This window comes from Lissotriton vulgaris, chromosome 12 (assembly GCF_964263255.1).
Source record: "Lissotriton vulgaris chromosome 12, aLisVul1.2, whole genome shotgun sequence".
Lineage (NCBI taxonomy): Eukaryota > Metazoa > Chordata > Amphibia > Caudata > Salamandridae > Lissotriton > Lissotriton vulgaris.
Window position 1 is genome coordinate 132,349,953 of NC_141700.1, and position 72,089 is coordinate 132,422,041.

A 72,089-nucleotide genomic window follows, 5' to 3' on the forward strand; every position below is an offset into this window, starting at 1 on the left:
ACGTCTGACGACTGACGTCCTACGCGTGACGTCATCACGCAGCGGCCATTTTGGATTTCCTTGGCAACCACGCCGATGCGCACGGCAGCGCATATTGTTTACATTCACAACAGATTTGACGACGCCGATGCGCACGGCAGCGCATTTTAACTATTAATCATCAAATTACCACGCTGATGCGCACAGCAGCCTGATACACCGTAGTAAACTTCGTTTTGCCTATTTTCATTATTGATGGCACAACAGCACATTCTTTGCATTATTATTCAGTTAGCAGCTGTGAAGTGTTAAGTTTGAACTACTCATCGTTCTGCACTTAGGTATTGTATTCAGTTTTCATAACTTTGATATTTGATCTTACATATTTCATCATAGTTCATTATTTTTCTTTTTCTTTCCTCATCTAAGCCATAATATTTTTCACTGTTATTTTACAAAGACTTCCTGTATTTTGGTCTATTTTCATAATGGCTACTACTTCTAGCATGTCACAGCCACCTCCTTTTCTTTCAGAGGAGGGTGAACCCATTCTTCCTTGGAAGAGATGGAGGAACTTGTTTGATTCGTATTTGGTTGCTATTGGGGGAGAGAAATTTTCAGCAGTCAGAAAACAAGCTATTTTGTTACACAATTTGGGTGTGGAGGGCAGACATATGTATGATAGTATGGACACTATACCTGTGGGTGGAGCTGATGGTGAACCTGCAGATATTTTCGAAATGTCTATGACTATGTTAGAACAGTATTTTGGTCCAAGGATAAATGTTGTTTTAGAACGACATAGATTTTTTACTCGTGTTCAAGGCTCTCGTGAACGTGTTGGAACATATGTCGCTGCTTTGAAAACTCTCTCACGCACATGTGATTTTGGTGATCTTTCTGAATCTCTTGTTAGAGATCAACTTGTTCGATGCACGAACAGTTCTAGGGTGCAAGAAAAATTATTGTCAAAAAATCCTTCGTTGAAAGAGGCATTAGCTATTGTAGAGGGTATGGAGAACACCTCTACACAGGTCAAAGAAATAAGAAAGAATAAAGAAGATGAGAGTCAAACTGTTAGCGATAATAAAAAGAAAACTCCTGACTCTGTACATATGCTAGAAGAAGATGAATTCACTGAATGTCATGAGGAAGTGGCTAAAGTTAGTGTTGGACCTAAGGGTAAACCTTCTCAAAAGAATCCATCTTTCCAAAAAAGTTCTTTTGGAAACTTAATCCTTTCCTCCCCGCAGACCTCTCAACTGATGCACATGCACTTGTGCTATCAAAATTGGATTACTGTAGAACTGTGCTGGTTATCCTCCGGAAAACCTCACTTGCACCTCTGAAGGCTACAATAAATGATACAGCTAGGCTCATCACAGGTTCAAAAAACATATGATCATATCACCCCCGCCCAACCTTCAGTGTCTGAAATGGCTACCCTACGAGGCCAGGATCCATCCACAAATTGCCTGTATGACCCACAAAGCATTACAGCACAATACCCCAGCCTATCTGGCTCAGAATCGGACCCTATGGGGTGGTAACAGGCTCTCCAGAAGCACTAGCTCCTTACTTCTTAAACCTAAAAAAAAACTATCACTGATCCTCCTCTGGACTTACCCCTAAAATTTGAAACTCTTTCCCTACTGAAATCAGATGTAACCCTTCCACACCCACCTTCAAGAAAGAAGCAAAACTCTTTCTATTCAAAAAGCTCCTCTCATACTGTGAACTTGCCCCCATCTCCCTCAGATCGCTCCCTCCATCCTACTCACCCGCTACCTCTTTCTCGTCGTATTATGCTCTAGGCCTGGACTTTTGTTATAACATATGCTCCTACTTCTTTGTTTCCATTGGTTCATTTGCATTTAGCTATATATTTATTGTATTTTTACTTAATGTTACATTTCCTTATGTTGTATCTTTTCTTTGTACACTACTGTAAGTGCTCTGTCTCCCGGATAGAGTCTTGTTCGAGCTATATAAGACTCCAAATAAATAAATAAAAATGAAATGCTTCCTGGTGCTACCCTTGCTTGATCTATTTTTTATTATGGTCGGATTTTATAGACTGTGGACCCACTGTGGGGACTGTAATGTGCTTTACTCTGGTCTTCTTTCAGCTTGTAAGATTGCCCTGTTGCTACTGTCCATGCTGTACCTAGTTAGTGTCAGAGGATAGTTCATCCTGCTACTGTCTCTGAAGCTCTGCGCTCTCTGCTTCTGATCCTTGGTGCTTCTCAGCCTATGTGAGCTGTTCACCAGGAGTCCCCAAGGCGACTTCAGAGAGGGGCCGAAGAGCTGAAGCGCCATCATGAAACCACCACCAGGCTAGGAGGTGGGTGGCAATTCTGTTTTTCATGTGGGTGGAAAGGGTGTGCTCTCCTGGATGGTTCTCAAGGAAGGTACTGGAGTGCATTGGTGACAGAGATAAGACTTCGGGCCATATGTATCATTCAAAATTGCAATCGCAAATGCCGAAATTCGCAGAATTTCAGCGTTTGCGATCGCAATTAGGCTTAATGGTATTTATGAAGGAAAAACTGCCTCGCAAAATAAGGAATCCCAAAATTTGCGATTCCTTATTTTGTGATTGCAGTTAAGGAATCGCAAATTGCGATTCCTTAAATGCAATGTATGAAGCATCCAAGTTGTGCGAATATGGCATAAGGAATCGCAAATTACAACCAACTACAGGTTGTTGGTAATTTGCAATTTCTTTCAAAGATGCACATTTTTGCATTTTTCAAAGTGGCATGTGGCGCACACACATGCCCTTAGGGCATGTATGTGCGCCAAATGTACACCCATGCTCATTTCAGGGGTGCAACAGGGTGTCATTTTGACACCCTGGCACACTTGAAATTGCATTCTCAATTTGCGATTCTCTAATTGGGAATCGCAAATTGAGATGTCTTCCCATTCATTTATATGGGCCTCTACGTCCATTGGAATGAATGGGGAGGTATTCCTTAATTGTGAATCGCAATTTGCGATTCACAATTAAGGAATATGTAGGACTCGCAAAATGTATTGCAAATCCTACATACATAGCGTTTTGCGATTCTCAAATAGCGATTCTCAAAAATTCACTATTTGAGAATCTCAAAACCTAACATTGATACATATGGCCCGAGTCTTTCCGCTCCCTCCTGCTCTGACTGTGCATTGTGACCTGCATAGGAGACAGTGAGCCTGTTCATCTCAAGTCAAATACTAGAGGGAGACAGGCTTGTAGCCAGGGCTAGATTTCGTGGGTGCCATAGTCCCAATAAAATAATACAGCATAACGTGGGTTCTTGGGTTGCACAGGGGTGTGATTTCTCACCCCAATCAATATTTTCAAACAGTGGCCTATTACGGTGAGAGTTTTATCAACACTACATATTTGGTGGTGTTTTTGAAACATACAATTTATTCAACCTTTATAGCTATTTGTGAAAATGGGGCCTTTAAAACTATATTGAACCAACGACATTGAGAACTCTCAGAAAATGTGTTTCAAACTGTGTTATGAAAACAGACCTAGCAAATAAAATTTATGAAATTTAACAGAACGTAAATGCTCTCATGTTTGGAGTTAGGTGTTCAGCCACAAGGCACCTTTGGAGAAATGTACTCCAAATGCTGCATTTCCACACACAATTTACTAATAACCGTTAGAAATAATGGAAAACATTTTAACCCCTTCGATGCTGATGACGAGCTCAGCTCGTCATCAGCCACGGGTGACGTGTGCGGATGACGAGCTGAGCTCGTCATGTAACGCGGTTATTTGAAAACAGCCGCACAGCGCAAAAATAACCGCAGCAGCGATGCGGTTAATCTCTTAGCTGCTGAGGTGCTTCCACCCCCCCAGTTGTAAGCCCTTTTATGATATTTAGTGTAGTTCTCATTTAAGCCCTCAAAACCTTTTTTTCTATGAAAGATATCCATACCAAATTTGCATCCTTTTTTGCAACATCCTGAGATTTCTAAGATACCCAGGGTTTGTGGATTTCAAGGGAGGTAACAGAGAAAAAAACAAAATGTAGGTAATTGTTGTTATTTTTAGAAAACAAATTGGAAAAAGCTTGCTTAGCAAGAACGTGGGTTTTTTTCCTCCTAGAAATGGCACCAAGGAAAGTTTTGCAGTGCTCAGATCACTACCTTCCCAGCTTTCAGGAACAAGTAGAGTTGTACAAAAATCAGTTGTTTACCAGTTTGCATTTTTCTGAGTGGTTGTCCGTTTTCCTGTGTTTTGTGGTTTCAACCAACTTTCAGTTTGTGTTGGAAAGAGATATGAAGTCTATGGATGAAGCTGGAAAACCGAACATTTTTTAAAACTAGTTAAAATTCCGAATAAAGCAAGGGGTGATTTTTGTAGACAGTACATGGTTTCACCAAAGAAACTAGTCAATAATATTAAAATAGTGGGGAAAATAGAATTTGTTGTCAACGTTTTAATCTGCAATTTTTACCCACAGTTGTTGCTCCTCCTACTCCCTGGTGTCTATTAGGGTGGATCCCTGCTTGGAGATCCGCTTTGAGGGTATTCCCCAAGCAGGGATCCACTAGGGAGAGGCAGTGCTGGAAAAGGGGCATGATCCCCTTTCCTGGGTTGCCTCTTCTGCAGATTGGTACTCAGTGGGCAGAGTTATGGCCCGGGAAGCGATTCCCTTGTGTCCCAACTTTGATTATTCAATAGAAAATATTTCTTGTGTTTTCATCCAAAGCGTGTTCTTTTCTTGTCTGCCCGTTGCTGGTCTCCACACTATAAAGGTAGCCGAGCCGTCAGCAACTATTCGATGACTGCCCTCAAGGGGTTAAAGGTAGGTCTAAACAAATAGGCTCATAGCTATGAGTACACCGACAGTGTGCATAGAGAGACCTTGTCCCGATGTCAGTCAGCGCTGCACTGATGATACTGCTTCTGTGGTTGAGCCTTGGAGGGAACAATTGGTAGGACAGGTAGACAAGGTAGACATCATTTTCCACAAAAAGAAAACGTGCTACAGAGCCTTTTCGGGTATTACCCTGAAGATATGGAACTCTCTGCTGCCGGATGTCCACCTAATCTCATCTACTTCCTCCTTCAAAAAAGAAGTGAAAACTCTTCTGATGAATAAGACTTTGCCCTAAGACAATCACCCTATGTGCTATTGATTACACTTTGGGCCAGATGTAGGTAAATTCAATTTTGCGAGTCCTTAATAGCAATTTTTATCTAATCGCTATTAAGGACTTGCAAAATTGAATGTAGGTAGGAATTGCAAAAATATTTGCGATTCCCTAATATTCCTTGATTGCAAGTCGCAAATTGAGATTCGCAATCAAGGAATACCACCCCATTCATTCCTATGGACCAAAAGGCCCATAGGAATGAATAGGATTTGCGCCTGCAATTTGCGAGTAACCAAGAGACACTCACAAATTCCGGGCGCAATTTCAAGGGTGCAAGGGTTCCAAAAGGACACCATGTTGCACCCCAGAAATGTGCATGTGTGCACATGTGGCGCACATACATGCCCTAAGGGCATGAATGTGTGCCACATGGCACGTTAAAAAAAGCAAAAAAGTGATTTTCTAAAGGAAATCGCTAATTACCACCAACTTGAAGTTGGTGGTAATTAGCGATTCCTTAAGGCTAAAGTGCACTTTCTTTTGTGCTACTTACATTGCATTTAAGGAATCGCAATTTGCAATTCCTTAAATGCAAGCGCAAATAAGGAACCGCAATTTTTGCGATTCTTTATTTTTTGAGTAGGTTTAATCTTACCTACATTGTTCAAAGCCAAATTGCGATCGCAAAGGCTGAAATTCTGCGAATTTATGCGTTTGCGGTCGCTATTTGGCTTCCTACATCTGGCCCTTAATGTTTTATTGACTACATACCTGACTACTACTCTGGTATGATGTATGACTGCTACATTGATGATCCTCCATAGATGTCAAACTTACTATTCTAGGTTCATATATGTGAAGAGTTTTTGTTCTCACAACTATATCCTGCCTCCCTCTGATGTAAAAGCGCTCCGATGCCCTCTAGGGTCATGTTCGTGCTATACAAAACTTTATAAATAAATACAATAAATAACATGCTGGGGAATGTTAGGCACAAATCAGGGAGAGGGTGTGTTTATGAGTCCACTTCCACAAATTACAGGAGCATGGGCTAGCCAAGCAGATGCCCAGTAATTGTTCCAAGTCTTTGGGCCAAGTGCTTAATTTGTGGCACTGGTGGGCAGCAGCACTAATTTTTAAGCCCAACACTTTTTTACATTATCAGACTTTAACCTAGACCAAGAAAGAGAAATGGAGAAAAGTACAATGAAAGCAGAAGAGAAATGTAGGAAAACATGACAAATTTGGAAAACAGGAATGACATTTTTTTTGCATGTGTATGAAAAATGGACAGTAAGTGTAGAGTAGTGGAAGAAAGAGGCTTACGGTGGAATCAGAGTTAGCCAACATTAGTACTCAACAACCCTTTGTATAGGCAGTGCCAGTCTCGTAAGAGAAGGTTTGAGTTCCTGCACCCTTTTTAGGTCTCGGCCTAGCGTACACTGCGCAAGCAGTGTCGCGCAGCTGAGAAATTTTGTTTTACAGTACTGGGCTTTATCCCGTCTCTCTCTTCCATTGGCTAGCTCCATAAATGGAGGCTAGCCATTGGAAGAGAGATATGTCAATCTTAGCGGGAGCAGATTCGTGGGCGTTTCTGTCTTTTTTTTAAGTTCCGCCCCTTATGAATCTGCTGCTGACACCGAACCACCACCAATATGGCCGCACCAAAAGGCTGCTACGCGGAAGTGACGCACGAAAACCGCGACGGAAAATGAAAGCGTAGTCCGGGCGATCAGTACGCCGCTGGCTGCTGCTGCTAGCCCAAGCCCAGCAAGCAGATTTGTCCGTGGGGGGAGAAAGCGGTGCGGGCGCGAGGCTGAACATGTACTGCTGCCCAGGAGAGGTGAGTGCAGCCTGCTCTTTCTTACCCGTGTATTGCTTCCAGGTAGTATGGGTGATTGGTACGCCACTGGCTGCTGCTGCTAGCCCATGCCCAGCAAGCAGATTTGTCCGTGGGGGGAGAAAGCGGTGCGGGCGCGGGGCTGACCATGTACTGCTGCCCAGGAGAGGTGAGTGCAGCCTGCTCTTTCTTACCCGTGTATTGCTTGCAGGTAGTCTGGGCGATCAGTACGCCACTGGCTGCTGCTGCTAGCCCATGCCCAGCAAGCAGATTTGACCGTGGGGGGAGAAAGCGGTGCGGGCGTGGGGCTAAACATGTACTGCTGCCCAGGAGAGGTGAGTGCAGCCTGCTCTTTCTTACCCATGTATTGCTTCCAGATGTTGTCATCTGTCCCTATAGTCAGTGGTCGCTGTCACTCGTTCTTCCACCAGCTGTCACCGATTCCTAGCTAATTGTTTTATAAAGTCGCCCATGGCAAATGGGCCCGGTTAGACGGTGCTGGAGAGTGTATTTGGGTGACTTGATATACACAGTTGTTTTTTCAGGTATGCTTGACATGGTAGACTTTTTGACCAGTAATGCATTTGCATAGTAGTTTTTATTGATAACATTGCAGTGCATTGTATTGGCGTTCGCATAGAGTTTTCTTCCTCTGCAAGGCCCGAAGTATTTTCCACTTGGACAAGGAATTATCTATTCCTTTTGTCGTGCATGGTAGCAAACGTGCTGTTTGTGGTATTGCTTCTTAAGGGATGCTTTGATGCCATGCATGAGGGTTGCTTGTAAGTACACACCAATGGTGTGGTGGAAGAAATGTTTTAGCGCAGAGATGCGTGTTGCATATCGAGAAGAAGCATGAGGTATAGAATCGCAGCTTTCAGACTAGTGTGTCCTGATGAGTTCCCCCACAGTTGCTGTTTTGTTCAGGAAAAAGCCTGGTCTTTATGATTCGTGAAAATACCACCTTTGCTAATTGTCAACCTGAACTTACATGTATGATAAACGTAGAATAATCATCGCCAAGATTGAGTTTTATTTATTATATAAAAGAACTGAGTTTTTTTTTTATCAGGAGTGACCAGGAGCGTAGCCTGTCTATATCTGAGGTTTTTCATTTGGTAGTAGAGCCTGAGTTTTGATTGTAGAAAGATGGCTACTGTTCCATGGATCACCCGGTAGACGACGCAGGACTATAAATGAGATTCTTCTAGCCACGGGAAGTCAGTCCAAGGAACGCAAGTAGTGATGTGGTCGCAGCTGCTGAAGTTCAGCACTTGATGATTAGGACCTTTGGGAGTGCAGTATGAAGCCTGTTAGTGTGGTCTCATTGGTTGTGCTTGCTGTCCTGCCACCCCCCCCCCTCATTGGTTGTGCTTGCTGTCCTGCCACCCCCCCCTCGTTGGTTGTGCTTGCTGTCCTGCCCCTCCTCCCTCGTTGGTTGTGCTTGCTTGTGACCTGGTGTTTCTGCCTCTGCGCACTGCTTGTGCCTCTGCTCCCTGCTTGTGCCTCTGTTCCCTGCTTGTGCCTCTGTTCCCTGCTTGTGCCTCTGTGCCCTGCTTGTGATCTAGTTTTTGTGTTGCTCTCCTGACCCCTCCACCCTTGTTGGTTGTGCTTGTTTTCCTGCCCCCCCCCCCCCCCCCTCGTTGGTTGTGCTTGCTGTCCTGCCCCCCCCCCCTCGTTGGTTGTGCTTGCTTGTGATCCGGTTTTTGTGCCTCTGTCCCCTGCTTGTGCTTCTGTTCCCTGCTTGTGCTTCTGCTCCCTGCTTGTGCCTCTGTGCCTTGCTTGTGCCTCTGTACCTTGCTTGTGCCTCTGTGCCCTGCTTGTGATCCGGTTTTTGTGTTGCTCTCCTGACCCTCCCCCTTAGTTGGTTGTGCTTGTTTGAATAATGACATTCCTGGTGTTGGTAACAATTCCGCGGGAATAACAATGCCTTTGCTATCCATCACAGTGAAGAGAGAGGGATGACAAGGCATCCATCATACTTACTTGCCATGATCATGGTCACAGGTTAGGTGTCAACTTTAATCGTACCGCTGCCCTGCAGTATTTATTTGCTTAGGAGGAAGAAGGGAAGGCTATCTGTCAGTGTTAAATAAATGAAAATGTCTACAATTTGCAGTTATCTCTGAGCACTGAACTTATTTCTCTTGTGGACCCCCATACCTTTAAAAAGTGGCTGGTGCCAAGTATGTCCTGCCAAGTATGTCCTTCAGTTTATTATTTATTCAAAAGAATAAACTCGCACTTTTTTTTACCAGAATTTATTTGTATTTGTATTAGTTTATATTAATGTCACCCTATATCTGAAGTATTTTCTGATTTTCCATGTATTAGGTGCATATTAGATATTTGTTGCATATTGCTGCTAGATCCCTACTAGATACCCTATCTCTCAGATGCATACAGAATTCTTCCATTGGACAACAGGTCTTGTGGGCCTGTGAGAGTGGGACATCCCATAATTCCTACACATATTCCCCCTAGTCCCAGACAACTACTAAGAGGGGGCCTCCTAAAAACTTTTTCGTGTGGCTGTGTGTCTGGCTTTGTGTGTGTGTGTCTGGCTGTGTGTGTGTGTGTGTCTGGCTGTGTCTGTGTGTGTGTCTGGCTGTGTCTGTGTGTGTGTCTGGCTGTGTCTGTGTGTGTGTGTGGCTGTGTCTGTGTGTGTGTGTGGCTCTGTGTGTGTGTGGCTCTGTGTATGTGTGGCACTGTGTGTATGTGGCTCTGTGTGTGTGTGGCTCTGTGTGTGTGTGTGTGTGTGTGTGTGTGTGGTTCTGTGTGTGGCTCTGTGTGTGTGTGTGGCTCTGTGTGTGTGTGTGGCTCTGTGTGGGTAGCTTTTATTTGTAGGTGGCTCTGTGTGTGGGTGGCTCTGTGTGTGGGTGAATCTGTGTGTGTGGGTGGCTCTGTGTGTGTGGGGTGGCTCTGTGTGTGTGTAGGTGGCTCTGTGTCTGTGTAGGTGGCTCTGTGTAGGTGGTTCTGTGTGGGTGGCTCTGTGTGTGTGTGGGTGGCTCTGTGTGGGTGACTGTGTGTGTGGGTGGCTCTGTGTGGGTGGCTCTGTGTGGGTGACTGTGTGGGTGGCTCTGTATGTGTGTGTGGGTGGCTTTGTGTGTGTGGCTCTGTGTATGGGTGCAAATGCAATAGGTCTCGCATTTGCGAGAGATTAAGCTATTGGCATTTTGAATGACAATGCCATTTATTTATATGTTTTAAAAACAAAAACATAAATAAAAATAATGTCATGAGCAATGCCAATAGCTCTAACTTTAACAAAGCCGAGACCATTGCATTGTAAATGCTTGTTTTATTTTTCTATTACAAATTATGAACTGGTCAGACCCCGAGTAAGTGCAAGTGAGTGGCGGGCCCCCCCAGTCTGTACTGGTCTGTTTCTCTGTATATGGCAGCCGGCCCATTGCTTCCAGAAATTGACAGGGAAAATAGTAGACACTGTACATTAAATGATGGGGAAGGCTTAGCCAATGAGGAAACAAGAGGAGATGCTCTTCTTCACTTGAAGCAGAGTCTGCAGGCCCAGCCTGACTGAAGCTCTCATTTTCTGAACTGTGACAGCAGATAGCTGGGTGCCTTCTCCCTGTGCTTGAAACCGAACATGTTCATTTTGGCACTCACTGGCTGGGGGAAGGGTTACTTTGCGCAGGGCTGAGGGGGTTATTACACATGGAAGCACAACAGTCATGCTATTTGTTTGAGTGTCATACTGCCTCTAACAGCAGAAGTGACCAAGATGGGTCAAAAGCAATCATCCATCAGAACAATTTAGAGGAAACTACATTCAAAAGAGCACAGATACACCATCAAGTCGGCTATAATGTTGCATGAAACAGACTTTTCACCATGAGATTCGAATGTCAATGTAAAACACACTTCTTCAGACATTCCAAAGCAACACGTATATCACACATAGTGGATTATCACCTCAATATTCAATGTGAGACACCATAGATAAAAACAACAAATATATGCCCTGCATTGGTGCTACCCGTACTGCATATACTAGGTATATTAGAGCAGCTCTTCGCTGCTGCTCCTCCTGACACGTACATGCTCTCTTTGGAAGCATGCACTACTACTGCCCATGTAACTAACCTTAGAATATATTAAGGGCTATTGCTGACCTAAAAAAGCATCTGTATGAACTTACCTGTCCCAGATCTCCAGAACTGACTGACGTGAGACACACCCGGTTCCCAGGGCTATTACTAGTTAGCTCAGAAAGTTAAAGTACTAGCACAAAGGACTACATTATCAATTGTTTATTTGAAATACAAGTTTACAATTTGCACAATGATGATCACATGTGCACAGATGAGTACTGGGCACTATGTATTTTGCCTTTGTTCTTATTCACTATTAATTCAGTGCAAAAAATTATGAGAGGACTCGAAGGAGCCCTCATGGCCAGAGACTGAATGGCCTGAAGGTAAATTCAGAGATTTATCAATGGGCTAGTGACAAAAAAGGGAAGGAAGTGGTTGGGAGGAGTCAGTCGCATGTCGGCCATAGTCTGACATGTACCTGACTCTCACCCGGCCATCTTGTCCTTTCAAAAACAAATCTCCAGATTTCCCACCAGGCCAGCCACCTGAGTCACTGGACCTCTGTGGGGCTCGCTGGGCGTGAATGCAAGGCCACAGTGATCCTGGACAACCCGTGTGTTGCCCGCTCAGTCATCCTCGTCTTCTTCGTTGAAGAAGTTGTTGCAGGCCACGGTCAGTGTTGCCACCATAATGACAAACTCCTGGAAGTCCACCTCGCCATCGCCATTCTCATCCAGCTCCTTGAGGACGGTCTCTACGGAGGACATGTCTTTCTGCGTCTGAAAGAGATGGCCAGAAAGAGTTAGAAAGAGGTTCCTCTGTAGGTTACACAGACTCACTTTGCCAATTTTCCAGGCCAGGGGTTTTTAAACTGTGGACCACGGACCCCTAGGTGTCGCGAGGTGTCATCAGGGGGTCCGTAAAAATATAAAATGTTAAAATTAACGAATTACAATTAATAAAGTATAATCGAATAAAGATGCAAAATTTAAAACGTGAAAACTTTTCCAGATTTGATTGTGAATTGAACAAAAGATTTCAATATTAGGGCATTTGTATGGTGCATACATGTTTTTGTGTATTATTCTTCGGTTCAAATCATAGCAATTGCTGAAGATCTCCACTTTCCAATAAAGAATATAATAGTAAAAAAAAACAAATTAAACTTTGAAATGTGAAAACCTTTTCCAAATGTATTTGTATATTAAACTAAATGTTGCAATATTTGCAAATTTGTTTGGTGTACACATGTTTTTATTTTTGTGTCTTGTTTTGAGGTTAAAGTCATAGAAATTGCTTTGGCTGGGGTCCCAGGCTTTCATTAATAACTCAGTTGTGTGACCTGGATTCCAGTAATGATTCAGTGGGTTTCAACAGAAGTCATAAGGTTGCAAATCGCTGTTCTAAGCCCAGTAGAAAAAAACGACTATTTAGCTATGTGTGGTCCATGACAAATGATTTGATAGCTCTGCCTTTTCTCAATTATCAACTAACCTTTTCTGGAATTGTATTCGTTCCTCGCACAACTTCGACTTTCGCACACGTTTAAATGGTTAACTATTTACAAGTTCGTCTAACGTAGCTATGGGGCACTTTTTCTGGTTTCCATGTTTTATTTCAATGCCTAACTATTCATTTTTTGCATGCCTGTGATGTGCCCTTTATAACCCCTGTCACCTAAACCTCGATTTAGCTCGGCTGCAAAGCCAGAGTTTCCACCTCCCTCCTGGGCCCACGTGTGCCCTCTTGTAGTTTGAGTGACAGCTCTTTTTCCAGGAGTGGACAAGTAAATGCTTTTGGGGGAGACCCCTCTGAACATTTCTTGGGAACACACAGCAGCTTCGCCCGCATCTGGTGCAATATCAATGATGGCAGAGGAAAGACATTCTGAGATACTTTCCCCTATTACTGGTACTCTCTCACTCATCCCAAACCCCATTCTACTACTATGATCCCCAAAATAACCCTTTCTAGACCCTTCCCTACTCTACCCCCCTAACATCATCTCATACCTCTTTTACTATTCAGATCTCCCAAACAAGCCTTTCTAAACCCTTCCCTCTGACTCTTACCCCTCCACCTCCCCTTTACTCATCCAAAACCCCCTCCTACTGCTATAAACTACAAAAAAACCTTTCTAGACCCTTCCCTATTCTCTCCCTACACTATCCTTTTCAATTCAAATAACAGACCATGTCCACCGCTCAAAATAGTTTCATATTTCGCTATACTAATTCCCCATTAATCCTGTTTTGGTTCTGGAGTAGCATGCTACCCACCGAAAAGCACTTCAACACTTCATCAGGGGTACTAAGTGCTATATAAATGCAAACCCTTACCTCTTCTATCCCTCTACTATCCTTTTTCAATACAAATAACAAATTCACATGTCCATCACTCAAATTAGTTTCAAATTCCCTTATACTAATTCCCCACTTATCCTGTTTGGGTTCCGGAGTAGCATGCTACCTGCCCAAAAGCGCTTCACCACCTCACCAGGGGTAGTATGCGCTCTATAAATGCAAACCCTTCCCTCTTCTGTCCCTCCACTATCCTTTTCAATCCAAATAACAGACCAACATCTCCACTGCTCAAATTGATTTCAAATTTCCCAATACTAATTCACCACTAATTCTTTTTGGTTTCCAGAGTAGTGTGCAACTCACTGAAAAAGCAATTCAACGCCTCGTCAGGGGTAGTAGACTCTATACAAATGCAATTACAATTATTGGTGCCTGAACAGAGAAGGAGTGCTGAGCAGCTGTCACAGGCTGCTCAAAGATTGGTTGCACCACAGTCCTTGCTGAATCTACCTAGAAGAACGAAGATGGGCCTACCGGACAACATAACAGGGATACATTCTCTAGCCCTCTCTTTGCAGCACAGCTTCTTTCTGCTTATTCCATAGACTTATCTGAAATCATCGTATATGTTTTAATACAACAGGATGGGTGCTCCCTCAAGGCAGGTGTACTTGGAACGGGCATAGAAATTCTTTTGAACTTTAATGCACATCACAGGAAAATGTGATTATTATTGTTGGTTTTGAATTGAATACAACCTAGTTAAACACACATGGATGCTTCCAAAAAAATAAAAAGTATAAAGAAAGGGCAAGAAAACACTGCCAAAGTAAAGTATTAGCCAACCAGCCCTGGCAGTGAAAAGAAGAGTGCTTTTTTTTAGGCGAATGCCACTTATGGTCAGACAAAATACTTCAACTCACAGTAAAAACCACAATACAGTCAGTGGCTCATGTGGGCTGACCCACTTCTCGTTGCCATAGCTGTTGCGAGCAGAAGCAAAATGTGACAGGCAGCTCTGCAGACCAAAGGCTGAAGAGGGTTCATCACCAGCACTGGTATGTAATATATGTATGTATTTTTTATTTATGATTTTTTTGTATTACATGAGGCTAGTAAGCCTAACTTTGGACCAGACTTAAAATGTCGTATCGGATGGAGGCTCTTTAAATTTGAAGCTGGGAGAATAATACAATATACACCAGCATAAAGAAAAAATGCTGTGCACAAATTGGGAAAGCAACAGAACCAGGGGCATGGGTAATGAGATCGAGCCGCTTTCATGAGGATTATGTTAAATCACGTTTGTCAGCAATGGTTAGGACCATGTTAATTTGTTAAAAATAACCAGAATAAATCCAAATATAGATTCTTTGCATGGCTAGTGGTTATCCTGAAAATTCAACATGGCCACCCTTGTTTCAAGCAAATGGATAAGGTATGGGTATATCTAGCAATGCTATAGTGGGGATTCTTTCCTTAGGTGTACTCACTGGAAGCTAAATGCGTTAGTGATGGATGGTAAATCTGAAATGCCAATGTCAGTAGATATTTACAATAATCTGGGTACATTATTAAATTGGCTAGTTCTTATTCATGGCTATAAGGCATGACAGGCCAAAATAATCCCTATACAGATGTGTAGAAATAGATGTTTATGTACCAAACGCTTGTTCATATGGAACTAAATTCCTTTGCATTGCTGTTTTCCACATTAGAAATAAATTGTGCTCTTCAAACTATAGGCCTGGCATACACCCTCATTACCACGTATCATGAGATTTACACAAAATACCCTGACTGCCTGCCCATTTACGTCCACCATTGCTACAGCAAAGAAGCATACAAAAAAGTGATGGTTGGAATCCGTGAATTAATCTCGCCCACTGTCAGTTACTCGGCTGCATCCCGGCGCATCATTTGTTTTGCTCACCAAGCCACCTCCAATGAGACGTAATCTTATGGAAACCTGCCATGGTCCTCCTCCAATAGGAAGGGTCCAGCCTCAGCCGCTAAACCAGGCCTTTTATGAACCAGAACAGAAGCAATCCAAGACTTCAGTCCCAGTTACTTTAGTTCTTCTCGGATCCCTCTCACTTCACATTTTTCGTTCATCTGCCAAATGTAGAACTTGCCATCATAATATCTATTTATTTATATAAAGTATGCCTTGGTGTATGTTTGCTTTGTATACTAACATAAATATTATCTTTTGATTTGAAAACTGCCGCTAGGGGTCAGAGTCGAGCAAACATTGCAACAACACCTAATGAATGCTGTACTTAGAAATCCAACATTGTATAGCTCCTGTGCTTTGCATCCCAACTATTAAAGGGTCCTTTTCAGAACTTTCGAATTAGAGTTAGGGTTACCCCATGCAAATTAGTTTTGCGAACTGTTTACTGGTCTCTGAGAAAATTGTACTGGAGGACTTCAGTGCTGCGTGGGTCATTTAAATCTCCGCCTTTCTCTGCTATGGGTTTCTTGTTAATATTGTGAGATGAGGGGTCTCTTCGTTGTAATAACTAACTAACTAACAGGAACTGAGGCGAGAGTGTGCGCAGACAGAGGGGTGCTTGGCCTGGTGGCAGTACTTCATTTGTTTGCAAAAATATTGCAAGTGTTCGACTTTTTTCTTACTGTTCCACAGCCAGGTGTGTCGAAGGGGAGTGATGATGAATAGCAAAGCTCCCTGGTATTAACGCCACCTCATTCTTCTTTCTTCCATCAGTCTAAACACCCTGTATCTTCCTCTCCCTCTTGCAGGGTTCAATCAATCAATCATTTGTAAAGCGCGCTACTCACCCGTGTGGGTCTCAAGGCGCTGGAGGGGGAGGGAAAGACGCAGCTACTGCGTTTGTTCCCCCCTTGTTCTCCACCTTTGACCCTGTTTTGTCATTTCTGCCTTTCTCTCAGGATTAAAGGCTGATGATGAAAACTAAATCCTGGTCACCAAAATGAGTGCCAGTGCCATCCCCCTCAGCCACCGGCACAAATTAAGCACCAAGGATGGGGGATATAGTTCTAAAGGAATGAGGGCAGCTGTGCTTTGGGCAGAAGGCTCTGATGCCGAGAAGCTGTTTGACAGCTGGTAAGCAAATTCCTGGCTGGAACAGGAACCAACCAAAAGCAGCGCTGGAATTTTTTTTTTAATCCAGCTCTGCTGCCTACCTCTCTGCCCCATCTTTCAGATGCGTAGCACGGGAGCCACAGGCCCTATTACAAGAGAGGAGATGAGTTTTGGAAGTGAAAGAGAGACAGAACTGCCACTGCACCTGCTGCACGATTGATAAATACACCCGCATTGTGTCTGTCTCTCACTACTCTATCTCTCGCTCCATCCCCTCCACCTATGTCTCTCTTTACGTGGCTATGTACGATGAGAAAATGTTCTTCCACCTTGATGGTGCTAGAACAAGCATTTACAATGCAATAGGCCTCGCAATGACATTGTTTTGACTGGGAAACAACCTTTACAACGCAGTCAGTACATCGCACTACACGTACAACGCAGTCATTACATCACAACATCCCTTACAACGCATGTAACTACAACGCAGACATTACAACTCATACCATTACAATGCATGACACTACATCCCAGGCATTACAATGCATACCATTACAACGCATAGTACCCCTACACTATCCAACACTTACCCTACTGTTGCACCCCCTGGAGTTAGAATAGTAATTTTTACCCCTACACTATCCAACACTTACCCTACTGTTGCACCCCCTGGAGTTAGAATAGTAATTTTTACCCCTACACTATCCAACACTTACCCTACTGTTGCACCCCCTGGAGTTAGAATAGTAATTTTTACCCCTGCACTATCCAACACTTATCTAACTGTTGCATCTCCTGGAGTTAGAACAGTCATTTTTACCCCTACACTATCCAATACTTACCTTAAATGCAATGTAATGGTATGCGTTGTAATGGTATGCGTTGTAAAGTTAGTATGTGATGTAATGGAATGTGTTGTAAAGGTAGTTTTTTAGTATGCAATATAGTGTAATGCGATGTAATGGAATGCTTTGTAGTGGATGTTGTAATGTAAAAACTGCGTTGTAAGTGCATGCGTTGTAAATGTATGCGTTGTAACGTCATACATTCATTTTGAGCTATTGGCATCGAAAATGTTATTGGTTTTTTTCCCTTCGTGAAGCATTAATCAAGTAATGGTGTTGTAAATGACAATGTCTTTTACCCCCTTTCGACCCCCACAAAGCTCATCAGGGACCTAAAAAGCAGTAATCAACTAAACTAGCAACAAAAAACACAGATCTGTGATATGCTAAGATTGCGCTTTTGTGCAGGCACACTACCCCTGGGTTATATGTAAGTGGACTGTCAGGCTCTTCTTTTCAGGACTCTGACCCTCGTGACGCCAGACCCTTTCAGCTGTCACACCTTGGCCCCCATTTTATGGGATCCAGCAGTAATTGTGTTATGATTTTTATATATAATTGGCTAACGCCAGGCCTACACATGAACATGGCTGAGAAGCTTAACTAGCAGCCTCAGGGGATACCCCTAGTCAGTGAGCTCTCCTACCTTTGGCGCCCTGAGGCTCTCACAGGTCGGCCCCTGGGTCCTGACTGTGGGTGCATTATCCTATCACAGTTACTACTGTGAGATTCAGCCCAGGCCTGTGTTGCGTTGGGATCACGTGACGGCCACAACAATAATCACAGTGGGGTCCATATGATGTGCGTACAGGAAGCACTCACTGTCTGAGTGAGGCGGCGAGCGGCAGTTGTTTCTTAGCGCGCCGCTGTTTGTGCTGCCAGTTCAGTGCCTCACTCTGTCATGCTACAAGACTTGTTGGCTGCTCTCTGTCTGTGAGCATTATTCATGGCTGACATGTTATTCTTGATTTATGTATTAATACGTTATTTAATTTAGCAGCCTGAGCCTGCAAGTAGAGGTCACCTGCTCACCGCGAGCTTGGTGCTGCTGCGGGCTGGGCTGATTCGACACTGTAATGATTATCAGCTGAGTTGACCCTGCAGCGCCACAGGTGCCGTCTGTAATGTGGCCTGGAGTCCCTTGCATCAGTAAACTAAATTAATCCCGGATGGCTCCGTCCCTGTTGCCGAGTGTTTTTCCAGCGACTCAGGTATTAACCCCAGTGTCACTTAAGTTACAACACTTATCTGACCTCAACCAGTGCTGCTGCCCGGTCATGGGTTCCAGTTCTGTCCGGTCACAGTGAGTCCGAGAGCAGGTGCTGTCAGAGTGTATTTTAAAGGCACATGGCACAGCTCTCAAAACAGGAGTGTCATCACTGATTCGACTCCCTCCACAAGCATCTCTTCTCACGGTCCCTCATGTGAAACAGACTTCAAGCTCATCTACACTACAACAGCTCTGTCTGCAGCAAGTGAGTGTGACAGTGACTCACAGAGACAATCAGTAAAAAATACATCAGCAGCAGTAGAATTGTTGTAACTCAGACATATGTAAGTAAACAACTAAAGGCTGCTTTAATTAAATGTTCTTGTTCGAAAGTCGGAGATTTGTCTACTGGCAGTTCACTCAGCTTGTTCTATCGCAGAGGGTTAATATCCCTTCTGCCAAGAACGCCACTCTACTATGAAAGTCGCAAAACTATTTATGGGGATCGCTGTGAGTTACTGGATGCCCCGATAGTGCCCTTCCATTTCTAGTGCTGTGCAGCAGCTTTAAGATCCGATGAACAATCGACTGGACAGCTAAACTTAGTTCCTCTCAGCCCTTCGATCTCTTATCTTTATGGGGCCATGTGTTTCTAATTAGCGTGGAGGCGCACACTGACCCCGACCTCTCAAAGGAAAAAATCTTGAGGAAACCAAGATTTTTTTCCTTTGAGAATCTGGGGGTAGTGCGCTCCTCCACGCTAATTAGAAACACATGGCTCCATAAAGATAAGAAAATGCTTCACGACAGCCGTGAAGCAGACAAGCCTGTCTGGTTGGGCCATCTGAAAAAGGGAAAGGGCAGCGGCTACAAAACCCCATTTGCAATGGCAGGCCACCGTTTAGCATAAACGGTGATGCTAGCCAATGGAAATGAGGGGCGGTGGTTCAAGCCCCTTTCTTAAAACTCCTCTCTAACTATAAGTTTCACGAGCGAGCAGCGCATGCGCTGCAATGCTAGGCAAGACCTAAAAAGTGGTCCAGGTGCGAGCAGCGTCCCTGGATCTTCAAAATTTAGCCCTCCGGCCCGGGGAAATGAGCTACGGAGTCCAGTCTGGCCCTGGGTAAATAGGAAAAGAAGTTATGACGGCCACGTCAGTACGTGTCATCACGCCTGGTGTATACATTTTATTAAATAAATCATTACAATGTGTATTAAAACATTATTTAGACATTTTGCACTGCGCTGCTCCCATCGCAATCAATAAAAGTATAACAGTTAAGTATTAATATTTAAATAAAAGTTCCTTTCTGGAACAAGGTAGCCATTGTGTATGAACAAGTGCAAAGTGGCCTTGTATTACATTTTTTAATAAAAGATCCCTTCTAAAAATGAGGTAGTCACCAAATATGAACGAGTAAAAAGTAACGCTAAGGCGCATACATGTTCCAGGCCAGTGCAAAATGAAAAATGTTAAGTTGCTGAGGATCTTGGGACTGTATTGTCTAACAGTTCGTCCATAAATTGGAGAGTGGTTGATTAGAAGCTCTAGATCGAATTAGCTTGTTCCGTGCAGTACTGCCGCAATTTTAGAGTGGGGTTCAGAGTTACAGTGATCGATAACAGGATGTTCATGTTCCATCTTTTCCTCAGCTCCACAGCTTGGTGTTCTGTATTCATTAAGCAGGGTCCCACTATTATTAAAGAAGCATGAAACAAGTATTCTGTGTTGCACATGGAGTAACACTAGTAAGGGGGAAGCCCCGAGGTGTGCTGTTGACTTTGGGAGGTAATTCTATGTTGTGAAATTGAGATAGGAGTCGCCAAGTCACCCGATCAAAGGACTAGAGTGCGGCAAAGGCTACTTCAATAATGTACCGTTGTTGTGTCCACCAGTGACTGTTTCCTCATTTTGGCAACAGAACCTGAATTTTCTGAGTGACCGGTGGCTGCTTGAACTTACAATATTCAAGATGAACAAAAAATCGTGAAACTGATATTTAGGGACATGTCTCCGGGTTCAGCGCTGCAATGATGCCCTGCCTGCAGGACCGGACTCCCAGTTTGTTCCACTCAGGCCTCAGTTTTGATCTACACCGGTTCATCAGTGCTGGGCAGATGCATACAACGTGCTCTAAAGATTTGAATGGTTCCCACCAACCCATACACACGAGCTCATCTGATGCGCGCCACCAAGGGGGTAGATGTTTTAAAAGGTGCCACTCGCCCAGTCTAAGTGCTAAGAATCTCTGTTTTAGGTGCAGGGAATATGTGCAAGCAAGGTATGGCAATGGAGAGGCCAGCTGGTGAGAGTTGATTACTGCCCATGCGTGCTTACGTTTGACAAGGATAGCCCTGTCAGATGCACAGGAGCACAGTTGATAGGCTTGTTGATGCTTAATTTGAACTCTTTTTTACTTGGATTAAGGTTCCACCATTCACTTACTGATAGTTTCTGCGTCAAACAACCGACTGTGTGACCCACCAGGGTTGTTGGAGATGATGTCTAATTTGTTCAATGGAAGCAAACCAAGCTGACATCACCCAGGATGCATTAGGTCACCACACATAAGCCCACCACTGAAACATGGTATCCATGGTGCATTGAAATGAAGTGACTACTCCTTGTGGTTGGAGCGCTCAGGGCTTTGCCGCCAGCACAACAACTGGACTGCAACCTTTCTGCTTCATAAAAGGGCCCCCGGTGGTGGTTTTATTGAGGGCTGATAAAGAAAAAGTGAGCAATTATATGTACAAGTTTGGCCTCCGTGTCTTCCCTGGTAAGAAGAAGGGCGTACAGCAAAATATGTCTCGAAGTTATGTAAAGGTACAAATGTGTAATTTTAAAATACCAAAGCATCTCACCTGCCCACTCGCCCGTAGGCTTTATGAAACCAGCTCGCCGGGCTGTTCCAGGATGAAAGAGGAATGCAGACAGTATTTCCTGCCCGTCAACCCCTCAGGTAAACAGCTAGAAATTACTAGAAAAGGCAGCCATGTTTTCCAGCCGCAAAGGCACACCCATTGCAGTGCATTAACTCGAATAATGTCCTACAAAACGCGGTGAAGACCACCTAAAATTACTCTTAGCTAGCCACCAACACAGGGCCTGATTTAGATCTTGGTGGACGGCTTACTCGGTCACAACGGTGATGGATATCCCGTCCGCCGAAATATAAATCCCATTATATCCTATAGGATTTATATTTTGGCGGACAGGACATCTGTCACCGTTGTGACGGAGTAACCCACCCGCCAAGATCCAAATTAGGCCCATAATAATGTTCAGGGGTTGAGCCAAGCTGTGTTTCTTGAAAGGAGGAGAGAACCTGTACCACCTATACTATAGTATCCCCAGGGCCGTTCGTCCAAACCCATCGGGGGCGGCTCCTCCGTAATGGCGGAGGAGCGTCGTCCCACTGGCTCAGAGCCAGCAGCTGAAAATAAAACAATATTTCATCATTGTTTTATGTTTCAGCTGCAGGCTCAGCCAGCGTGTATAGGGAGTAAGCATGAGCGAATTTTGCGGATCTCGCGTTCGCGAATTTTGCGGATTTGCGGATTCGCAATCCGCAAAATCCGCGAATTCCCGCGAATTTGCAGATTTTTTTTTTTTGTGTTCGCCCGTGTTTCTGCCAGTTCGCGAGGGTTTTGTACACTTTCGCAAATTGCGAACTTACCTGTCGGGTCGCAAGTTTCGCGAACTTGTTGTTTCTACGTGTCCAGCCTGTTTGGGACACTCTTCTTCATCACTGCCACTCTCTGTCACCACTGCCACTCTCTGACTACTCATGCCACCCTCTGGCCCACCCATGCCACCCTCTGTTTCATCACCACACCCTCTGGTTGTCCAGTGTACATTATTTTCGGCAAAGCAAAGCACACCTTCCCTGCCTCAAGTGACCTGAATTAATTTGGGGCTGATTAATGTGTCACAGAATATTTTTTTAGCTGGCACCTGCTTCCTTAGTGCGCCCTGATTAGTGATCTTTTGCACTTGCTAAGTGCTTTCATTGTTGCAAAATTAGTTACAACACCTGCCCTGCCCCAACTGACAATAATGAATTAGGGGCTGATTAATGGATTTTAACTTCCAGCCTGGCTCCTGCTTGTCTCCCTTAGCTGTAATTCAGGACCTTTGTGGCATATGTGTAACTATTCTGAGGTTCAGAGCAGGGTCACATAATAGTTTCAACTGGCAACTGAACTCTGGAGGGGCCCCTCAGGAAGCACTACAGGAAATGGCTACTAATGATGAGCCTGAACTTTTGAACCTGGTAAGTAGTTACTTTCAGTTTTGCTAAGATCGTATTTCTGCAATTTTGCACTTATTCGCGGGGCGCGAACTCACGCGAACTCACGCGAACAGTGCGAGCAGTGCGAGCAAAATCCGCTGCTCGCGGATTTGCGGATTTTGCGGGAGATTCGCGAATCTCGCGGATTGCGGATTTCCCGAAAATCCGCAAAATCCGCGAGCGGAACGGATTTTCCGCCCATGCCTAATAGGGAGGAGCCCGCCTGGGCCATGGGAGGGAGGGGGACGCCTGGTTGTGGCACTTCCAAGTGAGAATGTGTGTTTGGCCGACCGCCTTAAGGTGGCAAAAAACACACATGCGCACTTAGGTTTCTCCAACCCGGCTGTCCTGCACAGCCTGTTTAGAGAAACAGCACAGGCTCCCTATGCCTGAGCAAGCGGTAAACCAGCCTGCTTAGGCTAATCCCCGCGCTGCTCTCATAGCATGAGAGCAGCGCGGGGATTGCAGAGGGTGTCTGTGATGCTGTCCCAGCGTCTGCTGGGACCCGAGGTAGCCGTCAGCTTAAGGTAGGTCTCCTTTTTAAAAATGATTAAACTTCCCCCTCTGCGCTCCCCCTCCCACCCTCCCTCCGCGCCACCTCCACCCGGCCCACCACATTTTGTTTGTGGTGGCCGCCTCTGAATCCCACCAACTTTGCTGGCCCTGGAGCAGAGCATCTCTAGCCATGATTTAAAAGGGGGCAAATATTGGGCCAACGATACGTCTGGTGGGGCCACCTAAAATGGGGAAGTCCTGAGCATTCTTAACATGCAAATGATTTTTAATTATCCACATGACACGGGCATGCCCATCATTATTAATGGGAGGCCACATAACTCCAAGACCACAATGCTCCAGTCCTGGGCTTTTATATCACAACATAATACACTGCGGATGTTGTGGTCTTAATCTCGTGAACAACCACAACTGGAGTATACCACCTGACTGCAAGTGGTTGTGAAAGAAAATCTTAGGGCTGGACCATTGTGTCTTTTGGGACATGGGCTCCTAAATAATTATATTATGAATTAACTAAAGTTGGTATGGGGAAGTGACGTAGACAGAACTTGAAGCCTTGAGGTCAAACATGAAAACATTAAAAAGATCCAAATCCTAATTTTAAAAAAACCAGCAGCACCTGCGAAGTGCAGAGGCAACAGTATTTTTAATTCTGAAGCCCGCGCATGCGTCCCTACATTTCATCATTTCACCATCACTTTACTTCTTCCGTCCCATGTATCTCTTCACTGTCACATCTCGCTATATCGTGTACAACCATACACTGCCATATATCTGCAGATCCCCTACTTCCCTTCATTGACCTTTCTTTCCACAGCCCCTGTATTGCTCCAGGTTCCCATAATTTCTCCAGAGCCCCCTCATCTTAACTCTGTCACATCTCTCTACAGTCCGTGCATCTCTGCAATTTCCCATCTCTCCACAGCCCCAACATCTGCTGACTGTCCCATTTATCCACATTCTTAGCATCTCCTCACTGCCCTATCTTTCTGCAGACTCTGCACCTCTTCCTTGACACATCTGTCTACAGCTCACATAGTTACAGATTAGTGAACAGAGGCGCGGAGAGAGTACAATTTGCCCACTGCTAACAGTTTGTTAAAGTAGGAAGGTGCCGTACTATTTGCTCCAAAGGCAATAATTTGGCCACCATATTACATTTTGATGAACAGATGAACAGACCTAGAGACCGGGTACTCCATTAACATTCCTTTTTTTTTTTAAAGCAGCCACTGAAATGGTTGTATGTCAGAATATTGAAAACAGAAAAAATGAACTGACATTAATATCATGTCCTAAATATAATTTACAAAAATATTATTAAATTGTCGATATTTAGAACACAATGTTTATGCCAGATGGTATTCTAACAATTTTGTCGTATCATACCCACAAAACTGAATCAGACTCCGGTATATGATGGAAAGGTGTGGTAAGTTCTGTACCAGGCTACTGAAAGGCACAACCATCTGGGAGAGGTGTCGTGCAGCGGCCAGAGTGGCCGGCTCGTGAGCGCGGGGCTCATAGTTCGATTGCCAGCTCAGCTCAGCATCATGTGACTCTGGGCAATGGCTCACTCAATCTCCGCGATGGACCCAGCGCCTTAGCATAATGGCCGTTATACAAATGGTATTTCACAGTAACAATAACATGGGCTAGGTACACAATGGCTTAGCACCAATGAACTCCAAGGGCATGGCATACCTCAAGGAACCCTCCCAGCTCATGGTGAATCAGGTCCTTCAGCTCTTTCTTGCTCAACTTGTACTTGTCGCCTTCACGGCCGGAGTACTTGTGGAAGACGGTGATCATTGCCTGCATGGCATCCTCCAGTTGTGAAGTCATCGTTCCTTCGGATCTAACAGCAGCAAAGTGAAAAAAGAATGTATTTATTTGTGTGGTTTTATGCAGTGCAAGCTAGGCAATCTTAGTGTCAAAGCACTTTAAAGAGCAATTTGTAAAAGACTGCAAGGAGTACAATAAGATAACGCTTAGGACACCGTAATGTGGGATACACTACAACCGAAAACAACACATACAAACCAAAGCAAGGATCCAAAAAAGATAAATACAAATCAGCAGAATGTACAGCAAAACTATTTACGCAGAAGCGAGCAACAAGGGATGAATATCAAACAGTGGATCCGCACAAGTTATATGATAAGAGAAGTTCCAACATTCTCCAAAGAGCACACTTTTGCTTGAGATATACCGAAACATTAACGAGCTGCATGTTATTTAGACTAAAGATGGAGTGGGAGCAGGAGACTTTTCAAAAAGTGGAGTTCATGGGGCACTCAACACCTGACCATGACTGGGGCATGATTCTTATTCAACAAGTAAAGTCACTCATGACAGTATCACTTCTTTTGAGGCGGATATAGAAGGTTTTGCGTAGCTCTAATTTTCACATAAGCAAAAGATACTCGTCACCAGTTACACCGTCATGTGACCTTACTTATATTGATAACCCTTATAAATAGGTTCTCTGTCATCAGGCATGGCATCTTAGGTACGTATTGAATTACATACTATGTACGTAAGAAGGATCCTTAAAGATAATCAATAAGCCAACTGTTGGTTCCTCAGGGTTCTTCCCTGAGCCCCACACTTTTTAACACCTATATGGCACCTTTAGCAGAGGTGGTCATCCCCTTCCGTATACAGATTATAACATATGCATTTGACATCCAACTGGTGGTATCTTTGAACCATCCAGAGGGTTCATCCAGCTCTCTAGGCAGTTGTCTGGAAGCAGTAGCTGAGTGGATGAATCTATCTCATCTTAAACTAAACAGCGACAAGACTAAACTGATGTTTTTGGGAAAACCGCCATCGCCCCTATCGGCCAATCTATGGCCAACCTGCCTCAGCCCTATGCCTGCACCAAAGCAGCAGATTAAGAGCCTCGGCATGTGGCAGGGTAGCTCTCTCTGCTTTAGCTTTCAGGCTGTCAAGCTTGCCGCTGCTTGCTCTGGTTTGCTGAGGATGTTAAGAAAGGTTCTTCCCCTGCTTCCCTTCAAGGCGAGAAGGATTATGGTTCAAGCTCTCATACTCTCCCGCCTTGACTACGGGAATGCGCTGTACCTAGGTGCCCCGCAGGCAACCTTGCAAAAACTTCAAGTAATCCAGAACTGCGCGACCCGCCTACTGCTCCAAATTCCCCGGAGACAATCAGCAAAATCCGCTCTGAGAACTCTGCATTGGCTCACTGGTTAGAGGAGGCAGACCTGGAAGCAGAGGTCAGCCTGGGACCAGGGTTCAATTCCCGGCTTGGTGTGGTCTTGAGTCCTAAAATGTCCATGGACTCAACAATTCTCGCTCCGGTGCCTACTCGATTCACGGGTTCACACTCTGCAACTCTGGGCAATAGCTTGCTTAATCTCCACAACGGCCCCTCGCGGCGGGATGCCTGGCTTTCACCTTGCGGATACCCTGCCGGGGTTATCTCACAGGGGAATACCTGGACGGGTTCCCTAAGCAAGCGCTTAGAAACCGCTCGGTGATTTGCGCTATATAAATTCCTGTACATTTACATTTACATTTACATCCGGGCCAGGATTCAGTTCAAGGCCATGTGCCTGGCTCACAGAGCCATGTGGAAATCGGATCCGGCCATCTTACATTCCCTGGTCACCCCCTACCATCCCTCCAGAAATCTTCCTTCCAGCTCAGCCTTCCTCGCCACGTCCAGGAAAGTCCGTCGCTCCAAGTGGGGTGGACGCTCTTTCTCCCTGAATGCCTCAAACCTCTGGAACTCTCTCCCCTCCATTCTGCGCGGCGAACCAAACATACTGGCCTTTCGCAAGCTTCTTAAAACTCACCTGTTCAGTAATGTGCCCTAAATTGTCTGCGTCTCTGTGTGGTCCATAAGCGCTACGAGGCCTCAGGGTAGCTACGGGCTATATAAATATAATTTTTAAAATAAAAAGCGACTTCCATAACATAAGCTTTAAAGTGAGGGCGCTTCCTGAGATGATAACCTTTAGACGTGTCATCCCTGCCTTCCAGGGTGCTCTATGCTCTACCCCATGACACCACAACTCCTCTGCTCTGATCACTTTCGAGAAGCATGATAAAAAAACACCTATTCGACCAATACCTGATGTGATCCGCTCTCTCCTCTTCCTTTACACACTGGAGAATTTGCTGAATGTTTGATCCAAGTTTCATATTTAGATTCAATGTAATTTTCAAAGCATGTAACGCAGGAGGAGGTGCTCCGCTACCACTGGTGGTGCTAGTGCACTATAAAAAAAATCAAGGACTACATTGCTAGAATGTAGGGATCTAATACATATCGTGTTCTTAATAATTAAAAATGTTACTTACCTAGAACAACGTTTGCAGTGTAGGTGTCTTCGATTGACTAATAGCCTTTAGACTTGATTTGCGGATGTTTCACTGCCTTGCAAACAGGGACTCTCTCTCAACACCAGTGCTTGCCCCGCGGTGATTACCTCTTTCTTTTATTTATTTTAATGGGGGCAGTGCTTGAAAGGGGCATGTACTGCCCGGTACTGAGTACCTGCACTTCTTTAATCTGAAAGAAAGAGTACCTGCACTTCTCAACACTGCTCCAATGCGTTTAATGGGAAAGTACCTGCACTTCTCCACACCGCTCCGGTGCTTCTAATGGGAGAGTACCTGCACTTCTACACACCGCTCCGGTGCTTCTAATAAGAGAGTGCCTGTACTTCTACACACCACTCCGGTGCTTCTAATGGGAGAGTACCTGCACTTCTACACACCGCTCCGGTGAATCTAATGGGAGAGTACCTGCACTTCTACACACCGCTCCGGTGCTTCTAATAAGAGAGTGCCTGTACTTCTACACACCACTCCGGTGCTCCTAATGGGAGAGTACCTGCACTTCTACACACCGCTCCGGTGCTTCTAATAAGAGAGTGCCTGTACTTCTACACACCACTCCGGTGCTTCTAATGGAAGAGTACCTGCACTTCTACACACCGCTCTGGTGCTCCTAATGGGAGAGTACCTGCACTTCTACACACCGCTCCGGTGCTTCTAATAAGAGAGTGCCTGTACTTCTACACACCACTCCGGTGCTTCTAATGGAAGAGTACCTGCACTTCTCCACACCGCTCCGGTGCTCCTAATGGGAGAGTACCTGCACTTCTACACACCGCTCCGGTGCTTCTAATAAGAGAGTGCCTGTACTTCTACACACCACTCCGGTGCTTCTAATGGAAGAGTACCTGCACTTCTACACACCGCTCCGGTGCTTCTAATGGAAGAGTACCTGCACTTCTACACACCGCTCCGGTGCATCTGATGGGAGAGTACCTGCACTTCTACACACCGCTCCGGTGCTTCTAATGGAAGAGTACCTGCACTTCTCCACACCGCTCCGGTGCATCTAATGGGAGAGTACCTGTACTTCTCCATACCGCTCCGGTACTCTAATGGGAGAGTACCTGTATTTCTCCACACCGCTCCGGTGCTTCTAATGGGAGAGTACCTGTACTTCTACACACCGCTCCGGTGGTTCTAATGGGAGAGTACCTGTACTTCTCCACACCGCTCCGGTGCTTCTAATGGGAGAGTACCTGTATTTCTCCACACCGCTCCGGTGCTTCTAATGGGAGAGTATCTGTACTTCTCCACACCCCTCCGGTGCTTCTAATGGGAGAGTACCTGCACTTCTCCACACCGCTCCGGTGGTTCTAATGGGAGAGTACCTGTACTTCTCCACACCGCTCCGGTGCTTCTAATGGGAGAGTACCTGTATTTCTCCACACCGCTCCGGTGCTTCTAATGGGAGAGTATCTGTACTTCTCCACACCCCTCCGGTGCTTCTAATGGGAGAGTACCTGTACTTCTCCACACCGCTCCGGTGCTTTTAATGGGAGAGTACCTGTATTTCTCCACACCGCTCCGGTGCTTCTAATGGAAGAGTACCTGCACTTCTCCACACCGCTCCGGTGGTTCTAATGGGAGAGTACCTGTACTTCTCCACACCGCTCCGGTGCTTCTAATGGGAGAGTACCCGCACTTCTCCACACCGCTCCGGTGCTTCTAATGGGAGAGTACCTGTACTTCTCCACACCGCTCCGGTGCTTCTAATGGAAGAGTACCCGCACTTCTCCACACCGCTCCGGTGCTTCTAACGGGAGAGTACCTGTATTTCTACACACTGCTCCGGTGCTTCTAATGGGAGAGTACCCGCACTTCTCCACAACGCTCCGGTGCTTCTGATGGGAGAGTACCTGTACTTCTCCACAACGCTCCGGTGCTTCTGATGGGAGAGTACCTGTACTTCTCCACACCGCTCCGGTGCTTCTAATGGGAGAGTACCTGTACTTCTCCACACCGCTCCGGTGCTTCTAATGGAAGAGTACCCGCACTTCTCCACACCGCTCCGGTGCTTCTAACGGGAGAGTACCTGTATTTCTACACACTGCTCCGGTGCTTCTAATGGGAGAGTACCCGCACTTCTCCACAACGCTCCGGTGCTTCTGATGGGAGAGTACCTGCACTTCTACACACCGCTCCGGTGCATCTAATGGGAGAGTACCTGTACTTCTCCATACCGCTCCGGTGCTTCTAATGGAAGAGACCTGCACTTCTACACACTGCTCCGGTGCTTCTAATGGGAGAGTACCCGCACTTCTCCACACCGCTCCGGTGCTTCTAATGGAAGAGTACCCGCACTTCTCCACACCGCTCCGGTGCTTCTAACGGGAGAGTACCTGTATTTCTACACACTGCTCCGGTGCTTCTAATGGGAGAGTACCCGCACTTCTCCACAACGCTCCGGTGCTTCTGATGGGAGAGTACCTGCACTTCTACACACCGCTCCGGTGCTTCTAATGGGAGAGTACCTGCACTTCTACACACCGCTCCGGTGCTTCTAACGGGAGAGTACCTGCACTTCTCAACACTGCTCCAATGCTTTTAACGGAATAGTACGGACGCTTCTCAGGAGCAAACCAAGGAGTGAGTTCCTGCGCGTCTATACTTCCATTTCAAGCACTGACCGTGGGTGCCCACATTGTACCACTGATCCCCCTGCCAACCTGTGGACAGGCATTTCGCCACTTTCAGCTGCAGCGCTCTTAAATGATGGGCAGCAGTGCAGGCGGAGGAGGAAAGAAAGAACGCGGCCCCAAACCACATACCTTTAGAATTGTCTTCTCCGCACAAGGAATGGTATTTGTCATAAGACTGAATAAAATAATGATTACCGTCACAGCAACAGTCCCAAGAGAAGAACATGTAGCCAACATTTCTGGGTTATCTTTTCTCGTGGATTTTTTTTTTGCAGCATCACCTCCATCCTAAGAACATTAGTTAAAATTTTCAGGGATTGCTATAAAAGCAGATTACAGTGTACAAAGGAGGAACATTGTTCTATTTTGGGAAGGGGTGTGTACAGGGGTGTGCTTGGCTTGCTTCTAAAATGAGGCACACAAGTAACCTTGGCAAGTATGAGATTTATTTTTGTAAGGATGCAGACTGGTGAAAGAGAGAGATTGCTTCACCAAGAACATTATAGTAGTAGCTCAGTGATTAAAAAGTGTGGCCTCGTGTATTTCCATTGCTTTTTATGTTGTTGGTTGACTCATTCTGACATGAACACCTACCTGACTCAGACTAAACATTCCTAATGAAGCTATGTGGCCGAAACATGACTGTGGTTACCATACCTGCCAACTCACACTGTGCGAACGTGTGACACATGATATCAGTTCCCATCACATGGTTTACCGGTGAGGAGCCGATATCACACGGTGGCAGGGAAAACGAGCTGAAAGGCACTGTAAAAATTGTTTTCCAGCTCGTATTCCGAGGCTTTGAACAGCTGACGTCCATTAAGGGGAGTGAAAACACCCCAGGACATTGGCACCAGACTCAGCAAGATTTTTTTTGGTGGGGGGGGTGGAGTAGAGGGTTAGGGAGTGGGGTTCAAAAGTGTCTCGTAAAAAATAAAAAGTAAAAAATAAAAAATAATGCTATGTATGTGTCACTGTATGAAGAATAGGTATCTAAAATACTGTTTTCTAATTTTTAGATTGCAAGTCAATAATGTCAATTTCCTGATGAAGGTGACACCATTTCATAACACCGCGTCGACTGTATTTTTGACTATGTTTAATATTGATTATGTACATCATACAATGATGATTTTTATAATTTTTAGAGTGTAACCCTGAAGGGAGGTATCTAATAAATTTTGAAACATTTTTTTTAATTCTTTGTTGTATATGCCTACTACTTAATGTTTGGTATATATAGTGACACAACTCCACAATATTATCCTGTCTAGATAGACTAGCTGATTTCAGGGACCCTCTTTAGGTCCTTTCCCCCACACATTTCCTTAAAGTCAGCAGTCTGAATCAATTCTGATAAGATCACAGGGTCTGATTTTCTGTATCGTAGAAATTTCTCAGCATGAGGCACCGCCCCCTACTAGGCCCCACCCCATCTCACACGGTGAGATTGTTTTTCAAGTTGGCAGCTATGGGTTGCATATAATCTCATGAAGGGGAGGCGGGCCTAAGGTAAACCTGGACAAGTCCTTATGGTGCAGTGACAGAGCACCTTGTACATGGTTAGCAGTGGGAAACGCCCATTGTACCGAAAGGGTTTCAGCATACTCCCTATCAGCTGGCGTAGTCTGGGTTGGCTGAGTTGGGCCTGCCGCCTGGAAGATCAACCTCAGTCGAAGCATGCTGCTCATGTTTCTGAACCCATTTGCAGCCGGATAGCCGGGCCTTTTCTTTTTCTGTTTTTAGGTTGAGCCTAGCGGCATTGCGCATGCGCTGCTTGCTCTGCGAGGCATACTGGGATAGAGGATGTAGTGGAAGCCCCGCCCTCTCTCCGCCCATATTTGTCATTTGGTTGTGTCATTGTACTTCCTAGATGCTGGCTTCTGATTCGTCAAAAGGCTTGTTAGTTCCTCCTTGGTACCGCCTTGTCTCCTTTAGTTACCGCCTATAACGACTGGACCTTTTACTTGGCTTGTTACACGGTCTGCCTTATAAGTGGGTGAGCACTATTTTATTTATTGACACTGGGGACAATGGCTGCTGCTTTTTTCTGTAGCTGCATGCTGAGCGTGGCCCCTGCTTCAGGAACACTATTTAACTTTAAAACGGAGCGCAGCGACCGCTTAAGGGGGCGCCGCGCACTCTCTTTTTAAAAAACGTTTAAAATAAGCGCGGCACTCGTTTCAGGGACATCACGCTGACCCACGAGCAGCTTTGGCTTCTCTGCTGCCTACTCCTTCCACTCAGCCAGTCCGCGCGCACCTCCTTTCTTGGCACCCTCCTTCCCTCGCATGAGAGGGCGGCGCTTATGGGCAATCTTAGCAAGTGCAAAGAAGCCTTTGCAATGCAATAGGTCTTGCATTTACGCGAGTTTGAGCTATTGTCATTGTAAATGAAAATTCCTTTTATTTATGTTTTGGTTTTTAAGGCATAAATAAACGGCATTGTCATTTACAATCCCAAAAGCTTAAAGTCACGTAAATGGGAGACCTATTGCATTGCAAATGCTTGTTTTACTTATTGCTTCGCCTTCTTGGGTGAGACCCCAACCGCCAAGCTCTGTCTGCCTAATTGGTTCACAGATTTTCTGGGATCATTTTGTGGTCCTGGCTGCTTGGGGGTCCCAAGACGGCAGCTATTAACTCTGCTATTGTCACATTAACATTCATTACCTTTGGCAGCAACATTTTAACTGAGTTGCCTTCCTGGCGCTGCATTTGTTTATCTATTCTTTTTTTTTAAAGTTTCACAAATCTCTTGAAAGGGCTACCAATCTAATTATATTAACAGTGAATAACATTTCCTGTTGCTTTGTGCAAGAACACTCTCTAAGACGCTTCTCCCAAAATTACGCCTTTGTTTTCCTCCATACTTTTGCAAAGTTTTTTACTAGGCCCCAGGAGAAATTTGTGTTACGCCAGTGTAATGTGTAATTTCGCATTATGCTTATTCTTCGAAATTCCCCAAATTACCTAATCTCGTGAAAAGACACACAGCTTCCTGGGAAAATATAGCACAAGCACACAGTCAACATGAATGCCCAGAATACGAGCATTGCATTGTGCCCTACAATATAGCACCAAATGCTTGTTTTGCATTTTCGCTTTAATTTGCGAAATTTAATGAAATTACACAAAAGCAAATTATGCGAATTTCACACATTACTTCAGTACTTAGGGGTTGATTCCGATTCGGGAAAAACCGCTCCGAATAGCCGTTCGGAGTGTTTTTCCCATACGAATCGTACCCTGCAACGTCCCCCGTACGTACGACGAAGAACGATCCGTACCAGGAGCAGGACTCCGTACGAATCGTACAAAGACCGTACGACTCGAATCTCCGCACAAATCTCCCTCAGAACCCGCTGTACACAACATCTGTACGGTTTGCAGCTGCTTTTTCCGACCCGGCAAGTACGATCTGTGTCGGGTACGCACCGTACAACCCTTTTTCTACGAGAGCTGAAAACAGCCGTAAATGCAGAGTTCGCCCCGAAACAGATACGGATCGCCCCCCCCGGGTACGGTGCGTATACCCCATGATCGCAGGGGTACGGTGCGTACCCCTGCGATCATGGGGTGCACGCACAGTACCACGCGATCTCGGGGTGTACGCACCGTACCCCATGTTCGCTGGGTGTACGGTGCGTACACCCTGCGATCGCGGGATTATGGTGCGTACACCCCAAGATCGCAGGGGTACGCACCGTACCCCTGCTATCATGGGGTGTACGCACCGTACGGTGTGTAAGTGATTGTGTGCTTTTCCGTACGAATCGCTCTTACCTGACCTGGACCATACGAATCGCGTCCTTATACCCCGGTCCGGATCATACTCATCGGGTCGTACGGCATGTGTACGAGTCGTACGGTTCACTCTTTCAGCCTTGCAATACGTACGGATCGCGACGATTCGGACGGATTGACGGAATACGGATCGTACTACGCAAATCGGACGGACGGGTACTAATCGTACGGCGATGGCTCCGGATGAAAATCGTACAGATGTTTTTTTTCCAGGATCGGAATCGGCCCCCAAGTGTGCAAAAAATTAAGTGCCAAGGCCCAAGGTATTTCACATAGGCAATGCAGTTGGTGCACCCCCATGCCACGTTAAACTTCAGGTATAAGTCCAAGTTTTATAATTTTTTAAGATAAATTAAACAGTTAAATGCTCCACTAATGAACTTTGTTTATAAATTGCACACACAGTGCCACCATGTGGTGAATTCTCAGTTGGTTCTGGTGTTTACAAATAAGTGCCGATGGCAAGCACTGGAAAACACCAGTACAAATTATGCACTGCCCTACTTTTTACATGCATCTGACTATATTTGTTAGATGAAATCATTTACTCAGCTGGTGCCCCAATTAGTCTAGATTGAGAATAACAAATGTATTCATCATGTACTACTACCAGAGGATTGCCATTGGCTAATTGTGAACATAGGCTCACCATTATCCTGCCAGAGACATTTTGAAAAAGGCTCATCTTGTACACGTCAGGGCAGATTCACACAAATATTGTGCAACATGGTGCAGAAACAAGACGGTGGCCTTTCCTGTTCAGTAGGGAGAAGGCAGAGCAAAGCCATGTTTACTAAATAAGGCCTACCGCTGCTGTTTTACCCTGCACTGCAGCTCTTTAAGGCCCCGTAGCACCAGACACAAAACGCTGCACCGTCGTGCAAAGATCTGTGCATGCTGTCTAGTGTAGTTTATTTTCATTACACGTAGACCATGCTAGTACAAAATACTAGTGCTGGACAGACTTTAAAACATTTCCCACGTGGGATGTGTGCTATACAGTGCAGCATACATGCAATGTGTGAAATGTTAGGAGAAATAAAAACAGTTCTCCTTCTTCGCACCTGCCTCAAGGAAGAGTAATTTTTTGGATGCAAAGCCCTAACAATTTCAGTAGAGAGGACTTAGCATTAAAAACTATGGGTAGTAGTGCTGGGATACCCAAGCGCCACCCATGGAACGCCCTCTTAATAGAAGCGAGTGCAATGCACTATTTGTGCTGCAAAAGGCTCTTTTCAAGTAAAAGGTTTTTTGGTGGAAATGAAATACCACTTTAAAACTTTGTGCTACGTTGAGTCATTGTACGTGACTTTACAGCAGTGAAAAGTCTTGATACACCTGACCCATAGATTTTATGTGTAGCATACATATACAAGAAAAGCTATGATTGTGCACTGTTTTGTCAACTAGAAAGGATTGCAAGAATTCCTTGTAGCACAGTCTTCCTTAAAGGTACTTCTTCCATTATAGAAAGTTAAAGCTCAGATATGTACACAAAGGTACTCCCGGCCCTTTCCCTCGCCAAGAAGAAACTCAAGAGCCTTCCCTACTTGGAATACCTACTTTTCATCTTGGAAATAGAGATACCAAACGGCACTAGACAAAGGGAACATTCAGTTGCATATGAATCCATGTATTCTTTTGGAGCCAATGAAAATGCAGTGGAAGAGAATAAGTGACTTATTTTATTCAGTTTATTCAACATAACATGTGTGTGCTATTTTGCACTTTTTTTTGGTTAAAGTTCTTAACATTCAGAGACTAAAAATCCTTTATTTTCAAAGGTTTGCCACAACTTTTTGAAAACATATACTATGGCTCTTAGATTATTTCATCAAAAGAAGCATTGCAATATCAAGAGAGAGAGAGAGAGAGAGAGAGAGAGAGAGAGAGAGAGAGAAAGAGAGAGAGAGCGACCCAGAGAGAAAGCAGGAGAATCCTAGCAGTATTTTGAGGCACAAAAAATGTTAACTTCGATATTGGGTGGCTTCTTTATGTAGCACTTTAAACTACTATAAGCTTACCTCAAAGCGGTGTGGATTAGATGACTGGTGAGGAAAGATAGAAAAGAGGGACCAGGAGAAAGGAAATGAGACAAGACAACCGGATTGAGGAAATACCTTTGTGGAAGGAGAGGTCTTTCTCAAAACACAGGTATCTAGTCACAGGCACAGTGCTTTCTGGTAGTGGCCTTTAGGTACCGGAGCAACACAAAGGGAGGGAGTAGAAAGAGAAATAACTGGAAGCAAGGCACATCATGAGAAAACAGGTGTGGGAAATAGGTTTTATTTAAAGAAATCAATGAATGACAGAGAGCTAGAAATCACTGTGCATTGTTCAGGACATTCAAATGCAGGCCATAGAGCCATTGGGAGGCAGTAGTCCATACCAATAAGAATATTTATCCGACGGAGAAAATACTGGGATTCTGGGAGGAAAATGATTGCTGGCGTAGAGAAGTCATATCTTTAAACATGTTCTGAAGTGTGGAAGGCAAAGAGACAGGTTAGCAGTCTGCCTATACTTGAAAGGTAAAATACTAAAGCCAAGCATTTACTGTCTGGTAGCACCTGGTGCCCTCTTGGTAGAGACATTACTTGGTCTTTGAAACTAAATGAGGTTGGGATCACGACTGCAAGCCCTAACTATGTTTCCCTCTTTCCTGTATTTCAAAATACAATGGAGCCTAGTAGGCTTGCAACAATAGACCCTAGTATTTAAGCCGCACAAACATTGCTCTTGTCAGAAGAAAAGGTATTCCAGTTCTATTTTAGCCTTCTGCTACAACTTTGCTCTGTTTTTGTTTTGTTTTGTTATGCTAAGACTAAACACCCCCCCCCCAAATCTATTTCAAGATCCTTCCACATGGCACAAGATCCTAGTGGAATATGCTCACCATCCGCCATGCAAACTCACATTTTGTGCTTGGTTTCTTTGCTTCATTTGTGTTTCTCCATCAAGCATTTTTTCCAAGTGTGGGTTGCTTTCAATCAAAGGGTAGGAACAATCCTTTCAGAAGCAAGACTATTGCATGGGCGCTGCAACTCATGGTTATTATTTAGTACAATGGAATACAGCTTCAACAGCAGTCTATGTATCCTAGAGCCTGGATATGCGATATTCAGCAGCCTGGCATCATTCTAATGATATCCTATGCTATCATCCTAGCCTGTATATGGATCATAAAAGTATTGTAGCCTGGCAAATCCACATTTAATTAAACATGAGGCCGATCCGCCTTTTACTGGTTTAGGGCTGCCTCTGAGCCAGTAAAAGGAGGGTGAGCAACAGGTCGGCTGGAAGCAGAGGTGTTAAATTCCACTATAGCCTACCAGTTAACAGTAGGAATAAAAGACTAGATAAATAAAGATGCTTAAGCTGCACCATTTTTCAATACTCTTCCAATACTAGATAAAGAAATATGTTCACACTGCACCTTTTTTCAATACTTTTCAATGTTCCCACACAACTTTGTAGGTGTAGAGAGTGCTCAAGCAGCCCTATTGGTTGGAGATTAACGCAGCTGACAAAGCATGTTTTATAATGCAATAGGATTATGGTCTGGAAAAAGCAGCATGAATAGAGCAAAAAGTAAGAAACATGCCTTTAAAGTACCATTATACAACATGTTTCTAAAACTTTCCTTTGGCGGGTGTAGGAGAAGGTGCTCAAATAATTAGGCTGAGAACACTGTAATTTGTCTTCTATGTTTCAAAGTACACCAGTTGCTGGGAATGGCTCAGAGTATAGAAGCCACAGTTCCGCACCCAGCCAGGTTAACTCACCCAATATGAATTTTATCTCAAACTCTTAAGATGGTCGCCTCCATTCGCATTCTTAGCCCCCCTCCCAAGAAAGTCGAGGCTAGTTGAGCTCCTTATGGTTAGTCTCTTTTCTCAATGACACATACATTGGTATTCCCAACACGTTTTTGTTCTCAATTTACAGATCATATATAAAGTACACACCACAAAGTGAGTTATCGCTACCTGGTGATTAAACTATGGGTTTATAGGTATCTAGTTGAATGGCACTTGTTTTAGCAACCTTGGGAGAGTGAAGGGAAACGATTGGTGCCAAAAGTAGCCAAACCTGTACATTGATGGTTAAACAGAGTACTGAAACAGCTGCTCAGTCCAACAGGGTTTCTTACCAGCTAGCCTGGTGCTCTTTTCCGCCTTTTGCCACTGTCTCACAAGGTCCTGTTTCTTTCAGTGGCTTTCACCACTGCCCTCATTACGAGGGACCCCTCCAGTAACTCATGCTCACCCACTGGGACCTCAGTTCCTGCACACTCGCCCACAGATTGCAACTTTATCTCACCCTGTCTTCTTGACCTACTTTTACCAACCCGTGGCCTAGCTAAATGTAATTGCAAGCAAGTATAGAGCACCCAGCTGGAGGGTGAAGCATATTCTGAATGTTGCCAGCCTGTTTGTAGACTCTTTATCATGGGCCCCCATGGAGCCAGGGCCCCTCTCAGCTGAAGGGCCAAGATTGGACAAAATGAGTGCTATCTAATCTGCGGCATGCTGCAGTCCTAACTGAAACGATGGAAATAGTGTAAGTTGCTTTCCACCACAGTATATCCTTTTACTGTAAATGTTAGTCACTGCTAATATTGACAGTATACATTGTCCATGAGGAAACCTTAGAAGAGCAGATGGATGCCTCCTAATACAAACGTGAAAGGGCACGTGTCTCTGGGAGCTAAGAGAAGCACTAGGCTCCCACGGAAGGGTAATACTGTGTGGGAAAATCAGTTTTTGTGCAGTAGTATTGCAACCTACCAATCAAGGTTGGAATGGTACGGCGGCACTAAGGAAATGGCTGAGGGACCGGTCTCGAAGTTCCAGCTGTGGGCTGCTTTTTTGGCAGTCTGTGGGGGCCGATTAAGCTGTGTCTGATGTGTTCAGATGTCGCCAGCGGCTCAGTGGGCCCTGAGAAGCCTTTCTGGAGGTAGATGGGCATCCATTACCTCCCTTTTATCAACGGGCAGAGGTGTCACTCCCTTTCTCTCGCTGGGCCGGCCAAATAATGTGTGCATACTGAGCGGGGGCAAGGGGCCTGAACAGAAGTGGCCTCATTTGTTTTCAGGTGTTTATAAAACTTCACAGAAGGAGGGGTTTGAGGAAAGGCAATATGCAAATGTGGGCCCCTTTTTTTAGCGTCCCCGGGCCGATTTCCAATCCCAATCCAACCCTGCTACCAATCGTTTCATCTCTCACCCTCACATGTGCAGGGTAATAATCTGGCAAGGGTCTGAACTATGACCGTTCTCCAGTCTGGAGAACCCCACCACAGTGGGGCATGAAGCACAATGGGGGATGAAATGCATCAACAGTGTCCATTTCTCCAGCCACTCACAACATCTACTCAACTTTCTTCTAATCATTGTGTTTCATTAACCCTCACTTGCATCCGGATAGCTCTAATACCCTTTATATCTTCCACATGGACATTCAATTGCATGTCCCTCCTCTTCGTAGATTGTCATCGCCTTTGACTGTCAGTCGGCGATTTGTGCCACCACTTACCTTCTCGGGAACCTGCTCAGGAACCTACTCAACACTTTTGTCTCTTATAGACCATAAACTCTCCTTTTTATCTCTTTTACGGCTCTCAAAGCTTCTCACTGAAGATACTTAACATCCTGGATTTCCCTCTTTGCCAAACTGTGTTGTCTTCTGCATACAACTCCTGTAGTTCTCGTAGCTAACAAACTGAAGAGTAACCAAAAACCATCTACTCCCAGAGTAAGGGGAGAGTAAACAAAAACCATCTACTTTTAACAACTGAAAGCATCAGTTCAACTTCCTCTTGTATTAGAGGTAATAAAGGAGTCCATGACAGGAGGAAAAACCTTAACAGTCCAGAAGTTTTCTGTCCAATTAAGTACTACCATGTGCTTTAGTCCAATAGGTTCCATCTCACTAAAGACCGCAGGTCCCAGAATGCAGCGATGTTGCAAAATAAAGCTTCGGATTAGCCACAAGACACCGCCTGACCTACTGTACCTGGATCTGGGGATGTCAAATGGAGAAGCATGAGGCCCAGATCCCTGCAATATTTTATGATAACTAAATAAGTTACATGTATTTTTAGCGATTCTGAATAGAAATGACTTAAATAGTCAGTGTTTAAACTGAGAACCTGACAAGCATCTTTTCCTATCACAGTTTCCATCTAGGCTCATCCCTTTCTGTTCATTCATTTTGAATTCTCCACAGGGTTTCCATGCCCTGCCCTTAAGTCAGGCGAGGCCCAGCGCGAGCACCTGATTGGCGGAAAGTGACTAATGTGTCTATTGCTTGGTTACCTGTTCGTACACAAGTCAAGGCAGATATGAGCCTCACCCTGGGTGAGGCAGGTGCTACCTTTCGGGATGAGAGGGGTGTGTCTAGTAATGAAGGCCCTTGGTTTGTAAAAATGAATTGATTTACAATTTGGAAGTCAAAAGCGCGTAAAAGAAACTCCCTCGGTTTCACAATGTCGGAATCAGTTGATGCAGACTGCTCCGAGACCAGCTTTCACATTTTTTTCAGTAAATTTTTTCAGCTCTTTTAAAAGCAATTTTGGTATCTGAAATTGTCAGTGATATTATTCAAATCATGTAAAGGGATTTGACTAGGCGGAATTGGGTTATTATGGCGGTAAAATCTGTACTTCAGTACAGTGCACCAATACTTTTTTGCTGGGCAAAATGTAATTGAAATACGACTGACAACAATGAAACAAGGTTGGTGACGTCGCAACCACCTCCAAGAATTAAATATGAAATCTCTCTCCTTTTATTGCCGAGTCACAAGAAAAAAGGTGAAAAAACAAGAAAAGGGGCAGGGTAGAAACACCCTGACCCCCTAGGCCTGGTCATAGGGTCCCAGAGGGACCCCCAGGGCCAAAAAAGCATTCTTTTTTTTATTTTTGGTAGGATTCGCATTGGACCTGCTAATCCAGCAGAATTTTTTTTAAAGAACAAAGCGCAGGCTCCCGCGCTTCATTTACTTTAAGCCCTTGATTGGGCCAGTTCCCGGGGGCAATCAAAAATAATGATGGAGGGACCGCCACCTCGCAGGGGCAAAGTTTTGGAAATGCTGGGGACACGCGCCCCCCCCCCTCGCACAGCCCCGGGGACTGCCACCTCCCCGGGGCTAATTTTTGGAACCGCGGGGGTCATGTGGCCCCCCGCAGCCCCAGGGACCTCCACCTCCCCAGGGCTATATTTAATTAGAGAGCGTGGGGGTGCTCAAACCCCCCCATGCAGCCCCGGCGACTACCACCCCTGTGGCTAGCTTGTTTAAATGCAAGGGGGCCATGTGGCCCCCCGCAGCACTGGGGACCGCCACCTCCCTGAGGCTATATTTAATTAGAGTGCATGGGGGGATCAAGCACCCCCACGAAGCCCTGAGGACCGCCACCTCCCCGGGACTCTGCAGAAGGGAGGTAAGCCGCGCAGCCCCCCTCCTGGAGCCGTAAATGGTCCTTGGGACCGCCACCACCCAGGGCCAACTCCAGCAATGACCCGGGGTGCCCACCCCAGGGACATTGCAGTTTGTTATGGCATTGCGGGAGCACTGCTCCTGCCAACAAACACTGCTTCTCTTCATGGAAGCAAGAGCACTGAAAATGCTCTTGCGTCCATGAAGCGAAGCAGAATTGCTTTTGGGCAGAGGGAGGTGCATGTGTGCAGCTCCCTCTGCCCAAAAGCAATGCCGCCTCCCGCAGGATGCGGGGCGACGGCAGGGACCATGGGGTCTTGAGGCTCCCCTCGTGGTCCCCAACAAGTTGGTCAAGTCCTGGAGGATGGGGTCCACGGGGCTGAAAATGGCCCGGGGGTGGCGTGGCCCCCTCTTTTTTTTTATTTAAATTTGAAAAATGCTCCGGCTCCGGGAGATGGGGTCCCCGGGGCCGAAATCAGCCTGGTGACGGGGGCTGTGGCAGCCATACAGGCGCTCACACACTGAGTGAGTCACCCATAGAACTACTCACACACCTAGACACTCACCCATACAGTCACGCACACAGCCACTTACTCACCCAAACAGTTGAACACCCACCCACTTACTCATACAAATAGTAACACATACTCACTCAGCTATACAGTCACTGATAGAAGCATGCACTCATTTATATAGCCACTCTCACAATCACTCACTCGCACATACAGTTGCTCATGTACTCCGTCACTCACGTATACTGCCTTTCACATACTTACAGTTACTCACCCATAGTGACACATGCACTCAATCACCAACACAGCCATACAGACACTCACTCATCCATACAACTTCTCAAACAAGCAACAGAACCCCATACAGCCACTGACTTGCCCACTCAATGATCCATACAGACAGTCACACACCTCCCCACCCACAAACACAGACACCCAGACAACCATAGACAGGTCAGACAACCAATCAATCACCTATATAGCCATTCACGTACCCACTAACCCACTCATAAATCCACTTAGACATCAACTGACAGATACATACATTCACACAACCAGTCACTCACCCATACATTCATTGAGACACCTAATCACTCACTTATACATTCAGTCACGCACCCTCTGAGTCATCCATACAGTCACTCATACACCCACTGATTCGCAAATACACCTTGGTATTTATATATATATATATATATATATATATATATATATATATATATATATATATGTTTAACACTCAAGAACTTTTTAAAAAAACTCACAGTCACTGGATGATGTCATCACTGATGTCTTCAGTGATGTCATTTCAGATGTCATCAGTGATGTCACTGACCATGTCATGAGTGACATGGTCAAAGCAATGCATTGCGGGCCGCGAGTTAATGGCTGAATTTCTCTGGTTTTGTAGAAGTGAAATGTCAGCCTAACTATAACATCCCCGTAACCTTTGTTTTTTTCCATGAAGTTCTAAGATTTGTTAAATGCTAATGTCTAATTATAACATCCAGTGAAAAAAAAAATATATATATATAATATGCTCATGCTTGTACCAACGATTGGGCGGAACTCGATCGTTGGTACAAGCGTGAGCCATGCCGCTGGGAAGGAACCACCCCGAGAACCTGGGGGCCACGGAGATGTACATCCAGCGCACCTCCTGGTGTGAATCTTGGACACTGAATACTGCAAACTTACCTGTGAGCTGGGCCCATGGGGGGCCTTGAACGTCAGCAGAAAATTAGGCACGCTACATAAATAAGGGAAGGGGATATACAATTCCTCCGGACTACATGAACCATAAGGCTATGCGCAGTCTCATAAGAAGCAGCTGATTCACGGCGCGTGACTATAAAGCAAGCTTTCACCATTCGTCCGGCACAAGCGTGATCTTTCCTCGCCTAAATCCTCTGATGAAGATGATTTGAAATGCGTCAGTCAGTGATACAGGGGACTGCTCATTAGACTCCGCGAACTCGTAGTTTCCAGATCGAAGATTGGGCTGCTGCTTGAGGCCCGTGTCCCTGGTCGAGTTCCGCCCAATCGTTGGTACAAGCGTGAGTATACAATATATATATATTGCCAGCTGGCGAGGAATATCGCAAGGGGAGAGAGGAGGCGGCATTGTGCTGCCTGACTAAGGGGACGACAAGGGGTACGACGGAATCAACTTACCGAGGTGCTGTGTGGTGGTAGAGTTGTTCAACGCCAACAAAGGGGGCATCCTAGAGGTGCTTGGTAACCAGTCACTGTACTAGGCACCACGCGGGACTACGCCGACCATCATGCAGTTCACCTACAGGAATCAGCAATTAGCACACACCTGCAGCCGGGAGGAGGAGTTACGGAACTACTTCATGGAAGCGGTGACCGATCCAAATCCAGGGATGCACGGCGGTCTGTGAGACCGGCACTGAAGACGGCCCACTGAGGCCAGAAACGCGTCTGCCTGCAATTCACAGCGTTTTACAGACTTGTAGGATAAACCAATTGTGCTTGCCACGTCGATTAAATCCCCTTGTCTAACCCGGAGCATGTGTCCCGCTCACTTGTCAAAGAGGTGAGCATTGGATTTGGATATATATATATATATATATATATATATATATATATATATATATTAAGAATTAAGAATTACTGAGAGGCTGCTAGTCGAGCGCTCAGTTGCTGCTTTTACCTGATAAAGAATTGTACTTGATTTATCCCTTGTGTCCGATCCCCCCTGCATTTAGAATGACATTTTAGGACGAAAAAAACGGAGTTTTAAAATCATTTTTAAATTTGTTTTTCTGAACGCTCCTACCCTCGTTAGGCAGAGAAATCATTTCCCTCGGTCCCCGATCCCTGGGTGCTGGGTTTAGACCGGTCCCGGGCTCGATCCCGTTTTGGCGGCCATCTTAGGTGGGGGCACATTCGCCGAGCGGTCTAGTCGCCCTATAAAAGGAGGGCTTAGCGACCAGACAGGAGATTAAGAATTACTGAGAGGCTGCTAGTCGAGCGCTCAGTTGCTGCTTCTACCTGATAAAGAATTGTACTTGATTTATCCCTTGTGTCCGATCCCCCCTGCATTTAGAATGCCATTTTAGGACGAAAAAAACGGAGTTTTAAAATCGTTTTTAAATTTGTTTTTCTGAACGCTCCTACCCTCGTTAGGCAGAGAAATCATTTCCCTCGGTCCCCGATCCCTGGGTGCTGGGTTTAGACCGGTCCCGGGCTCGATCCCGTTTTGGCGGCCATTTTAGGTGGGGGCACATTCGCCGAGTGGTCTAGTCGCCCTATATAAATAGTCCCTTATGGCTCCGCGCAGCGGACGCGAGTAGCGGACGCGCCGGACTGGCGCCGGAGTTTCGCCAGAGTTAAGCCCGTCTGTGCCCGTCCGGGCCCAACCGGGTCCGGGGCCAGTGGCTATGCCCGATACGAGTCCCCAACAGCCTATCACGATCAGGTACACGAAGGACGAGCTCCTATCCTACAGAATACCGAAAAACGACAGATGCTGCTATATTGCCAAAGAAGGAAAGCGCTTTAGGGGTTGTAGAGTTTGCCAACCAGATGTAGAAGAAGCCACCCCCACTACCTTGTGTCGGCTTGCCCTGCTTAATTGCAGATCTCTCCCCTGCCACGCAACAGAGATTAACTCCCTACTACTGGACCACAAGGTTGATGCCCTGCTTCTCACTGAGAATTGGCTATCTGACACCTCGGGTCCGGATGTGGTGACAGCGCTGGCACCGGGATATCTGATCTACCATCTTGACAGAGGCACAGGGAGAGGGGGGGGGTCTGGCCATTATATACAGGGAGTCACTGGGTTGTAAGGCATGTGAGGCAGGGGTCAAAGACTGTGAGAGCTGCCAATTCTCGCTGCAATTCTCCCCTACCTACACGCTGACAGGCCTCCTAGTCTACAGGCCCCCAGGAAACATGGGTGACTTTACATCGTCACTAATGGAAACCACCACTCTGTTGGCTGCGGCCGCATCCAACTTCATCTTGCTGGGCGATCTCAATTGCCATTTTGATGATGAAACTGATTCTATGGCAACTAATGTGATGAGCGAGCTGAGCGCCCTCCAGATGAAATTAATAAACACTGGGGCCACACATGTCAAAGGGCATCTTCTAGACCCCATTTTTTCGAACATGACGGGTATATCCGCTATGCCTCCCCTAGCTCTTCCCTGGTCTGACCACTCACTGATCATGGCTAACTGGGAGATCAAGTGTGATGACACGCTCCCACTCAGGAAATTTAGAATAGACAGGGCATGGTCAAGGCTTCCTGTGGAGACTTGGAATGCCCGTCTGGAGGACACTCAGCCTGAGAAGGGCTGTGATCCGGTAACTGCAGATGCCACAGTGAGGAACTGGTTGACCAATGCAGTGGACCATGTGCTTCCACTCAAGAAGATGCTTATTAGGGACAAGAGAATGGGCTCTGCCCCTTGGTATACCCCAGAGCTCAGAACTCTGAGACAGAACTGCAAACGTGCGGAGAGATTATGGAGGAGGATTCCTGAGACAGATAGCAGGGATAAATATCGCATGGCACTAAGAATATACAAACGTACTATACGTACTGCTAAGGCCTCCTTCTATGGAGAGAGAGTAAATCACGCGGCGTCCTCATCCAGGGAAGCCTTCCTAGTGATGAAGGAGCTTCTTAAACCGCCTGAGCCTACTCCTGTCTACGAGAGACCACAGGAAAAATGTCTGGAATTAGCCACCTACTTCAAAAACAAAATTGATATTATTATTAGTTCTCTCCCCTCGGTGTTGGGAACATCGCCCCCTTCTGAGGACTTCAACCTGTCGGAAAATCGACTGACGTCATTTGGTCCTGTTGCTACAGGCGAAGTACTGAAGGTCCTCGGGAGCCTGAAAAGTGGCTCACCTCGGGACCCAGTCCCGATGCGGTATCTAAAGCAGGCCGCCCCGGCGATAGGAGAGCCCTTGACCGATTTGATCAATCTCTCGTTCACTCAGGGGAAGGTGCCGCCTGACTGGAAAAGTGCGGTCGTTAAAGCGCTTCTGAAGAAGCCGGGCATGGACCCGCAGAACCTGGCCAATTTCAGGCCCATCTCCTTATTACCAGGAGTCAGTAAGATTGCCGAGAGGTTGGTGAACCATCGGCTATCAAACTTTCTTGAGGAGAATGGCCGGTTGAGGGACTCCCAGACGGGATTTCGACCGGGCCATGGAACGGACACGGCTCTGCTAGCAGTGGTAGAGGAGGCCAGAAGCACTTTGGACGCAGGGGGATCAGTGGCAGTGATCCTCCTGGACCTCAGTGCGGCCTTCGATACCGTCAACCATGGGGTGCTTATACAACGTCTAGCTGAGTCGGGTGTCTCAGGAGTGGCCCTGGAATGGTTGGCCTCCTTTTTGGAGGGGCGTACCTTCGAGGTCTGGGAAGGAAACACAAAATCTCCTCCCCTCCCACTTCAATGTGGGGTGCCACAGGGCTCATCCCTGAGCCCCACGTTATTTAACGTGTATATGGCACCCCTGGAGGGTGTGGTGTCTCCGTTTGGCTTTAAAACCATAAGCTATGCGGATGACACCCAGCTAGTGGTGAGTCTCACACAGCTGGAGAAACAGCCCGAGATGCTCCATGCATGCTTGAGAGGTGTTCGATTGGATGTCCAGGTCATCGCTCAAATTGAACGGATCAAAAACTGAGCTGATGATCTTGGGCCAGTCAAGTTTTGCCCTCTCGCCAAGCAGCTGGCCCAACTGCATGGGCACCCCGCCCGACCCAAAAAAGGAGATTAAGAGCCTGGGGGTCTGGCTGGAGCCGGATTTGTCCTTTAGGACACACGCCAAGAAGACTGCGGGCGTGTGCTATGGAATGCTCCGGTCGGCCCGTAAGGTTCTCCCCCTGCTACCAGAACTCTCCCGGAAGTTGCTAGTCCAAGGCTTAATCATCTCACGCCTGGACTATAGTAACGCGCTCTTTCTCGGAGCGCCAGAGTCTACGTTCAAGATCCTGCAACAAGTGCAGAACGCTGCAGCAAGGCTGCTGCGGAACGTTCCGGCCAGGCAGTCGGCCAGGCCTGCTTTAAAAGCACTCCATTGGCTCCCTGTCAAAGAGAGAGTTACCTTTAAGGCCCTGTGCACCGCCCACAAGAGCATACAGGGGAAAGGACCAGCTATTCTGAAGGACATGATTCGCCCCTACAAGCCCACTAGAGCCTTGCGCTCTGACAACAAATATTTCCTTCAGATAAGGAGAATCAGGAGAGCCCGTTCAGGGGGCAGGAGTTTCTCTATCCATACAGCGCGCGCCTGGAACTCCCTCCCATTCTCGTTGCGCTCCGAACCAAACCTCCTCAGATTCCGGAAACATCTGAAAACGCATCTTTTTCCAGAATAACTGTAGCTCCTCTGCTCTCTATTAATAGCCTGCTCTGGGTTTCTATAAGCGCTGGGATGCCCAAGGGTAACCGTGCGCGGTACAAAATTCTATAATAATAATAATAATAATAATAATAATAATATATATATATATATATATATATATATATATATATATATATATATATATATATATATATATATATATATATATATATATATATATATATATATATATATATATATATATATATATATATCCGTTCCAAACTCCTGCAAATCGGCTCTGGATTCCGACACAGCAAAACGCAGGTACAGACCACACAACAGCGCTGAAGATGCTTTCAAAGGTAGTTTATTGCTCCCTTGTCGCCAGCATGACCCGTTTCGGCTACGTCACGGTAGCCTTGATCACATGACAGTAGGAACCAATAACTGTGATTTAAATACTGTGCACTATCAGATTGAAAGGGCGTCAACAATAAATAGACATAGAAAACATACTTTAAAATCACAATCCGAGGATAAAACTATTCGTGTAAGACCTGGTACAATAGAAAATTTCATATTGATAAAATTAATGGACAACATGTCTAAATTCAATATAAGTGTCCTACCATGGCTAATCACCTCGGATGGTGTATTAAAATTAAAGTAAGTCTGTTTAAAATAGTCTATATACATAATGTTGACAATCGATGTACTAACAATTCAATCTGGATAAGAAAGTGCTAGTGCAAACAATTTATAAAGTGTAAAAAACGTGCAAAGTACAAAATTCCTTGTGAACTTAAAAAGGAAAATATATCTATCATTTTATCAGTTAAATGATTTAATAGATTCATAACAGCAAGGGAAGCAAGGGGGTAAAGCATGTTGGAACCCCTATTATGGAGGATTACATGTTTTCTAATACCCTTTGTTAGTATACATGGCCTACGAATACTGACACAGGATGTAGTCGTGATAGCCTACTAGATTCAGAACATATATATATATATATATATATATATATATATATATATATATATATATATATATATATATATCTATACTACTATTATAAAGAGAGAACTGTGTCCTTTGAGCCAGGTAAACTCGAAAAGTACACCACCAATCCAAACACCCAAGACATCTTTGAAAACCTCAGGGCAAGCAGAAGGACATAGGCTATAAAAAAATAAAAAATATATGTTGTTTAAAAAATTAGGAATAAAAATAAAGTAGTCCCTTGCAAGTAGCGCCGGCCGCGACGTCTGCGTGATGACATCGGGAAAGAACCTGGGCGTTTTAGTATTGTTTCAGCAAAGGGGACTACTTTTTCTTCGTTTTATATCTGCCCCGTTTTTATAAGGTAATGGCTGATGCCTGCAAGGAAACTATCGCTCTTACTAGCGAGAGTCTGTTTATTTGTATTTTATAGCTCACTGCCCTTTGAGCTGGCAACACTGACCATCGGTGAAAAAACGGCAAAACGCTGAGGAAATCTCTCCGCGGGACTACAAAATGACATCACAGCGGCCATTTTTGTAGTTCCGCCGGCTCGCGATGTCAGTCCCTTCCTCATTGACAAGTGTGTTGAGTGTGAACGGGGCATGCTACAATCTCTGGCATGGAGGTGGGGTGAGATAGCGCTAAGACAGGGGTCCCTCCTAAGCAACAAGCAGAGAGGCTAACATTACTTAAATGAAGGGAGACCAAGCAGTGACCTGGCACGATAGCAATTTAAAGCTGATCTGGCTCACTTTCTATTTCAGCATCTACAGCGCTGAAGAAGCAGCAGAAAATAAACGGCATGCGTCTTTAAACCTCCTGTCTGTTGTGTGTGCACGGAGGCCTGCGCTATTATGACTGGAGTGGAGGAGAGGGCAGGCCTAATCCATGAAACCGAACCAGTTACCCCCAGGGAGAAAAGTGTAAGACTTGAGCCACACACAGTCTTTTTGTCAGAACACTAAAATTATGGTTAGGTTTCTGCACTTATGAACAAGTAGCTGGAGGACAGAAACAAGGTTAAAGCTTCATGTATGGGCCCACAGGTGTTGCTGCATCAGGCCTAGAAGTAACTCAACTAGAAAACCTTCGACAGTCATAGGCACCACTTCAAAATTAAGGACAAACTAAATATGGAGTCAGAGCGACCAGTGGCTAACAAAGAAAAATAAAATAAAATTTCTTTCCCACCCACCACGTAACTTTTAAAATTATCACTTGATAAAACGAATTTCATTTTCATCAGCAGCCACTGCCACAACAGAGAACTGAAGTCGTCAGGCGAGTTCAGTGTCCAGGAGGAAAACTGACCCGGACTGCCTCCTTCAGGCAGGGTTTACAAACAGTTGCTTTGCAGGCTAAAAATGAGCAATGACATTCACTGCTCTCTTCTAAGGAAAGGAAAGAGCATTACGTAAAGCTCAGAGAACAGGAATATGGTCAGTCACTGCTCTCTCTCTCTCACAATTTTTTTTTATTTGACAAAGAATTCACCAATCCATACTAATATAATAAAGAGAGAGCCCAAACCTTTGAGGCGGGTAATCTCAGGAACCACAGCACCAATCACAACACCCAATACAGCGTTGGAAGTAGTCCCTTGTGGGCGTGTCTGCGTTGTGCTGTGGGTGTGTGCTGGTGACGTGACAAACACTGGGGGCATGTGGTACGTTCCGCCCTTCATGCCATGTCTCATATCGTGTGCTGTGGGCGTGTGCTGGGGGCGTGGGCATGTGCGGGGCACGAGATTACGGGAAAAAAAGTGTGCGTTGTGCCCAATATTTCATTGTTTTGTCTTCCCAGGTTCAGTACATTCCAGCTCCGGGTGTCCACCCTGCTCCCTTTAAATACCCCTGCACCCCATCATCATAACCCACCCTTACTCCTTAAAATACCCCAACACCCTTAAACACTAACCCATCTTAACCCTATAAATATACCCTGTACCCCAAAACCCAAACCTACCGCTAAACCCTAAAAATCCTCCTGTACCCCAAAACCCAAACCTAGCCCTGAACCCTATAAATACCCCTGTACCACAAAACCAAAACCTACCCCTGAACCCTAAAAATACCCCTGTACACCAAAACCCAAACCTTGCCCTGAACCATAAAAATACCCCTGTACCCCAAAACCCAAACCTACCCCTGAACCCTAAAATACCCCTGTACCCCAAAACCCAAACCTAGCCCTGAACCCTTAAAATACCCCTGTACCCCAAAACCCAAACCTACCCGAACCCTAAAAATACCCCTGTACCCCAAAACCCAAACCTAGCCCGGAACCATAAAAATAACCCTGTAACCCAAAACCCAAACCTACTCCTGAAACCTAAAATACCCCTGTACCCCAAAACCCAAACCTACCCCTAACCCTATAAATACCCCTGTACCCCAAAACCCAAACCTAGCCCTGAACCCTTAAAATACCCCTGTACCCCAAAACTCAAACTTACCCCTGAACCCTAAAAATACTCCTATACCCCAAAACCCAAACCTTGCCCTGAACCCTAAAAATACCCCTGTACCCCAAAACCCATACCTATCCCCAAACCCTAAAACTACCCCTGTACCCCATAACCCAAAACTATATCTGAACCCTTAAAATAACCAAACACCCAAAAACATATACCTCAGTACCCCAAAACATATACCCCTATACCCATACTTACCTTATCCAAACATTAAAAAAAAAACATGCTTTTACCATTCATGCAATTACAACGAATTTCATTGTAAATGTATGCGTGGTAAAAGCATATAAAATGTAATGCCATGCGTTATAATGGCATTGCGGAGTCATGGTACTTTCGTAATGAAAGTATCCGGAGTGATGGTATGCGGAAAGATAGTTGCGGAATAATGGGTGTTTACCCTCCCCCGGTAAGTACATTGGTGGCACGGCGGGCCACATATCCAGCAACATACTCATATTTTTTCACCACCGATTTGAAAAATGCACAGATCTCTCTCACTGATGGCCAGCACCGACATACACTTTTAGACACACCTCCTGCCACAAGTTCTAGAATTGCGAACATTAGAGATGGGGAGCTACGTTTGAATCTCGGCATCAGCTCAACATCCTGTGATTCCAGGAGAATCGCTTTGTCTTCCTGTGCCTACCACAAATGAATGTGTTCTTCTGTAATGTACATTGTGCTCATGCCATGTTGTCGAGTTAGCGCTATATAATATTGCAAGGAAAAATAAAGTAGGGAAACTCTAGTTCACGCACTACTGAACGCGCACTCTTAAGTGCATCAGCAGTGCACTGTGAATCGGAGCGTTTCACAGGCCTGTCACAGATAAGAAATGCTATCAAAACGAAATCCTACAAAACAATATACTACTGGCCGGCAGCAATTCATCCCCGGACAACGTCGGGACGGGCTGCTAGTATACATATATATGTATGTGTGTGTGTGTATATATATATATATATATATATATATATATATATATATATATATATATATATATATATATATATATATATATATATATATATATATAGATATATATATATATGTATAAAATATTTATTTATTGAATTAGATAGCTAATTAGTGAAGGCAACACAGTTAAAAACTGTGGTTCAAACATCCCAAACCACTGAAATTCAGCAGTTATTGTTACACAACACATGCCATATCTAGTGCTGTCTGCCATATTGGTGTCTTTTCAACTATTTTCTCATTTCTGCATGGTTGTCAAATTATTGTTTTGAGCATGGTGGACAGCACATGCTATGGTCTGTGTTGTTGAGGAAAACTGGCACATTTCTGTGGTTTTAGGTGCTTGAGCTAGTACTATAAATCAGTCTGGAAGTGTGTATAATTCAGTGAATTTCTTAGGTTGTTTTATGATATACTTTCGGCCATGTGCAGCAGGGGTTGGCTTTAGCACCTGGGCTGAGGCCAGGCCCTTCAATCATCCCGCCACCCGTGGGAACCCAACTACGCATGGCTTTTGCCTATACTGCATCAGGGGCTCGAAATCAAGCCTGGCCTTCTGCCATGACCTGGCCAAACCTACTGTGGGTGGCCGACACCACTGTAGCTGTACAGCCTTTTACAGCTTGGATTGGCCTGGGGCCAGGTCTTGTTCTAAGTCCACCAAGGGTGGCCAACCAGGCTGTGTACGACTTTTAGACATGCACACTGGGAGATGGCTGAAGGGCGTGACCTGTGGCTAGAGCTTTGACCCAGATCGCCAAAGGTAGCCGACCCAACCCCCTCTGTACTTAGCCGTCGTTGGTGTAGCAGCTTTTACCCCCTTTTATTTATAAATGGAGAAATAATGTTCCCATCTTTCCCATTGTTTGTGCATTTTTGGTGAAAATCCAGTTTAAATGAAAATCACAATTTCCTGCGCAAAACAGTGCCTTTTTACTGCGCACAAAATGATGGCATTGGAATCGTGATTTTCATTAAAATCTCACTTTTACCACCTGTGTTTGCTGGGGTTTCAGTGCCTTTTCCAAGTACCTGGGTGCTCGCCAGTACTTATTTTGGGAGTTGGGCAACTCTCGTGATGGCATGCCATCACCCCAATCAGGCGGTACACGTTTTTCCACAACGTGAAAATCAAGATTTTTTTTAATCACAGTTTTGAAGATGGAGAAAAAAACATACGTTTCTGAGGAGAGTCCTGCTTCATACCAAGTTTGGTGTAAATCTGTTCAGCCGCTTTTGCCATAGGCATGAGCAAAATGTCCTCTAGCAGCCAAAATGGGAAAAAAAAAAACTTTTTTCACCCCCTGCACGCCTCGCGATTGTGATTTACAGATTTCTTTAGACACAAGCAGATACATGGATCAGGTGTATGCCTGATGCTTAGATTACCAGTCCATGGGAGTATAAGTGGAAAAGCACTACTACAGGGCCCACGAATAGGGAAAAAGTTTATGCTAGTTGCCAGTGAATATCATGAGAATGGACCATTTGAATGTGATGATGATGTCCCACAGGCAATCGTAACAGTTTATAGCCACATATAAAGCCACAACTGTTATGTTATGTTATGTTATACTGGATTTTATATAGCGTACGGCTACTCAAAAGAGTGTCCCGACGCTTTGAATTGCACACCAATCTAATAACATAACAAGAAAAACAAATAAAGGACAGAGAGAAAGAAACCAGAAAAGCCTGTGGTGCAAAAAACTGTGGTGCAAGAATATGCTTTTAGGCAGTGGCGGCTGCTGTGGGGCAGTAGTGGTAAGGCAGGGAGAGGGGGGGATAAAAAAAGAGAAAAATATATAATTACCTGCCGGCTGGCCACCTCTCATCCGTCATCTTCTCTCAATGGAAGCACACAGGCTCCCAGACTCTCCTAGCCAATCACAATGCTGCTATCAGCAGCGTTGTGATTGGTCTGAGTGGTCTGGTTCGGCACTCGAACAGGGAGTGGGAGCCTGTGCATGTTCTCCACCCAGGCTTTGCAATACAGCCGGGTGGAGAAAATACTACGGGGCTTATTTATGAGCCCTTGCATGACTATTGCGCAGCCGGTGCGTCACTTTTTGTGACGCACCAGCAGAGTAAAAAAATGCGCCATGTTGCGTCATATTTACAAAGTGACGCATCAATGTCGATGCGTCACTTTGTAAATTCCTGTGCCGCATTATACCTGGGCAGGTATAATGCATGCAGGGTGGGCGTTTTGATGCAAGTAAGCATCGTAGAAGTGAAGCAGTGAAATCAATGAGATTACACTGCGTCACTTCTAGGATGCAAATGCGTCAATATCTTTATCCTACCTCACAGCAGGCGTAAGACTGAGTCAGGCACAATTGAAATTGGACTTGCCCAAGTGAAATGACCCATTGATGGAGTTGTGTGACTTTTATGACACATTCCAGCAATGCGTCATTTTTGCTCCTACAGATACATCAGAAATACTGACGTATCTGTAACTCCTTGCGACATGATGGATCATACTGTAAATAAGACGCATCCATGATGTCGCAAGGAGGGCGCAATGAAAAGTGACGCATTTCTGTTTTCGTGCAGCGATGCGTCACTTTTCATAAATGAGACCCTAAGTGTGAATGACTGTTTGGTGGCCCAAGACGGCCGGCCAAACTGTCATGTGCGCTTAAGTGCACCAACCACTCCTCCCCCTACTGGCTGAGACGACGGCCAAACCTCGCTCCAAAACTGGCTTCAGCACAGAAAAATAAAATGGTAATGACATTGTGTTATTATCACATTATTTTTCCTTTTTTGTATTGCTGAAAAGCAGTGGGGCGACGTTCCTCTGCCTTAGCAGAGGAACCGCCACTGCTTTTAGGAAGTCCATGTTCATCCACTCAAAAGCTGCCCATAAATTAGGCAAAGCAGGTTACAAAAAGAGCCTTGCTCCAACATAGACATGCATCCTTCCTCCACCCTGTAATTTCCTTTCTTCATTTGAGCACAGCCCTGTGGGGTTTCCAGGACAACGCTATTCCCATGTTTTTGCATCACTGTGTTGAACTACAGTTAAATGACAATGTCTTACTGTGAATGCATGACAGGCTTTTCAATGGAACAGTACTGTCAGGAAACGGCTTTCTTTCTCCTTTTGATAATCCACCTTTAATTGCGAAGAGAAGTTAACTAGGTCTCGGCTAGAGACAACTTTTTAGACCTCTGTTCTCGACAACATATTGTAGACAATGCCAATATTTAGAGGGGACTTTAAACCAGCACACTGCTAACCAATGCTTGTCTTCCATCTATTTTGCTATATTCTTATTCAATGCCTTTCTTCCCTTTGCTTCTTCTTGTGTTTGTCTCTCCCAAGGAGAATAGCTTCTTTAACATACCTTGATTGGATGACTTCTATTCTTACACTGCTCACGTACAGTAAACGACGTTTTTCTTATTCTTTCAGCATGTTTTTTAGCACTCTTCCTCCCACTCCTCAAAAGTTTATCACTTACTTCGCCTGGCCTTCTTCTGCTTATTTTCCCTATTACATTCTTAAAACTCTTACTTTCAGCTCCTTCCCCGGCCTTCCTATTGCTCAAAGGTGGAGGTTGCTTCCTTACTCCTCCCTGACGCTTTAAAAAAATAATATTTTGTTTTCATTTCCATAGGCTCGGTAGCAACAATTTACTTCTGCGCCGCCTCTTTCACTTGTATGCTTTTTTAGGCATTTTATTTAAAGATTCGTGCCTGCCATCATGGAACAATAAATTAAATATAAAGAAAAAAGGTTGCTGCGTTAATGGTGCTTTCAGGTGTTTGCATTGAGGTGGGTGGGGAAGAGCCCACAGTGTGGGACTGACAATCTACTTTTTTCTCACCGACCAGTCCTTCATTGTTACCCCATCTTCCCCGACGCATGTGTCATGTTAGTGGGGTGAGCTGGGGACAGTGGACCTCCAATTCCACTGGACCATTTAAAAGTATAGGACGTGGGCATCAATTCTTCAGTCATTCAAGGACATCCAAATGTAATCTTATAGGAGAGGTGTGAGTGGTGCCCAGTACGGATGGTCCAAGCTTATTGCCACCCCCCCCCATGCCCCCTCAGGGCCAGCTTTAGGGCAGTGTGACTGTGTGGCCGCACTGGGCGCTGATGTGTAGGGGGGAGGGGGCTGTGATTAGCAATAATGTAAGATTTAAACGCATCTGCTGCTGAGTTCCATGTGCACCCAGCTTTCAGGCAGCAATAAAATTTCATAATAGGTCTCATAATTAATCTTCCTGCTAGAGAGAGTGGTCGAGTTTTGTCTAGTGGCAATTTTGACTAGCCACAAAGTAGTGCAGAGGGTTAATCAGCCTGCTGTACAGAACAGATCTGTATGTTATGTGTATAGCTGAATGGAACAGCAAAGTAAGCCTTTATCAGCACTTTGAAACAAATGAAATGTATGTGAGAGGGGGGCTATTGAGAGAGGAGGGGCACTTTTGACCGGGTGATAGAGAGAGATTCCAAGAAGGAGGTCATATGGGGGGGTGGAAAAGAACATAGTCGCGCAGGGCTCCATTATCACTGAAGCTGGCTCTGCTCCCCCAATAGAGGCCTGGGGAGATGATAGCCCTGGGGGCCCAATGGAAGGTTCAGCTGCTGGCCCTCTATTCATGAGACTAGAGGGTCGTATAAGATAGCGGGGAGCAAGGACCAAATGTTCATTTTGCTGCTCCCTACTTGAGCCCAATATGCTCCTGTTGCTTTCCACGCCTACCAATTGTTCACCCTGTAAGCTATTAGTGCAGTGTATGCCACACTTCACCAAGCCAACCACAGAAACGACCAACCTGCCCCACCTCACGAGGGTCACCACCAGACAGCCACCAACACCATGCATTCTGGCATATGTAGTTTCTCCTTTCCTAGATGTCAACAATCCCATTTTGCTTAAAGCTATTGGCTGATTGGTCAGGGCTGACTGAAAGTCGCCGCCATGATGGCTGGGGAATAGGTGACACCTCTGTAAGCCCTTTTATGTCCTTCTTTCATGTCTATTGTCCAGCACTCGGCACAAAGGCCTAAAGCAGCCCTCAGTGTTTCAGTGAAGCCCCGGACACTCACCTCTGTGACGGGCCTTCGGAGAGAACCAGGCCGCGGGTACGGAAGGGTCTCAGACGGAAGCCGGTGGAGAGAGAGCTCGACTGCACCCTCAGGAGGCTGGGAGAGACTGCGCCGCGGCTGGCACCGGTGGCAAGGCTCATTAAGGGTGGTAAGGGGACACCTGCTCCCTCCGCGGCGGGGTCTCGATTCCCGCCCGTGAAAAGAATAACAGCCCTCCCCGCCCCCTCCCCTCAGACGCAGGCTCCTCACCTCACACCTGCGCCGTTGTCCGCCTGGGGAGCACCTGCTGTCTCAGGGCTTGGGTTACATCATCACGGGGCCTCGTTTCTAAGCCTCGGTTTAAAACCATCCTTTTACGCTTCCCATATCCTTTAATGTTCAGTAACCGCGGTGCCCAGCTGGGGAATGCAAATATGGGACGAGGAGACGTTGGGCCAGAAGTTTCTGTTCCCCCAATCCTCCTCATACCGGCCATCATGGGTTATTTACACCGTCAAAATGAAGGAGCTGAGCAGCGAGGACAGAAGACGGCCAGCGAGGCGTGCAAGTAAATATCTCACTCTTTAACCCCCCCCCCCCCACTAGCCTCCTCAATCCACATTACTGAATACCATATCCACTACTCAATTTAATTTCATTTTTCACTATACTAATTCACCACTAATCCTTTATGGGTTCCGGAGTAGCATGCAACTCACCGAAAAGGCACTTCAGCACCTCATCTGGGGTAGCAAGCGCTGTATGAATGCAAACCTTTCTCCCTCTTCTATCCCCCCACTATCCTCCTCAATCCAAATAACTGACTAACATAGCCACCACTAAATTTCTTTCATATTTCCCTATACTAATTCACTACTAATCCTTTATGGGTTCTGGAGTAGCGTGCTACTTGCCAAAAAGGGCTTTGATGTCTCGTCAGTGGTAGTAGGCACTATATAAATGCAATTACAATACAGTACAATACCTCCACTTAATACACATATAGCAATCCACTGAAAGACCGCATAGTACATAAGGTTCTGGGGAAGGCCTGTGACCAAACCCAGAAAGCTGTAACAAGTAGAATTACCAACCACAGGGACAACTATGAACTAACCTGACGATAGTCCCATACTTCCGAACAAGTTACAAGGTACAGATAAAAATCAGACTCTGGCCTGTCGAACAATTCTCGAAAGCAGGCCTCCTTCCAAGAAGTCATTTATATACATGGAGGAATGTGAAGTGCATAAATACTCATGACACCTGGGAAATGTACTGGTTTGAACCTAAGTAGAAAGCTTAACTTGATCATAGCGCTAACAAAACTGACACCGCATCTACACGGTACTTATGCCTAGAGAGGACTCGAAAATGAAAATAAGAGGATTTCTATTTTTTGCCTGAAAGGCGTAAGTGATTAAGGGCCAGATGTAGGTGAGGGACATTTACAGATTCTAAAATAAAGAATTTTACAGATTCGGTATTTTAGAATTGGTAAATGCTATGTAGGGAAAATTCGGTAAGTATTATCGAATTGTTAGGATTCGGTATTTACCGAATCAGTATTTACAGATTCGGTATTCCCCATTCATTCCTATGGGCCTGGAGGCCCATGGGAATGAATGGGAATTACCGAATCGGTAAATACCGATTCGGTAAAAGGGGGAAAACATTGAAGGGTGGCAGGGTGTCACTTTGACACCCTGTTGCACCCCTCAATTGTGTATGGGTGCACATGTGGCACACATACATGCCCTAAAGGGATGTAAGTCTGCCACATGGCACTGAAATAATTTGCATGAAATTGCTTTTTTGGGGGTTTTCGTTATTTATCACCAACTTGTAGCTGGTGGTAAATAATGAATCCTAACATGGGAAAAGCACACCTTTAAGTGCTCCCTACATTAGGAATTCGGTAATTTACCAAATCCTTAAATTACTGATTCGGTAAATTACTGAATCTTTAGATTCGGCCCCTACATCTGAAAAGCCTAATACCGGTCGGTAACGGCCAAAATTCGGTAATTTCGGCCGTTACCGACCGGTATTAGGCTTCCTACATCTGGCTCTTCGACCCTCAGATGATGGTTATGTTCGGTGGTACAAAAGAAAGGACTGGCAGGTGTAGAGTAGGATGGAGAAGGGGTTTGCAATCCTTGGTCTTCTAGAGTTTTTTTAAAGACCCCTCTCATCCTTGTTAGGTGGTTCCTTCCTTAGAGCTAGTAATATTAGGGAGTCACTAGGACACCACTACCAGGGGCGTCCTGTTACACTTGTCAGAATGCAAATTTGCTCCCATTCCAAGACTTTGGGAGAACAACGTATGACTTACCTTGAGCAGGCTGGCACTGACTCAACGCCCCTCCCAGCCTAAATATTCAAAGTGGATAAGAAGGCAGCACAAAAAATGGATCTTCAGCTATTACAACCCTGAATACCAATAAAGATATACTGACCATATTGTGGACAGGCGCAAAGGCTCTAGGTCTGCACTACTTAGCTGCTGTCTAGTCATACAACATTTTCCTATACAGCACTATGTATCTATCTAGCTAAGTGCACAAAGTATTGGAACAGGTTTATACAGTACTCTGAACCAAGAATTGGGTTCCATGTTTCACTCATGGGAGCGTGCAGTGCCAAATATGGCGCTGGACAGGCTAATACCAGATTTCCTAATAATTTCCTCAATAAACCTGTAAACATCCTTTTGAGCGGTTTAATTCTTGTATAGTGCCTGATGCAATCCTAAGACTACCGCAAGGCGCAGCAGCACATCATGAGAGATGGAAATATATATTTTGAAATTCAATATTTGCCAAGATTTTATGAATTTTGGTGATGACGACATGAGTATGTTAAGTCTAATGTTAATTAACAATCACGTTTTTTTTTTTACATAAGTATAAATGCAAGCCAAATAGTTCAGCTTGAATGATGTTTTGATGGAATCATGATTGTGGGCTTCCTTCTGAACCCTTGAGAGTCCTGTTCACAGTTTAGCAACGACAGTTTGTCTTGATTACACTTCAATGTCATCCCGAATATTTCCTTTTCCCTTTGGCTTCACCATTTGTGTCTCCCACTTTTAGCCTTTATTCTGCTTCTTTATTTTTATCTCCCACCGCTCCTGCGGCTAACTTCTGCTTCCTCACTACTTCACTAGGTGGATGCTAATTTTATGTAGCCGGAGGTACCAGTTACTTTCTCTGGCACCCTTTAGTCTTCAGATGCAAACAGGAGGCTGAAGAGGAGCAAAGGATCAAGCCTATGATATGATTGGTGGTGTATGATGTCACTTCCGCCCCCTCTATCAATTTAGTGACTCACAATATTGTCTTCTTCTTGCCTCTCCTGCTAAAGGCCTCCATTTCTCATTCCTTCTCTCATTTGTCGGGTATTCTGTGATTAAAGTAGCTTTACAGCACCAAGACACAGCGGCGGCTCCTACACAATGGCGGAGTAGCGTTGCCTCACTGGCTCAGAGCCAGCAGCTGAAAAATAAAATATTTTATTTCAGCTGCTGGGTGAGCCAGCGTGTACAGGGATGGGGAGGAGGGGAAGGTCATGGGAGGGGGAGGAGGAGTTGGTGCACTTTCAACGTGCATGTCCGCTTGGCCGGCTGTCTTAGGCCAACCAAACAGACATGCGCACTTAGGTTCCTCCAACCCAGCGGTATTTCACAGCCATGTTGGAGAAACAGCACAGATTCCCTGTGCCTGAGCGTGCAAGCGTTAATTCAGCCCACTCTGGCCAATCCCCACACTGCTCTCATGCCTGAGAGCAGCGTGGGGATTGGATGGGGAGTCCGTGATGCTGTCCCAGGGACTGCTGGGACCAGGAACTGGATGCAGAGGAGAGGAGAGTGAGGAAGTCAGCAGCACCAGGTAAGTCTTTTATTTAAGGGTGTGGCTTAAAAACACCTACGCCAAAAATCTTTGCTGAGCATAGTGTGCCTCCCCTCTGGTATTTTGCTGCTTTTGTCATTGCATCCAGACATATAATACAACAAGCAACATTACACATACATCAAGCCTGGACTATTGGCTTTATCAATGGTTATTAGTTGCATAAGATAAATAAGCAACAAGTATGACTTTGCTATATATAATATTAAAAATGCTTCCGTTCTGAAGGGATGAGACTGTAAAAGTAATATAAGGAGTCTCTTTGAAGTTACATCAAAGGCTGTGAAGGGGGTACTGCTGCAGAGTTAATATTTGTTTTTCACCCTGATGGTGAGGACAAAATTGGAGAGCTCGATAGGGCCCCATCTCAGTACCAGCTTTTTAGAACTGCTGGGGCCAGATGTAGGTGGCCAAATACCGGTCGGTAACGGCCGATTTCGGCCGTTACCGACCGGTATTTGGAGTTTGATATGTATGGCCCTTAAATATTACCGATTCGGTAAATTTACCGAATCAGTAAATTTACCGATTCTGTAAAATACCGAATCGGTAAATTTACCGAATCGGTAAATCTAGATGTAGGGGGCACTGAAAACAGTGCCACAGGCCCTTAAGAATTCGTTATTTACCACAAAATAATATTTCGTGGTAAATAATGAATTCTAGTGTACATGCACATTTGTGCATGTACACCTGTGCCATGTGGCACACATACATGCCCTAAGGGCATGTATGTGTGCCACATGGCACACAAGCCAGAATCAGGGGTGCAACAGGGTGTCAAAGTGACACCCTGTCCCCCTTGACAATTCGGTAATTTTACAGAATCGGTAATTACCGAATCAGTAAATACAGCCGATTCAGTAAAAATTACCGAATATTTTCCTACATCTCATTTACTCAAACTATAATACCAAATCGGTAAAATTCGGTATTGTAGAGTCGGTAAATGAGATTTACCTACAACGGGCCCTAGGTGCCTTAAAAAACACACCACCAGCTCCACAGACTCTGCAAATTTGTTCGTGTGCACATCCTAAAATGCAGTCTGGAAAAGCCCCTAATCTGCTTGTCAGAAACTAGCCCTGTAGCTATCTTCAGTGCTTAGTTTTAGCCATTGGTTGGTGGTGGGGTCACCGCCAGTCATTTCTGGGGACCGGCACTTATTTTGCCTTATCAGTCATTGACCACAAGCACGAGAGAGAAAAATACACAAAGGGGAAAAAGTAGGGTAAAAAAAGACAGAAAACCTTGCCCAGAAAGAAAGAAGGAATCTGCACAAGTGAAATGAAGGAGCAGGGAATGTCTGACAGTGTATGGAAGAACCATAAATTCGATGAATCACTATGCAGCCTTGGTATCAGTGGTGGCTGCTCCCGGGAAGCAGCACTGGGGAAGGAAGAGGGGGAGGAGGCGGGGGTTTAAAAATGAAAAACTAACTTACCTACCGGCCTGCTGGCCGGCCGCCGCCTCTCTTCCATCCTCTTCCTGGCTTCTCATGTGCAAACAGGAAGCACCCGGGCTCCTATAGCCAATACAGCGTTGTGATTGGTGTGAACGCCGTGGTTCGGCACTCAGCCAGGGAAATAGAGCCTGGGCATGTTCTACACCCAGGCTGTAATGCAGTCTGCTTGGAGAACATGCTAATTGTGCATGAATGGTTAGCCAGCCCAAAACGGCCGTCAAACATTCATGCACACTTAGGGACTGCAAACCACTCCTCCTCTGCTCTGTCAGAAGAGCAGATCCACCCCGCCATACCAAGATGCTGCAGCAGGAACAAATAAAATTATATTTCAGTCCAGTAATTATCGTGTTATTTTTCCTTTTTTAACACTGCAACAAGCAGTGGGTAACACTCTTCCGCCTTAACGGAGGAGCTGTCACTTCTTCTTACTAGTTGAGCCTACATTTATAGCACATCAGTGGTGGGTTGCTGAGCAGATCATTTGGCACCAACACTTAAACTATGAAAAATTAAGCACTGGCTATCTGACCATTTTTGTCCTGCTATCTTGGACAACAGATTGGTTGTTGCCAGATCACAGAAACATGTCTTCATCTTCTAGAGACCTCCAGAGGCCATAAGGCAGGAAGAAGATCACAGGATATTTAGGAAAACACAAAACCTAGCAGCAGATCGCCATTAGGATCAGTAATCACACCCATCATGTGGATTAAGAGTTTCTCACCCTAATGAATTTCAGATAAATTACTGGTAGCGTTTAGTGACATAACCACAAACATACATACCGGTTGAGTATGGAATAGCATGTTATGTTAAAGCCTGGCTTCATATTCTACAAGCTAAGTTTTCTCTCAGTGCCTTCCTCAGCTTTGGGATGTGGAGGTTCGGTTGCTACTCTGACCGGCGTCATTAGACAAACATGGTAGTCCCTCAAGACCTTTGTAGAGGACATTGGGGACCTGGTGTTGTGGGACTCTGGCACCACTGTTTTGGTGGCTGTTCAACAAGTATACTTTATACTCCTTTTTTCTTTGTTAACTAAAAAGGTGACTCCACTAAAGCTGAAAACTATTGGTTACAAAGATAAAGGATAAGTTTCCTGTAGGGCTACCATCATCACAGGTACTTAAGTACACGCGTGTGTTAGTGCATGAGAACAGCAGCTGATTTCTTGTTGTTTGAGCACTAATGCAAGCAGCATGTTTGGAGGACTGGAAGAAAGCAAAGTATCATCCCCAAGAAGGAAGGCTGATGAAACAGTGGTGAGGTAATGGCATCTGTATGCCTACAAGTTCTCTGGTGTGACTGCACAGGTGTGGATGTTTTAAGTAAAAACATTCGAGGAGTTTAGAATTATTTGATTAGAGCTGGTCTCTGGGTAGAGTGAAGCGCTACTCATAGGCGCTGCCAACAGGGCTGAACGGCATGCCCTCTGCAATGCCCTGCTTTGCTGCATATGTTCGACAGGGACCTTGCATCGCCCATGAAAGATGGTATGACGCCGTTAGTCCAGGGCTTTCCAGCTTAAAGAAAGGGATTGTATGGCAGTGCCATATTAAGGATTATGGAGGCCCCGGGAAGAAAAAATTGGGGGGCTCTGTTTGGAAAAACGTTACATTTTTTTTACCCATTCTCTGCTAATTCAAGCTTCGTGTTACCGAACAAGAGTGAATTATACATTAAAGGTTGAGAGACAGAAATATGTATAAGTGAGCTAAAGAGAAAGTTCACTTTTCCATGTGGCCCCTGGAAAGTGCAGGCCCTGGGCAATTGCCCACTTTGCCCATGCCTTATAACATCTCTGTTGAATGGTATTACTTCAATTAAAAAACAGGAATTACAATTTATACATACCCCTGTAAACATACATGATAAAATCTTGAATCTTAAAGATGAAAAAATCGATATATATAATTTTTTTTTAAAGCTATATATAATATATATATATATATATATATATATATATATATATATATATATATATATATTTTACACATACACAAATTATTAAGAAGGCCAAAGTATTTTATAAAACATTCTATGATTGTGTCCAAAGAATCTATCTGTTCCTTCCGAAGGGCTCTGCTAGAGGACGAAGATCGCATAGCGACTTGGGAAAAGGGGAACAAAAAGCCATCAGGTGAGTCTGAGAACTTCATTGTGATACTGGATCAGAGCATAAATGTGGGACATAAATATATTCCGTCAATAAACTGAGACTCACCAAAACACCGTAGAACATTGTATAATTTATTAATATCCCCCCTACACAGTTCAATATTGAAATGCAGCCATAATTGGTGTTCAGTTGGCCAACAACACTTTCGAGCTATAGCGCCACTGATCCTGCGGCACTATTAAAGGCTACACCCATGGAAGTGATATCATGGGTAACACGTATTCAGCTGTTTGGGATCCTAGTTTGTACTTTCCATTCTCATCTCCACTTCGCCCTCCTCTTGGACACCATCAATCTACAACCAACGCCTGCCATAAACCACCGCAGCCACAAAGTTCACTGCAAGGGCGACCACACGAGTTGCTAGATCGGGTCCAATGAGGACCTCATTTGGGCCTTCACCAACCAGCCCAGTTCGGAAAGGAATCCGATCCGAATGTCAGTGGGAGGCATAGGTGGAGGCAATGATGAAGTGGATCCTGGACAGCAGCTCAGTAGATCACCAGTATATTCTACTTGTCAAATGAGGGTGATATTTGCATAGTTTGGCCATTGCCTCCTCTGGATTTCGAATAGATAATGATGGGTGTTCCCATGACAGGCATCGAGGACATGGGTAAATATTAAGGCACAATAGACCAATACTTTTAGTCAGATCTGGATTTAGGTTAAAGAACTATTTCAAAAGTCCTTCGGGTGGTCTATGCCCTGGGATCTGTCTTTAACTAAAGAGAACTTGTGCAACCTGTAGCACAACGGGCTGTTAAATTGAAAAAGAACAGATGAGGGATGGAATGCTAACTCAATCGAACATTCACCCCCGTCACAGATCTGGGTTGAATCCATAGTATTTTAGCACACCACGCCATTCCAGTATAGACCCAGTCATACGCAAATCAGTCTTCACCCTGTTCCCCATAGGAACAGTCCAGCCTGAACTGCAAGGCCAGGTCCACCCTGGACCAGAAAAAAGCATTCTAGGACTGGTTTTGTGGTTCCACCCCTCATCAGCCAGGATAGCTTGAATCTGGTGGTGTAGTAAGCAGGGGACCCACGTCTGGGCATACCCTTCCTACTTAGGGTGACAAATGCAAAAAGAACAGATGATGGATGGAATGCTGAATCAATTGGACATTCACCCACAGTCACAGATCTGAGTTGAACCCACCGTTTTTTTTTGCACTCCACGCCATTCCAGTTTCAGTGCTCTGTCCATCATTTCCTTGTATTTGCTTTGTTTACCCTAAGTTAGCAGGGTATGCCCAGACATGGGTCCCTTGCTCACTTTGCCACTGGATTCAAGCAAGCCTGGCTGATGAGGGGTGTTACCCTGAAACCCGAACTGCCAAGCCATGTCTTCCCTGGAGGCACAGGGTCAAGGCTGATTTGCATATGGCCATGTCTGAACTGAGGTGGTGTGGTGAGCAAACAAACGATGGATTTAGGCCCAGATCTCTGTACAGGGGTGAATGTATGACATTGTTCTGCATTCTGTCCATGAACTGTTGTTTTTGCATTTGTCACCCCGAATAGGACGGGTATGCTCAGGCGTGAGTCCCGTGCTCTCCACGCCATTGGAGTCAAGCTATCCTGGCTGAAGACGGCTGATAGCCAGAAACCGGTCCTAGGATGCTTGATTCCGGTCCAGGGAAGACATGGCTTGGCAGTTCGGGCTGGACTGTTCCCATGAGGCACAGGGTCAAGGCTGATTTGCATATGGCCATGTCTGAACTGGGGTGGTGTGGTGAGCAAAAAAACGATGGATTTAGGCCCAGATCTCTGTACTGGGGTGAATGTATGACATTGTTCTGCATTCTGTCCATCAACTGTTGTTTTTGCATTTGTCATCCCAAATAGGACGGGTATGCTCAGGCGTCCCGTGCTCTCCACGCGACTGGAGTCAAGCTATCCTGGCTGAAGACGGCTGATAGCCAGAAACCGGTCCTAGGATGCTTGATTCCGGTCCAGGGAAGACATGGCTTGGCAGTTTGGGCTGGACTGTTCCCATGAGGCACAGGGTCAAGGCTGATTTGCATATGGCCATGTCTGAACTAGGGTGGTGTGGTGAGCAAAAAAATGGATTTAGGCCCAGATCTCTGTGCTGGGGTGAATGTATGACATTGTTCTGCATTCTGTCCATCAACTGTTGTTTTTGCATTTGTCATCCCAAATGGGACGGGTATGCTCAGGCGTCCCGTGCTCTCCACGCGACTGGAATCAAGCTATCCTGGCTGAAGACGGCTGATAGCCAGAAACCGGTCCTAGGATGCTTGATTCCGGTCCAGGGAAGACGTGGCTTGGCAGTTTGGGCTGGACTGTTCCCATGAGGCACAGGGTCAAGGCTGATTTGCATATGGCCATGTCTGAATTGGGGTGGTGTGGTGAGCAAAAAAACGATGGATTTAGGCCCAGATCTCTGTACTGGGGTGAATGTATGACATTGTTCTGCATTCTGTCCATCAACTGTTGTTTTTGCATTTGTCATCCCAAATGGGACGGGTATGCTCAGGTGTCTCATGTTCTCCACGGGACTGGAGTCAAGCTATCCTGGCTGAAGACGGCTGAGAGCCAGAAACCGGTCCTAGGATGCTTGATTCCGGTCAAGGGAAGACATGGCTTGGCAGTTTGGGCTGGACTGTTCCCATGAGGCACAGGGTCAAGGCTGATTTCCATATGGTCATGTCTGAACTGGGGTGGTGTGGTGAGCAAAAAAACGAGGGATTTAGGCCCAGATCTCTGTACTGGGGTGAATGTATGACATTGTTCTGCATTCTGTCCATCAACTGTTGTTTTTGCATTTGTGACCACGAATGGGACGGGTATGCTCAGGCGTGAGTCCCGTGCTCTCCACGCCACTGGAGTCAAGCTATCCTGGCTATAGACGGCTGATAGCCAGAAACCGGTCCTAGGATGCTTGATTCCCGTCCAGGGAAGACATGGCTTAGCAGTTCGGGCTGGACTGTTCCCATGAGGCTCAGGGCCAAGGCTGAATTGCATATGGCTATGTCTGAACTGGGGTGGTGTGGTAAGCAAAAAAACTATGGATTTAGGCCCAGATCTCTGTACTGGGGTGAATGTAAGACATTGTTCTGCATTCTGTCCATCAACTGTTGTTTTAGCATTTGTCACCCCGAATGGGACGGGTATGCTCAGGCGTGAGTCCTGTGCTCTCCACGCCACTGGAGTCAAGCTATCCTGGCTGAAGACGGCTGATAGCCAGAAACCGGTCCTAGGATGCTTGATTATGGTCCAGGGAAGATATGGCTTGGCAGTTCAGGCTGGACTGTTCCCATGAGGCACAGGGTCAAGGCTGATTTGCATATGGCCATGTCTGAACTGGGGTGGTGTGGTGAGCAAAAAAGCGATGGATTTAGGCCCAGATCTCTGTACTGGGCTGAATGTATGACATTGTTCTAAAGCCTGTCCATCAACTGTTGTTTTTGCATTTGTCATCCCAAATGGGACGGGTATGCTCAGGCGTCCCGTGCTCTCCACGCCACTGGAGTCAAGCTTTCCTGGCTGAAGACGGCTGATAGCCAGAAACCGGTCCTAGGATACTTGATTCCGGTCCAGGGAAGACATGGCTTGGCTGTTTGAGCTGGACTGTTCCCATGAGGCACAGGGTCAAGGCTGATTTGCATATGGCTTAGTCTGAACTGGGGTGGTGTGGTGAGCAAAAAACGATGGATTTAGGCCCAGATATCTGTACTGGGGTGAATGTATGACATAGTTCTGCATTCTGTCCATCAACTGTTGTTTTTGCATTTGTCACCCCGAATGGCATGGGTATGCTCAGGCGTGAGTCCTGTGTTCTCCACGCCACTGGAGTCAAGCTATCCTGGCTGAAGACGGCTGATAGCCAGAAACCGGTCCTAGGATGCTTGATTCCGGTCCAGAGAAGACATGGTTTGGCAGTTCAGGCTGGACTGTTCCTATGAGGCACAGGGTCAAGGCTGATTTGCATATGGTCATGTCTGAACTGGAGTGGTGTGGTGAGCAAAAAAACGAGGGATTTACGCCCAGATCTCTGTACTGGGGCGAATGTATGACACTGTTCTGCATTCTGTCCATCAACTGTTCTTTTTGCATTTGTCACCCTAAATGGGACGGGTATGCTCAGGCGTCCCGTGCTCTTCACGCGACTGGAGTCAAGCTATCCTGGCTGAAGACGGCTGATAGCCAGAAACTGGTCCTAGGATGCTTGATTCCGGTCCAGGGAAGACATGGCTTGGCAGTTTGGGCTGGACTGTTCCCATGAGGCACAGGGTCAAGGCTGATTTGCATATGGCCATGGCTGAACTGGGGTGGTGTGGTGAGCACAAAACGATGGATTTAGGCCCAGATCTCTGTACTGGGGTGAATATATGACATTGTTCTGCATTCTGTCCATCAACTGTTGTTTTTGCATTTGTCACCCCGAATGGGACAGGTATGCTCAGGCGTGAGACCCGTGCTCTCCACATCACTGGAGTCAAGCTATCCTGGCTGAAGATGGCTGATAGCCAGAAACCGGTCCTAGGAGGCTTGATTCCGGTCCAGGGAAGACATGGATTGGTAGTTCGGACTGGACTGTTCCCATGAGGCACAGGGTCAAGGCTGACTTGCATATGGCCATGTCTGAACTGGGGTCGTGTGGTGAGCAAAAAACGATGGATTTAGGCCCAGATCTTTGTACTGGGGTGAATGTATGACATTGTTCTGCATTCTGTCCATCAACTGTTGTTTTAGCATTTGTCACCCCGAATGGGACGGGTATGCTCAGGCGTGAGTCCTGTGCTCTCCACGCCACTCGAGTCAAGCTATCCTGGCTGAAGACGGCTGATAGCCAGAAACCGGTCCTAGGATGCTTGATTCCGATCCAGGGAAGACGTGGCTTGGCAGTTTGGGCTGGACTGTTCCCATGAGGCACAGGGTCAAGGCTGATTTGCATATGGCCATGTCTGAACTGGGGTGGTGTGGTGAGCAAAAAAACGATGGATTTAGGCCCAGATCTCTGTACTGGGGTGAATGTATGACATTGTTCTGCATTCTGTCCATCAACTGTTGTTTTTGCATTTGTCATCCCAAATGGGACGGGTATGCTCAGGCGTCTCATGTTCTCCACGCGACTGGAGTCAAGCTATCCTGGCTGAAGACGGCTGATAGCCAGAAACCGGTCCTAGGATGCTTGATTCCGGTCAAGGGAAGACATGGCTTGGCAGTTTGGGCTGGACTGTTCCCATGAGGCACAGGGTCAAGGCTGATTTGCATATGGTCATGTCTGAACTGGGGTGGTGTGGTGAGCAAAAAAACGAGGGATTTAGGCCCAGATCTCTGTACTGGGGTGAATGTATGACATTGTTCTGCATTCTGTCCATCAACTGTTGTTTTTGCATTTGTGACCACGAATGGGACGGGTATGCTCAGGCGTGAGTCCCGTGCTCTCCACATCACTGGAGTCAAGCTATCCTGGCTGAAGACGGCTGATAGCCAGAAAGCGGTCCTAGGATGCTTGATTCTGGTCCAGGGAAGACATGGCTTGGCAGTTCGGACTGGACTGTTCCTATGAGGCACAGGGTCAAGGCTGATTTGCATATGGCCATGTCTGAACTGGGGTCGTGTGGTGAGCAAAAAACGATGGATTTAGGCCCAGATCTTTGTACTGGGGTGAATGTATGACATTGTTCTGCATTCTGTCCATCAACTGTTGTTATTGCATTTGTCACCCCGAATGGGACGGGTATGCTCAGGCGTGAGTCCCGTGCTCTCCACGCCACTGGAGTCAAGCTATCCTGGCTATAGACGGCTGATAGCCAGAAACCGGTCCTAGGATGCTTGATTCCCGTCCAGGGAAGACATGGCTTAGCAGTTCGGGCTGGACTGTTCCCATGAGGCTCAGGGCCAAGGCTGATTTGCATATGGCCATGTCTGAACTGGGGTGGTGTGGTAAGCAAAAAAACTATGGATTTAGGCCCAGATCTCTGTACTGGGGTGAATGTAAGACATTGTTCTGCATTCTGTCCATCAACTGTTGTTTTAGGATTTGTCACCCCGAATGGGACGGGTATGCTCAGGCGTGAGTCCTGTGCTCTCCACGCCACTGGAGTCAAGCTTTCCTGGCTGAAGACGGCTAATAGCCAGAAACTGGTCCTAGGATGCTTGATTCCGGTCCAGGGAAGACATGGCTTGGCAGTTTGGGCTGGACTGTTCCCATGAGGCACAGGGTCAAGGCTGATTTGCATATGGCTAAGTCTGAACTGGGGTGGTGTGGTGAGCAAAAAACGATGGATTTAGGCCCAGATATCTGTACTGGGGTGAATGTATGACATAGTTCTGCATTCTGTCCATCAACTGTTGTTTTTGCATTTGTCACCCCGAATGGCATGGGTATGCTCAGGCGTGAGTCCTGTGTTCTCCACGCCACTGGAGTCAAGCTATCCTGGCTGAAGACGGCTGATAGCCAGAAACCGGTCCTAGGATGCTTGATTCCGGTCCAGAGAAGACATGGTTTGGCAGTTCAGGCTGGACTGTTCCTATGAGGCACAGGGTCAAGGCTGATTTGCATATGGTCATGTCTGAACTGGAGTGGTGTGGTGAGCAAAAAAACGAGGGATTTACGCCCAGATCTCTGTACTGGGGCGAATGTATGACACTGTTCTGCATTCTGTCCATCAACTGTTCTTTTTGCATTTGTCACCCTAAATGGGACGGGTATGCTCAGGCGTCCCGTGCTCTTCACGCGACTGGAGTCAAGCTATCCTGGCTGAAGACGGCTGATAGCCAGAAACTGGTCCTAGGATGCTTGATTCCGGTCCAGGGAAGACATGGCTTGGCAGTTTGGGCTGGACTGTTCCCATGAGGCACAGGGTCAAGGCTGATTTGCATATGGCCATGGCTGAACTGGGGTGGTGTGGTGAGCACAAAACGATGGATTTAGGCCCAGATCTCTGTACTGGGGTGAATATATGACATTGTTCTGCATTCTGTCCATCAACTGTTGTTTTTGCATTTGTCACCCCGAATGGGACAGGTATGCTCAGGCGTGAGACCCGTGCTCTCCACATCACTGGAGTCAAGCTATCCTGGCTGAAGATGGCTGATAGCCAGAAACCGGTCCTAGAATGCTTGATTCCGGTCCAGGGAAGACAAGGATTGGTAGTTCGGACTGGACTGTTCCCATGAGGCACAGGGTCAA

The 72,089-nt window shown here is 45.7% G+C and overlaps 1 protein-coding gene across 1 annotated transcript; it reads right to left on the bottom strand.

Moving 5' to 3' along the window:
* Positions 1-11,187: 11,187 nt before the first annotated feature.
* LOC147673639 (protein S100-A1-like) lies at positions 11,188-57,518 on the bottom strand. Its single transcript, XM_086947575.1, has 3 exons — positions 57,379-57,518; positions 24,933-25,086; positions 11,188-11,765 (listed from the first exon to the last, which is right to left on the bottom strand). Exons 1-3 carry the CDS (start codon positions 57,516-57,518, stop codon positions 11,613-11,615), a joined length of 447 nt encoding a protein of 148 aa, XP_086803701.1. The 3' UTR covers positions 11,188-11,612.
* Between the last annotated feature and the right edge of the window lie 14,571 nt (positions 57,519-72,089).

Bases quoted from the DNA above. Each gene is read 5' to 3' on its own strand.
- LOC147673639 (XM_086947575.1), bottom strand. From the start codon at position 57,518: ATGAGCCTTGCCACCGGTGCCAGCCGCGGCGCAGTCTCTCCCAGCCTC. The intron at 25,087-57,378 runs GTGAGTGTCCGG...TGCTGCTGTTAG, and splicing joins TCCGAAGGCCCGTCACAGAG to ATCCGAAGGAACGATGACTT. The intron at 11,766-24,932 runs GTATGCCATGCC...CATCTCTTTCAG, and splicing joins AGCTGGGAGGGTTCCTTGAG to ACGCAGAAAGACATGTCCTC.